Source organism: Drosophila gunungcola, assembly GCF_025200985.1.
Source record: "Drosophila gunungcola strain Sukarami chromosome 2R unlocalized genomic scaffold, Dgunungcola_SK_2 000017F, whole genome shotgun sequence".
NCBI classification, from domain to species: domain Eukaryota; kingdom Metazoa; phylum Arthropoda; class Insecta; order Diptera; family Drosophilidae; genus Drosophila; species Drosophila gunungcola.
Window position 1 is genome coordinate 930,888 of NW_026453173.1, and position 72,089 is coordinate 1,002,976.

Sequence of the window (72,089 nt, forward strand, 5' to 3'; positions counted from 1 at the left end):
CCGTTAGCAATTGACTAGGAAGAGCCGCTAGCCGCGTACACATACACACGCACGCCAACAACGATGCCGCTATTTCGAGTTATCTTTGGTCGTTTTCGTTCTCGATCGCTGCAGGAGTGCAATTTCCGGTCTTTGTTTGTTTGTTCGTTACGTACGGTACGCTTGAGCGTTAACTCCCCTACAGTGCGTGCGTGCAGCATATTATTTAACAATTAAATAATTTAATAAAAATAAAAATTTAACACTTCTTCGATACCAAATAAATAAATACAAATAAACGCAATGGCAACTAAGGATATCAAAGAGCTTAAACACCAACGAGATGTTTGCATGAAAAGTATTAACCGAGCTGATCGCCATTTAAAAGAAGCTAAATTATCTGTAAATCCTGTTGAGCTCGAGTGTCGATTAGAGATTCTAAATACGCACATTGAAACATTCACATACATTCACTTTTGCAAAACCAAATAGAAGTGAAAGATACAAAAGATGTATACCGCGAAGAGTTGGAAGAGAAGGCCGTTATGACAAAGTCATTGCTGATTTCGATTTTAGATAAGTGCAAACAAAATAATATCGAGAAATCTGTTCCGCCAGCAGATCGCCCGCCTCAATGCCGCCTACCGAGCGTTGCTCTCCCATCTTTTAGCGGAAAACACTCCGAATTTAAAAATTTTATAAGCCTTTTCGAAACTTTCGTTGACGAAGACGACACTTTACACGATATTGAAAAATTCAATCATTTAATTTCGTGTTTAGCTGGAGACCTTTAGGAACAGTTCAGGCCTTTTAAGTCACTGCGGTAAATTATCCCAAAGCCCTTGCTAGCCTAAAGCGGGTGTACGATAATGATTGTCTTATTTTTTTTGACAACATATCGACACTTGAGAAACCTCATCGACACGGTCACATCCTTGTATGACTCCTTGCTGCCTATTGGGGATGATAGACGCATTACTAATGCTATTTTAATACATCTGGTAATGAGCAAGGTCGATGCAGGAACTAAAAGAAAATGGGAAGAACAGTTAGATTATACTTTGTTGCCACTTTGGAGCGAATGTAAGGCGGCCCTCAACAGACGATACCATCACATGGTAGCGGAAGAGGCTTCCAAGCCCAAAACTGTTCAGCAGACCCAACCTAACCCTACGAAGAATGGAAATAGGAGTTTTTCGTTTGTCGCTTCCAGGAACGACTCTTTTCAATGCGTGTATGACAACTCAGCTGAACATCAGATAGGAAACTGCGCTTCCTTCGCAGCCCTAACAGTTCAGCAAAGATTCGCTTAAAGAGCACTCTTATGCATTAACTGCTTAAGAAAGGGGCACATGATCAAAAAATGCAAATCGAACAGATGTAGAGTGTGCAATTCCTCACATCACACGTTGCTACACATATATTCCCCAAACACAAATCTCGCGTTGCCACCCCCTTCTCATCGCATGTTTTGCATGCGACAGCATCGGATCGAGTCATTCTTGCAACTGCTGTTGTGAGCGTTCAAACCTAAAGTGGCGAGTTTGTATTAGCTCAAGAGTTGCTCGACTCTGGTGGAGGGTGCCAAAATATTCAGTTGGCACTTCCATTCTTCTTGAAGCCTCAAAAAAAAAATATGCTTATCGGCGCTGATACGTTCTTTGAACCAGATAAAGCAGGGTCCTGAACTCCCCATCTTACAAAAGACAGTTTTCGGCTGGATAGTGTCAGAGAGATGTGCCTCTGAAAATAATGTAAAGGCTGAAAAAATGGTACAACTCAGCTGCCAGGAGGAAGCGTTGGAGTCAATTGACACAACCCTGCAGAAATTTTGGTATGTGGAGGACCTGCACCCAAGGCTAAAATCCATACTCCTGAGCAACAATTCTGTCAACAACACTTTGAGAAAAATACTCAAAGATTGTCGTCCGGCAGATTTTCGGTTCGTTTGCCGTTCAAATCTGACCCAAATACTCTTGGTTCATCATATGAAGTTGCGAAACGTAGATTTTTGTCGCTAGAAAGGAAATTGTCGAAGGACCCTTCGCTAAAGAAGATGTATCTTGAATTCATCGAGAAATAAGTTTCAATGGGCCATATGTCCTCCACCAATGACAAAATTCCGAATACTCCGCACTATTTCATTCCGCACCAATGCGTTCTACGGCCACAAAGTACTTCAACTATGTTGAGAGTAGTTTTCGATGGATCGAGCCGTACTCCCACGCAGGTAGCGTTGAATGACATTTTGATGGTAGGCCCAACTAACCAACAGGAGCTGTACTCGACTCTGCTTCTGTTTAAAATGCATAGGTTTGCACTTGCGGCCGACGTCAAAAAGATGTATCGCCAAGTGATGGTGGACGAAGCTGACCGAAACTTCCAGCTCATAGTAGGGAGACGAGATTCTTCTGAGTCCCTGAAAATCTTTAAGTTAAACACCGTTACATATGGAACTTCGCCAGCACCCTTTTTGGCGATTCGGTGTTTAATGCGACTAGGAGAGATGGCGCAAGCAACTCATCCAAAAGCCGCAAGGTTTATTCAGAATGATTTTTATGTTGACGATTTGTTGACTGGCGCCGGATGCGTTGAGGACCTGCAAAGCCTTAGAGACGAAGTTTCTCAGGTCTTGCAAGAGGCAGGCTTTGAATTGGCAAAGTGGTTTTCAAACTGACCAGAGTTATCCGCATCTGATAGCGCTGTAATGCCACATATGGCAGACTCAGACGTAACTAAGACCTTTGGCGTGGCTTGGATACCGGTTAAAAATTACTTTCAATTTCGGTTGAATGACTCTTTCCTGGATCTTCGCGCGACAAATCGAAATATTTTGTCGGTGACTGCTCGACTTTTCGACCCACTTGGCCTCTTGTGTCCTTTGGTCACAAATGCAAAGAAGTTGTTGCAGGAACTGTGGCTTCGAAAATTAGATTGAGACGAGTCGATGCAGTTGCTTACATCGTAGGAGACGTTTAAAGCGATGCTTCTGCAGCTGCCGAAAATTAAGGTATCGCGATTCGTCAACACAGATCCACAAGTCCCGATTTAAATACATGGTTTCGCTGACGCTTCCAAGCGTGCGTATGGATCGTGCATCTACGTTCGTACTCAAACTGCTGAAAGTTTGAAAGTGTCTTAATTGACCGCCAAATCGAAAGTAGCTCCCCTCAAGACGAAAACTTTGCCACGCCTTGAGCTGTGTGCAGTTTACCTTTTAGCAGATCTGTATAATCGTGTCAGGCCATTGCTAAATTGTCCCATTGAGAATGTATTCCGAGATCACTTTACACTGAATCAAAACCCATCCCTCGTCGTTGTCGGTTTTGGTTTCGAACCGGGTTGCAGAAATTCAGGAGTGGTCGGAGAAAGCAATTTGGAGACACGTTCCCACGAAAGTCAACCCAGCAGACATAGTGTCCCGAGTATGTGACGTGGAGGAGCTTACAACGTCTATTTGGTTCGGTGGGCCTTCGTACTTGCTAGACTCTGAAAATAATTGGCCTGTAAATAAACATTTCGAACTGCCGGCTGATGTAATGTCGATTGAGCTACGCAAATCGGCACTAGCTCTCGTAGTCAACCCAGAGCCTAATTATGTGCTTCCGAAAATAGAGTCGCACCTGAAGCTTTTGAGAGTGTTCGTTTGGGGTTTTTGTTTTATTCAAAGGTGCAGAAAGGTGTCGAAGTCCTTTGAAAAAAGTATAATTGTAGAAGTTATCCAATTTCGGAAAAATAAACCGGTAGCAACGAATATTCAAAAGTTAAACCCCTTTATTAAGAAAAATAAATTAGATTGGTGTTCCTCGACATTGCTACGAGCTGGGGGTCGGTTATTGAATGCTCCTATCCCGAACGAAGCAAAATTCCCGTTGTTGCTGTCTAAAAGCTCACAGTTCGTCAGATCCTATGTGTCATACCTGCACGTTACGAACTGTCACGCTGGCTCCCGAGCTCTCGTAAGTCGTCTGCGCGAGAAAATATGGTTAGTTAATGCTCAAGAAGTCTGCCGACGAACAGTTCGGTCGTGCATGCGCTGCTTTCGCTGCAAGCCGCAACTCTTGTCGCAAATTATGGGGAACTTGCCAGAAGAGCTCTCCGCCCGTTCAATAATTGTGGCGTTGATTTTTGTGGTCCCTTCAGCACAACGTATCGTATCCGTGGTAAGCCACCGTACAAGTCGTACGTGGCCTTGTTCGTCTGTTTTGCGTCCAAAGCGGTCCACTTAGAATTAGTGTCTGACCTAACCACTGATGCGTTCTTGTTGGCATTTCAAAGGTTCGTGATTCCGGAGAAGGTGTGGTGCGACAACGCCACCAACTTCGTAGGCGCAGATCGGCACAAAAGAGATCTCCGAGCCCGTCTGGAGGAGCATGGGGGCGGTATCGAAACACTCGCATCAAAAAAAGGATGCGAGTTTGCGTTCATACCGCCCAGAGGTATCTGCAAAGCACCTGTTCCTTCGGACGGTAGGCCAAGACCTCTTGACTGCGGAGGAGCTCGGAACTCTGCTCACCAGCGTGGAGGCTGTGCTCAACTCCACGCCCCTCGGAGCTCTAAGCAGCGACCCGAACGACGGCGAAGTCCTGACCGGCCCTCTTCTGGCCCCACCACCATCCCGGGCCAGATCAGCCTGACCGGCTTGCGAAGATGGCGAGGTGTCTTGTCTCCCAGGTACAGGTTTTGGCAGCGATGGTCCCGGGAGTACATTTCCAGCCTCCAGCAGCGGTCCAAGTGGCACCAGGGGGAGCCCAACATCGTCGTGAGAGCGCTCGTCGTCGTCGCCGAGGACAACCTGCCTCCCCAGCAGTGGAGGATAGGACGAGTGGTAGCGGTGCGCGCCGGCGCTGATAGCAAGGTTCGCGTGGCGGACGTCAGGACGCAGGAGGTGAATCATAGAGCAGTCCACCGACTGGCCCTGTTGCCCGTTCTGGGCTGAAGGACGTCGCCCCTTCAGAGGGGGCGGTGTTTGCGCACTTGGCGCATGTATTGAAGTCACTAGTTGTAGGGCGAGAGCGGGAGCCAATAAAACTTTCGTCCGTTCGCTCTTCCAAATTAGCCCCGTCTCTCGCCACCCTAGCATAAGTTGGGTTCTAAGAGCAAAAAAATATTGAAATATTAATTTTTAGTGATCAATCGAACGTCATCGTAACCACTCCTTTTCGTCGTCATACTTTCGCAAAAGTTTTTACACAAATAATCGCAAAATAAATCATCTCGAACCCTACTGCAGTCGCAAGTTTCGCGTTCTTAATACAAAATAGTATTAAATTTTCAAGATGAATCAACAATATCTCTTGTGGTCCTTACAAAACATTCGATTTTGGCAATAAAAAAGGAAATCTCTTAATAATTTTTATATTCGTATGCATATCATTTTTTTTTAATCGAAATTTGCCGTTCTCTTTCATTTCTTTGCTTTTTCGTGCCTAGCAATGCACAGTGGGACGGGCTAGCGGAAACAAGCGATTAAAATAATATGTGTTTGCAAATAAAGATTTATGTAAAACTCACCCAAATCCAGCTCCTTCGAAGAAAGCCCTCTCCCGATGTGGCTGCTGTGGTGGAAAGAATTTTAAACGCTTCAGAACTCCCTAATGCACTGGCCCCTTTTTCTCGGGTCTTATCCCACTGTGGCCAGACTTCTATGACAATTGTTTCCTTGCATTATTCTTTATTTTATTTTAAGTGGGCATTATTGAGAGGCCACCACAAATTATATTAAAGATTTTTATGCTAAAATAAACTCAAAAACAAATTGGAAGGCTTTATTATTTTTCTGGCCTTCTTGCAACACCATAACCTCACTTCTTTTGTTGAAACCCTACGATAACCACTTAAACCACTTAAGACTACAACGGATAAAACTTCCGGATCTGCTGCTTTTAAGATTGACTCGACGCGAATTTCCCGACCGGTAGCAAAATCTGGGCCAGTCCTGTCCTTTTCTGCGCGCTTCACATGGACTCGCTGCCCAAACTAAGTTCTCCTATCTCTCTTTTCGCTCTTTCTCCGCGACTGAAATTTATCGGGAGAGCTTAGTACTCTTTTGGCGCTCTTAACCTTCTCTCTTCCTTAGGGTGTTTCATTGTTTTATGGGGAATATTCTCCTGCTTTGCAACTCATGGAATTAAAGGTAGATGTAAACTTAGGAATATTTGCGGTTTGTTAAAGATGCTGAGCGCCTTGTCGCTGGTTTCCTTCTTCTCCGCCTGGTTTAGGGTCATTTGTCTAAATTTAATAGGCCTCTATGGCAGACTCCGGATGCAGCTAGGAGACAACCAGCGTGTTGACAAAAATGGGACTAAGCGCCAAGCCTAAATGCACCAAAAAACACTATTAACCTCTTACTGCCTTGACCAGAACTTCACATTAATGCCCTGCGTAACTCGGCGCTGAGTTTTTCACCAAAATTTCTTTTCTGTTTATTTTTTTTCTCTCTCTCTTTCTTTTGGCAGCCGCAAATTTAAAATTTTTTGTAATAAGTTTCGAATTTCACACTCGCGCTGACTTTTCGATTTCACGCTCTAGGGTTAAAAAAACGAACTAGATCCCTGGACTGCCAAGATGGGGAAGACTGTGGCAATCGCTCTACACCAGGCAGAAACCTTCTCCGCCGCCTAGGGCCTCTTCAGGTCATAGCCGACCAGTGACACTTGCCTCTGTTTCATTTAGCGCCTCGATTCACCAGCAACCTAGACACCATCTTTAGCTATGGCGACTGCTATCCGATACTCCCACCTAGGTCTGCTCGCCCACAGGTGGCGCCAGCCAAGTATTTTGTATGGTAACACATATAGGTGTTACTATTATTTTATTAATGTATGTTTATGTCTTACAATAAGGAGTAACAAAGCGTGCGTGCAGCTTAGCCGTGAGCCGGAAGAAGAGAGCGATAGAGATGTGTTTCTTCGAACACATCGATCAGAGAGATAACAATAAATATCATAGCTAAGTTCTTAGTTTACAGTTTTTCCGCTAGATGGTATTATTACTTGGGCTGCCACAGTACTCCCTCTGCAGTGACGACGTCACGATACGTTGAATTGTACTCGCTTCCTCTGGTAGGTTATTGGCTGTACAGCGATCTCAGGTTGAGTTTTATTCGATCGACGGAGACCGCTACTTCCGTTGACATTTTATATGAAAACTCGGTCATTGTTGCGATAAACGACTTTTAAAGGTCCGAAATAAGGCAGTTCCAATGGTAGTTTGACGGCATCGGTCCGAATAAATACATGAGAGCATTTGTCTATTTCTTTTAGGCGGAACATTTATTGGTTGCTGTGGTGCGCAGAGGGAGTCGGACGAATCTTTCGCATCAGGTCACAAAAATCGCCAATAAAGGTTGCAGGATCGACATTTACATCGAGATCTTTAAAAAATCATTCGGCATGCGTATTGTTGTTCCATAGAGCATCTCCGCAACCGATGATTTAAGGTCCTGTTCTAAACAGGTACGAAGTCCAAGCAGAGCGATGGGAAGCAGTTCCGGCAAGGGTTGTTTGAACGGCACATCATCGCAGCCTTCAATGACCTGTGCCATCTTTCGACCATTCCGTTGGACTGGGGGTGATAAGTCGTGTGGATGTGAGTGCCTTGGTCAGTTGTCATTGTTTTAGGTGTTTCTCAACGAGCAACCCATTGTGACCAAAAAGCTTTAGCCACTATATCAGCCGATATGTTTGTAAGAGGGACAGCCTCCGGCCAGCGAGTAAATATGTCTGTCGGTAAGGCAGTACCAAAGGTTTGATGGATTGGCATGATGACGATGTCCAGATAAACATGGTTTAATCTGTCGCTGGGAACTGTGATCTTTCCTGGAGTCAGATGATTATGCCTGCTTATATTGGCACGTTGGCAAGAAAGACAAGTTCTGAACCACTCAATGACGTTTTTTTCTTTCATTTGTTGCAGTGTGGATCTGCCGCTTGGATGTGAGAGGCTATGAATGAAAGATAATATTTTATTGCGAAGAGCAGTGGGTACATAAGGACGAACATAATATGTTGTTCTGTCTCAGTAAAGTGTCACATTGTCATAGTAGCGTAGTTCCTTGCAGTAAGCTCGGGGGCTCAGTATCGGCTGCCTGTGCTTCCTCAATTTGCTTTAGGCTGACAGAGACTAGCATGGTAATAGCACATAGCTAAGTTCTTAGTTTACAGCTTTTCCGCTAGATGGTATTTTAACTTGGGCCGCCACGATTGTATCTCCGGCCTCAAGCGTTATAACTATGATGATTTCCACCTCAATTATTGGATCGTTTGTATGACAGCCATATGATATTTTTCCGATTTAAATAAAATGAATTGCGTAAATCTGATCTATTTATCCATTACTATATCCAAAAGCATTTAGAAAAAAAATTGAAAATTAGAGAAGTCAATTTTATTTTTTTCAATTATTTTTTCAATATTCAGATTATTCCCATACGAGCTATACAAAATAGTCCTCATATTTTAATCAAATTTAAACTGTAATTATGAAACATAAACCATTACTATATATCAAAAAACTAAAAAAAAAAAAAAAAAAAAAAAAAATCAGCAGTCAACGAATGACGAATGGAAACATCTTAAAGTGTATTTAGTTAGTTGAATCCTTATTCATTTTTCGGCACAACATTTGATATCAGATATTTTATATGTTGAAGGTGCGATTGTCAAGACATTTTTACCTCGTTAGGGAGTGCTTTGTTTGATATCAGGATTTTTTTTTTTAAGCATAGTCAAAGTACCAAAATATTGTGACCATGGTTTAAAAAAAAAAACTTTTAACTATATTTCAGTAATAATTTTGTTTTAACAAACTACGTTTGGCAAGACTTTAAAGCTTAACAAACAAGGAAGGAAGCAAACTTCAACAAGTCTATGTTTATATACCCATATTTAAATTTTTAAACAACATTATTTTTTTTTACAAAGGTATCAAGGTCTGATTTTTATAAAATTAGAACCATAGTTCTGAAATAATACACCATTACTTCGTATCGAAGTAAATTCAAATCAATTGAAAAACAGCCAATTATAATTTTTCATAAAGGAATTTCGATGGGAGCTGTATGATATAGTCGTCCGGTCCAACTTGTTTCAACATCTACTAACAATTTTAAAACTGATGGGCTAGTTTGCGTAGAAACGAGTGGACAAACAATCGGACTTGACTAGCTCGACTCTTCTTATGAAGCCGTTACGGTCGGGAAATTGGCACACTTTTTTTCAAAGTACCTGCACTCATAGAAAAAATCAAGAACGAACGATGTCAAAAGTAGGGTAAATTCGAATTTTTTTGATTCAAGAACGAAAGACTATATTCAAGTACGAATTATTCAATCCCGAAGTTCTACATTTAAGAACGAACGTCATCAGTCCAAGTACTCAAAAGTGCTTGAAGAAAGTGCGAAAGATATTGGTTTGAGTACGAAAAATTCTTTATTCAAGTATTAAAGTGTCTTCAAATTGTGCAATTGAACAAATTAAGTATAAAAAACGTTCGTTTAAGCACGAACAGTTCTTAATTTAAGTACGAATAGTTTTAATTTAAGTCAGAAAAATTCGTAGTTAAAGAGTGAATTCTCTTATTTTCAAGAACGAATTATTTTTCATGTAAGAAACAAATATTCTTATTTGGAGAGTAAACCATTCTTCTTTTAAGAACCAAACCCTCTTTAATTAAGAATGAATATTTTTAATTTTAGAGCAAATAATGTTTTATTCAAGAAATCAATATTTATTTGAAGTATAAACAATTCTTTTCTTAAGTACAAAACGTTTTTAACTTAAGAATATAATTTCATAATGAATGGTATTTCAGTATTATATCTGATTCACTTCTTAATATTTAAAAGTACAACTTTTGTATTGTATATTTTGACATACATAAGAACAATTTGTCTTAAGAAGCTTATACATATTTAATACAAACAAGAGTTTTATCATTATTTACATGATATAAATGCAAAGGAGCAGTGTCGAATTCACTTAACTTTCTAATACAATATTCTATAGCAGAGCCAATTACGTATGCGCGAAAATGTATATCAAAGTTTGTAATTTGAATTTGTTGGCATATAACGTAAGCTTCGTTGTTGTAGACAGTAAAGAAATTAATTTTAAATAACTCAAAGTCACTTAATATTACACCTAAGTAGTAATTGATTTTGTACCGAGTTCCTTTAAAAATTAAGATATCATACAAATGGATTTTGTTGCAGTTCGAAAACTTTTCCTTTAACAAATTATTAAATTATTGTTGATGGCTTCCTCAACTATTGCGTTGATCAGCCAGATTCTATCCACCTCAACAAGATTCCCTTTATTAATTAACGTTTTACCATGCTCCTTCGCCTCTATAATCGAACGAATGCTCTGCAACAAAAATAAATTGTTCATTTTATATATACAAAATTAAAAAAAAAAATTATAATTTATAAAAAATAATTACCTTGTGGAGCACAAAATTGGTCTCGTTTTCGTTTTGGCGTGCGCTGACCTTGGTAATTTTCTAAATAAAATATTGTGTTAAAAACTACTCTAAAAAATGTCTATTATTAAACTTACATTTTTTTCTCTCCAAATTGTAAGCTCCCGATTGAACAGCATACGCAGTCCCAATTGGGGAACTGCTTTCTTTAGCTCCTCCTCTGTCACACTTTCTAATAGTGACAAAGTCACTCCAGCTTCTGTATACAATTAATATAAAAACAATTAATGTGATTATTCTAAGAAGCAAATACCAATACACGAACTAAAAAAAACAGCAAAAGTATGCATGTACATGTGTGCACGCGAATTTACAGTTCTTTTTGACTCCTTCTTTTTTTACTAAGAAAAACAAAGCAACTGTACCGCACTGAGTTCCGAAAAAGAGAAATAGAAAACAAATAGGAACGGTAAAGCGCTCGTTCACATATATACAAATTAATCTTTTAGTATCGCAACGGTGTGCTGTCGTCGTCAATAGATGCTCCTTCAGGTGGTCCCTCGCAGTTGCAGATGATCCACGTAGTACAATTAATATAGATGGCTTTCCAACGGTGAATTGCCGTCGGCAATAGAAGTTCCCTTAGGTGGTCCCTCGCAGTTGCAGATGATCCACGGAGGGCGGGGAGTAAGACTTGCCGCTATCTTTGTAGGCCGGCTGGCCGAATAATCCTCAGGATGAGTTACGATGATTATGGAGGAAGGGTGACTGCCCTTCTTTAACTGCTGGCCTAGAGACTCAGACAGTTTTCAAATGATAAAGATTTAACGACGGTTGTCGGAGTTATATTGTATGAGCAGCAGCTCTTTATTTGCATGAAGTCAAATCTAAACTAAAACTTAAAGCTACACAAAAGAGATTCATAGCGGCCACTCCAATGGGCAGTGCTTGCCGGCTATGCACGAGCTTCCGGCCAGACGCTGTGTCAGCAATTTGGCCGGAGCGAGCCTTCGGACGATCGGTCATTGCCGTCGCCCGGCTTACTTAGTTAACTACTCCCCCCTCAGAATTAAGGCCGCCCTCGGCCGACCCTATTTTGGCGATCACCTCCTTTAGTTGGGCCGTGGATCTCCTGGCCTGGGTGACTCGCTGATAAGTGAGGCCGATGCAGATCAACGCGCAGCAGATCGCTCCCACGATCAGCAATATCTGGTGTGAACGATAGCCGTTGATATCTTCCCCGAACTTCTTAATGTGTTCCAGGTTACGCTCACTCAAGCGGTGAAGGTACGGAAGGCTAAGTGTGTTGTGCTCCAGGGTGATGTTCAGGATAGGCGAGCTAGCCACTCCTGGTACCCTTTTCTGGGCTACGTCATGATTGACATATCGGGTTTCGTTAACCGTGGCGCTTTCAGTGAAAGTGATGAGGTGTGTGCCTCGTATATGGACGTAAGTGCCATTGTCCACCCTTACGCGAGCCGGACGATCGTTCACAATTAGGATGCCTTCATCTACGTAGGTGACGGGATGTAAATCACTGTGTTGGATGCCGCAATGTGCTGTGCCTCCAGCGTGGAGCTCCTGGGCGCATGACCTTCTTAGCGCCAGTTGGCAAAATGTGGCTCCCGGTGTTATGGAGCAATTTTTTACCGTGAGGATTTCTCCATTACAATCCGCTATTACCTTGTCCTCCAGCCTGAGCATTGTGTCGTGATGTGACACGGGGAAAACGGTGATTTTAATACATTCTAATTTAATTTTAGGAAACTTAATTATAAAATGCAAAATGTTAGTGGATTGCAAAATTTTTACGGACGCAACGGACAAAACATCTTTGATGGCAGTCCCGGTGGGCTCTTCCATCCATACACTTTCCAGGTCTGCATGATCTAATATGCTAGGGCTAACTATGCTAACTTTTGCAAGAGCTATTGCAAGTATGAGGTTCTGCAACTCCATTGTGATCATTCTATTTCGAGTTAATAACATCTCAAAAAGATGTCCCGTGTCGACTTGGGACTCTTTAGCTGACCTCAAGAGTTGATTGACAATGGCGGAAATTTTATTGATTTGTTCCTGTACTTTGTTATTGATACTAATTTGCCTATTGTTTGCATTATTTAATTGAAATTCGTTGAATTTAATTTTTTCGAAGTCCTCCGCGTCTGGCGTTCCCGCCACTACTTTTAACGCCGCTCCCAAGAAGTCTAAACTCCTGGCTACTCTGTGGTGGATGCTCAGTGACTCGAGCAGGTCACGCAGGTGAGCGACATCTACGCTCAAAAGCTTCTGCATGTGCGACTGGGGAAACATGTTAATCATGCCGCCAGTTTCCTCCACCACGCGCCTATACTCCGAGAGATTCGCTGAGTGCCTCAAGGATGCGAATTCTTCCCATACCAAAATCCGTCCGTCAATGACGGGAATGTATTTGGCTTGCGAGTAGTCCATGACGTGCGCCGATGTCAGGGCAAAAAGGAATAGCAGAGGTATGAGCTTGAACCTGTAATTTTGGATTTGTTGTAGTGTTTTATAAACTAGCGGGGTAGCCCTCCACCAAAGCATGACGAATTTAAGCATAATAAAAAATTATCAAATAAAAACCTATGCCAAGTGGCTAGAGATAAAAAATGTAAAAAAATTGTAAAAATTATTAGGCGAATGACAACGTGCTTGTGTTTCGCCTACTTAAGGTTGTCCTTGTGGACCACCCTCCCCTTAATGAGGACTGTGGTCCCCATGTCCGCTTCCACAGTTTTCTCTTCGCATAACGGTGAAAGCTTGTTGCCTAGTCTCCTGTTGGATTTCACTAGGACTTTGTCGCCGACATTGAACACTCTGTTCTGTCGGGATGCATTTTCCCTGCTTCTCAACTTATCCTGGGCACGCCTAATCCTATCCTGTATATCGCATTGCGGGTCACATTGTGTGACTACCACGTCGGCCGGTCTCTTATCGATAACCGAATGGATAGATTTGTTATACTTAGACGTGGCCAGTAAGATCAACTCTACAGTGTCGCTGATGCCTTTGTCGATTTTGAGGCATCTGGCAAGCTCCACTAGAGTGCTGTGGAATCGCTCCACTTGTCCGTTCGAGACGCTGTGGAGTGGCGGTGCATTTGAGATGCTAACTCCGAAGTGATTCTCTAGCATGGTCCGAATGGTGTGCGAGTTCAATGAGGGTTCATTGTCGCAGTAAATGACTCTGGCTTTAGGAAAAACGTTAAGGAGTTGTAGTAAAGCCGGTTTGAGGTCCTCTATGGTTCTAGAGGGAATTGGTTGGACCATTGCAAATTTGGAAAATTTGTCAATGCATGTGAGGAAGTATTTCTTATCAGTGGAGAAAATGTCTATGTGTAGCATTTCTCCCACATGAGACGGGACTGGCGTTTCGCCGAGTTCGTGTTTTCTAGGATGCCTGTCATATTTTGCTTTAGCGCAGGTTTTGCAGTTAGTGACAATTTCATTCGCTAACTTGGCCATTTTTGGGAAATAGTATTCCGAAAGTACCTGCTTGACATTCTCCTGTGCGGATCTGTGAGCCCTATTATGCTCAGTGGTGAGGACTTCTCGTCTCTCAGCGACTGCGAAAATATCTGTGACACGGTTCTTGCAGTGCCAGAACTTGGTGGCTGGGAATTGCCGGATCAATTCGTCCTGTATCATTGCCAGCGTGTGCAGATCGCAATGAATGGCGTTAACGCCTTTGGGGACTATAATGTCCGCAAGCTCCTCAAGCAGTGATTCCTTGCATGTGAAGTCAATATCATGCCGTCTCTTGTTTCCGAAGAGCACGAAGCTGCGTTTAGACGGAAAGCGAGCTTCTCCCAGAGTTATCTGGTTCTGAAAGCAATTCAAAGGCTTATCCGTGGTTTCGATGGTGTGTGTTAGCGACACTTCGCTGTGGATAGTGGCCGCACACGAGTAAGCTTCCTCCGCCTCCACAACGTTAAGTTGCTGTCTGGAGAGGGCATCCGCGACGAGATTCTCTTTGCCGGGCTTATAAAACATTTTAGCGCCGGACTCGTCGATGCGAGCTTTCCATCGTTTGATTTTCGCATTCGGATTGGACTCCGACACTGCGAATGTCAATGGTTGGTGATCAGTATAGATATTTATATCTTTTACTGCATATAAGTAATGGCGTAATTTGGCTAGCGCCCAAACTATGGCTAACAGCTCACGCTCGTTAGTAGCGTAGTTAACCTCTCGGTCCTTTAGGGTCCTAGATATCATAGTTATGGGTCTTCCCTCCTGGGATAGTACTGCGCCTATGCCAGTTGCCGAGGCATCCGTCGTTAGATCGAATGCCTTCTTGTAATCAGGATATCTGAGGATGACATCCTCCGAAGCCAGAATGTTACGCAATTTTCGGAAAGCAAGTCGTTGCTGCTCGCTAAATTGCACCTGCATATTTCTGGATCTGTGCCTGCTGACACTTCCATTCTCTCCTTTAAGGATATCAGAGACGGGCCTAGCTATTGATGCAAAATCTTTGATGAAGCATCGGTAATAACTGGCCAGGCCAAGGAATGATCTCACCTCGAATACATTTTTGGGTTCGGGGAATTCCTGAATGGCCTTGATTTTTTCTGGGTCAGTTGTGGCACCATTGTTGGTGACGATAAAGCCCAAAAAGCTAACGCTTTTTTTAAAAAAACGCGATTTTTGCGTTGACACCCTCATGTTGGCGTCGTGCAGGCTCTTAAGAACCCAATTTACGTGCCGAATGTGGGCGTTTGCGTCTTCTGAGAAAACGATGACATCATCAACATAGACATAGCAAAATTTGCCAACGTGCTCTCGCAGTATGTCGTCGATGGTTCTTTGGAAGATGCTGGCCGCATTCTTCAAACCGAACGGTAGCCGGCGAAACTCGTATTTTCCTCCGTTAACGGAAAAGGAAGTTTTTTCACGGTCACGCTCTGCCAGATTGATCTGATGGTAGCCCGACTTCAAATCAAGCGTTGTGAAGTATTTGGCTTTGCCTAAATTCCCTAGTATCACAGAGATATTCGGCATGGGATAGCGATCAGGTATTGTCCTCTCGTTTAATTTGCGAAAGTCTAATACGAGCCGCATCTTGCGGTTGCCCGCTTCGTCAGTGCCCTTTTTGTCTACTACCCATATTGGGTTATTGTAGGGGGACTTTGACTTTTGTATTATGCCATTTTTTAGCAACTCTTGGATTTCGCCATTGACGAAATCCGCTGCCCCCATTGGGTATGGGTAAAGTTTGGCATAAATGGGCTCGTCACTAACCGTCCTGATGGTAGCTACCACCGACGTGTTGTAGGGTAGGGCCTCGTTGGGGTTTGCAAAGGCTTTTTTTTGTTCGCCAAGCATTTTGATAAAGGCCTCTCTAGCTAGAGGCGGTGCGTCCGAAAAATCAATGTTGGTAAAATTGACGTCGGGGCACGATTGGAATTCCAATTTTTCTGCTTCGGAGCCCCATTTGAGGTAGCCGGAAGCTAGACACAGCGATGCCCCTGCCTGTTTTAACAGGTCAAGGCCAATTATGGCATCGAAGGAAGACAAATCTGGTAATATGAAGAACGTGGCCTTCAAGTTAAATAGAGAGACAAAGCACTTTTTAGTGATGGTGGTGACGCCATGGATAGAATGTATCGTAAATGGCGATTCTACTGGGCGGACGCCTTTCAACCCTTCGTATGGACGGATGAAATTTTTTGCCGCGCCCGTGTCTACCAAAAGCTTCATATCTATCCCCGCTACTCTTCGTCTGATGACAGGTAGCAGGGACTTTCCCCTAAAAAATTAATGGCGTCCGAATCATATTCATGAATGGCGTCGTCATTGATTTCCTGGGCCGCGCTTGAAGCTGCTGCAGTGTATTGTTCATTAATTTCGCCTGCGCCTTGCGCGATGTGGTTGACCCTCTGCCTCTTATGTGGGCCGGATCGACCGGACTCGGCCGGCTTTCTGTTTTGATAAGCCGGAGCTTGAGATGGCTTGAGCATCCTAGACATTGAAGGGTCAACCTCCATGGGCTCTGGCGTGTTTTCATGACGCCTGTCGTTGTGCGGAGCGGAGTGCACTTGAGCCTTGTGCTGCTTAGTGAAGTGTGGGTTTTTGCCCGCGCTTACTTGAGGGTGCGCTTGATAGGAATTTTGTTGGCGATCTTGCGCCTTTGGAAATTGCTTTCTATCCCTATCTTCTAGGCTCTTTGCAAACGATGTTGCGAAAGTGTATCTTTCGTGGTTTGATTCCACCTCTTGAGCCAATGCCAATGCAGTTGGCATATCTTTCGGCTTTGCCGAGAAAAGGACATCGGAGAGACTGCGCTTGAGGCCCGAAATAAATATACGGAGCGCGTCACCTCGGAATTTTTCGCATAGAATTCTGGCCGCCGATGCTTCGTACGACATGGTGGCTTTATTTGTGAGCAAGGTGAGCTTTTTCTCAACCTCGTCATAGTATTGTAGGAGAGTGAGGCTTCCCTGTCTAAGGGTGCCCATCTCCTGCTCGATGACGTGAATCTGACGTTTGTCACTGTATGTGAAATCGAGGCGGTCTATGATTGCATCGAAATTCAATACAGTGCCAAACGAGGATAGCACTGCATCGGCAGGGCCTCTTATTTTACTCCTAATAATTACAACCGCCTGATAGTGGCGTGAGCTATCTATGTAATTTTTAAATATATAATATGCGGCTACTGCCGCTTGCCGCCAAGAGACATATGTTTCTTGTGCCCCCGTAAATTCGGGAAGGCATTTGACGGCGTCAAGGGGCTCGTTGCATTGCACATTGTTTTTAATGTCAATGGGTTCGTAAATTTTTATTTGGGGGGTTCCGATTTGAGCGGGTGATACCCGCGTCTCTGCCACCTGCTTAGCTAAGTTTTCTATGGTTTTGCGCATTTCATTTTCCCTGCGCTGGTCCTCACCAGCCTTTTCTATGAGGGCATTGGCGATGGCCGCCTGGATGACAGCTTGGAGTTGATCTGCGTTTATGGCCATGTTTGTATTGGGATCGGCACCGGTAGCCGCCTGCCTCGGTGTAGAAGTAATAGGGAGCCTCTCCGAGTCTGACTCTGAGTCGCTATGTTGTCTTGGATCCCTATAACTTAGGAACGACATGGATAGCAATGCTAAATTCCATTACCCAAGAGTTGCATGCCTAAGCAGCTATAAACAAAATTCAAACGGGACCGTGGCGGCTGAGCTGTCGCTATGATAAACAAAGAGGCGAAGCTAACAGAGTCAAAACGCGAATGAGCGGTGTCGGGTTCGCGGACCGGAGCGGGTCGAGGAAGCAGTAAAAAGACCCCAAGATTGTTGCAAAGCTAATACACAGAATTTTTAGGTATAAGCAAAAAAACAATGACACAAAAGGGCTGAATTAAATCCTATAATTTATATGAGACAGTTTCCGTCGCCAAGAAAATTAATTCAATAAATGCACAATTTATTTATTTTCCAGCAGCGCCTTTGCGCCTAAGGTGTATGATGTTTATAATTTTATGTATGGCCGTAATATCGGTAATATTTTGGCCTTGGGATATTTATTTAAAATAATTATGCAAACAATACACAATAATAAACATTTATGATATGCGTGTAATTACACAAATTAAACTGTCAATCAACTAGTTAGTATGCTAATTTATTAAAATGTTAACACGAAACCATTAATGTGGAGCTGCAGAAAGTATTCTGGCAGTGTGTTTGAATGTTTTACAAATGCAGATTGGGAAAATATATGTATGGAGGTGCTCACTTACATGGTTCCCCAATTTTATAACAATGGGTAATTTACGGTGGGCGCCAATTAATCTTTTAGTATCGCAACGGTGTGCTGTCGTCGTCAATAGATGCTCCTTCAGGTGGTCCCTCGCAGTTGCAGATGATCCACGTAGTACAATTAATATAGATGGCTTTCCAACGGTGAATTGCCGTCGGCAATAGAAGTTCCCTTAGGTGGTCCCTCGCAGTTGCAGATGATCCACGGAGGGCGGGGAGTAAGACTTGCCGCTATCTTTGTAGGCCGGCTGGCCGAATAATCCTCAGGATGAGTTACGATGATTATGGAGGAAGGGTGACTGCCCTTCTTTAACTGCTGGCCTAGAGACTCAGACAGTTTTCAAATGATAAAGATTTAACGACGGTTGTCGGAGTTATATTGTATGAGCAGCAGCTCTTTATTTGCATGAAGTCAAATCTAAACTAAAACTTAAAGCTACACAAAAGAGACTCATAGCGGCCACTCCAATGGGCAGTGCTTGCCGGCTATGCACGAGCTTCCGGCCAGACGCTGTGTCAGCAATTTGGCCGGAGCGAGCCTTCGGACGATCGGTCATTGCCGTCGCCCGGCTTACTTAGTTAACTTACATATGTATGTATGTAGGTGCCCTTGTAAAAATTTCCGTCAGCCTTTTTATTTATTTTTTATAAACTCTGATTTAACACCAATTCTAATTTTTACTAGTTTTTATTGGAAAAATACGCGATAACTGGCACAAGAATGTTTTGCATTGTTATGTGTGCGTGCGAACGTTTTACCGTTGCTTTTTTCTTTCTTTCTTTTTATTTTGTCTTTTTCGGAATCAGGAAAGAGGCACATAAACACATGAACGACTACTCCGTTTTATTGTAAATTATAGTATATGTTTGTTTTTACTTTAATTCGTAAGTTAACTTAATTCACGCGAATTTTAATTTTATTGACGACATCGCTTCTCTTTTATGTTACCACATTTGCTAATAGTTTATTGTTTCACAATAATGCAGCACACCCTGCATTCCCATTTCTTCCAATGCGTCCTCCAGCTTTTTGGGCGATTCTCTCTCCATTGTTTTTACGCTGCGACGCGGATCTCTTACTTGCGTTTCACGTTTTTAAAGTAAGGCAGCTTTGCGATCGATTATCCGAAAGAAGATATCGACCGATAATACTGATGTGTATCGATATACACAAATGTGCTCGATTGTACAAAATTATCGTATAATCGTACGACTGCTAGTGAAACAATGCTTAATTTATAGATTTAAATGTTTTTTTTATAATTCTGTTATTATTTATAGACATTATAATCAGAATTAAAGCTATAAAATATATTTTCTCTGTGTATTAAAAAAAAATTTTAAAATATTATTATCAAGTATGAACCGTACTTATTCTGTTTTTAAGAATTATTCGGCCGATTTTCAGGAACGTTCGTGCTAAAATTATTCGTTCTACTTTTTTCTGGGTGGGGTTTCAAATAAGTGAGCTTAAATTAAGATTAGTTATAAATTTAAATTTAAAAAAAAATCATATATTACAATTTTTTAGTGTTTCTTCCTTTAACATGAAACAATTTTTTTATATCATTTTCCTCATTAAATCGGAGGTGGATACTTTTAGGAGAAAATTATTGCCTAAGCAGCTTTAACTTCTATAAACTGAGAAAAGTAGCCGGTTTCGTTGCTTTTGAAAACGTTCATGAAAAATTTGTTAAACACCAAAACTTGAGGAATCTCAAGGGCTTTAAACGTAAAAAGTAAACAAAAATCGACTTAAACAACTTTTAAAAACTTGAAAAAAAAATTAAAAAAATAATTTGAAAATTATATTATTTGGACCACTTATGTTAAGGCTTCGTGATTAGCATTTGAGAATAACGTTTTAATGACATATATCACTTGTCTGTAGCTTTATTAGTATGAAAGTCAAAGTTAGCGATTTCCCGCAAAGCTAGTTTTTCAAAAAGTCATAGAACAAATTATTTATGTCCACCTGCCCAACCAAACAAATTATTCCAGAATTTTAAAACAAATTTTTTTTACAATTTTTTTTAACTGACAATTACAAGGAAAACTTTTGTATTTTTAGATATATCAAAAAAAAGTATTTTTGAAAAACTTTTGAACGGAGCATCAGAATCGAATTTGGTGACATTCGTTGCGTATTTTGAATAAAATAAGGGTAAGGATAATATTTTACCAACCCACCGAACTTTCTCCTGAAACAATTAATTTTCCTAAAGTTTTGGTATGCAATCCTTATTCATTTTGCGATACCTTTTGATTGGTGTAGTTCTCGCTACGATCGGACCATCACAGCAGATCAATAGCAGTTCTACGGCTATATATAGTAGTCTTCTATGTACACGCTCTTGGCGCGCATCGTGACAACATGTACTGTCGTCCATAGTGATATTATTTTTATTTGAACCGGAACAATACCGGTACCCGCGACTTGTTTTGGTTGCGGTACAGTAATCGTCTACCGATAGATATGACCGAAACACACACAGAGTCCAACACCTACGGTCTAACATGAATCAGAGTGACAGTATATACTTTCACGATTTGCAATAAACTTGCGCTGCGAAAATGTCTCATTCACTGCGTTACAAACTTTTATGCATTTTAAAGTTCTAGTCTATTTCATTCGGGAGATACCGTTAAAAAAATATATATAACATCCAGTCTTGGGAAAATTAACAGTTTTTTGGATCTAGGTAAGGTACAAGGTATTTGCGCAAAATAAGTTTTTAGTATGGTAATATTTTCACAATTTTTCAAGTATTAAGGTAAGGCAAAAAAGAACGCAAAAGGAGAAAAATTTTTAATTAAAACGGAAACATCTTTTTGAATCTTGCATAAATAAACACAGTTTCAGTCCCTAAATACCTATAACATAGTAAATTCATAAGGTAAATAAGAATCTTAAACTAGGTAAGGCAAAGGTAGCCTTTTTTCCTAGGTTAATTATAAGGTACCCTAGAATTGTACCTACAACTGTTTAGGTATGCCCCTCACTGGAAACATCCTAATATTATTATATTCTTTCCTTTTTTACAGGTCTGCGGAAAAATCTTGTAAAACCTTTTTAATGGAATTTTTATTTTGTGTAGTTATTTATGCGTAGTTGACTATGCAACAAACTATTTCAAGCTATGTTTTGTTGACCGATGCTTCGGCTCAATTTGTTTTGTCGAATTGCAACATTATATTTGTGGTCTTTGTTTGACTTCAATGGTGCCCCGATTTTTTTTTTTAATTTTTCTATGTCCGTCGGCATTAGTCAAGAGTCCGTAGTTTGTTACACGAGCTTAAGACATGCTCGACCCATAGTACTTTGTTATTTGCTCGCCTTCATGTAGTTTGTTTTTGATTTTGGTTTATTAATTGTTTGAGCTGTTGGCGAATTGGGCGAGGACTTTAAAATATTTGAATTTATATTGAATAAAATCGAAATAAAAAAACATTTTGATGACGTCTACAAAAAACTATCCAGATTTACGGTGCATGTTATTATTTGCATGTCTCTAAAATATTTGCGTCTACTCTCCATATTGTGAGTGAGGGCCTGAGCCCAAATCAAACTCTAAGCCCGAAACCAGACCCTGAAACTACAATTAATTAGTAACAGTTCTCTTTAGAGCCCGCAGTATCACTACCAAAAATGTAAAACCCCTGGAATGCTCAAGCCTAATTAAGTCGCGGCGCCAGACAAACGTAAGGTAAAACGAGAATTTTAAGTCTTCAGAGCCGAGAGCCGAAGTCCGAAGCTTCTGTCGGTTTTTCTGCGACTGCGCGCTTACTCTGGGCAGAGTAGCCAAGATCAAGATCCGCACCAAGCGAAAGTGAGCATGCGGAGAGCACGAGCGTTAACGCCGTCGTCAGCGCCGCGTCAGGCGTTGACTCATCTGCCAGCGCAGGCTGCGCTGCGGCTGCGGCACCCAGTGATTCACTTGTTCGCATCTTCGGTGGCTAAAGCTGAGGCTTCTGATGCAGACGTCGGCTGCGAAGCCACTGCGACGCGTTGCGGGCGACTTTACCGGGCACATATAAAACAAACGATCTTGGCTAAATATTCACAATCATATTCAAGTTGTTCATTCGCGCGTTCGAGTTCAAGTCCGAGAAAATTTGACATATTTTTAGTGTAAGAAACTGCCGCTTAAGATAAATTGATCACCGCGAAATTGGTTACTCGTGGGCCATATCCGGAAAGGGAATAGAACAGTATGACCAGCAGGTGGTCAAGTGAAAATTTAAAGGACATCTGGGATACACCCTTTTGTCTTAGGCTCACAGGCCAACGGCGAGATACAACCGTAAATGCTTCAATACGTACAGGCCAATTGGGCTGTGGGCTGGAAGCTAAAAGTTGTGCAGCCGCAGTCTTTTGCAGCTGAAAATTAAATTAAATTCATTTGCGGTTGATTGATTGATGGATAGTTCCATTGATTCGGTTTCAGTTGTTGCTGCTCCGAGGTTGACGAGTCCCTATCTCTGCCCACCCGTCCGTTAGTCTGTACAGCCATTTCGTGTTCGGCTTTAGTTGCCACTGTGCATTGTGCTTAGATGGTGGAAATTTATTTGTTGCTGATGCGATCTGAACTTTGCGGTTTGTTGTTTGGTACTATGTTTTGTTGAACTGTTGCCAAATGTGCCAAGACAAAACTTTGCAGTTTTAATTTATGTGAAAAGCGCCCACGGAAATGCAGCAGTAACGGCAGCCAACATGCAACTGAGGGGCACCAGAACCACAATTTCCAAATCACCATCATCGAAACAAAATTAACATATATTAATAAGCCAGTTAGGTGGAAGACTTAAATGGAATTAAAACAATTGAGTTTTGACTTACCGCAGTATCTTTTTTTATTGCTATTTGGGTAAACCGAGAAAAGTATGTCAATAAAATGTTTGTTATGACCGCGAGCAAATGTCATGATTCTAGGGTCACGAAATAGAAAGTATAAATTCCAAGAAATTTCTAAATTAAAAAAAAAAAAGAATACTCATTCAAATTAACCGAATAGTCCGAAAATATTTTATGCAAATTTTGCTTGGGTAAAAACCAGCAATTTGATTTGTTTATACACACACACTTAAATTTTGACGTCTAATTTTTTTGTTTTTTGCATAGGATTAGAACGGCTTTTTGACTATTTTTAGCGTTGAGTCATGTCGAACGCATCCCGTATTTTGACTCAATGATCGATTTGTCGATAGAATGAAATGCAAATCTTGCTCTTTGTTGATTTACGGTTCAAAAATCAGTGACTCAATTAGCGTTATAGTCTCGCAAGCGAATTGAGCCTATCCGGAAATGATCTGGGCTGGAGCTGCTAGATTTGTTTATACTGTTTGGTACTGTCATAAACTAACATATTAGTTGTCAATTAGACAACCGCTTGAGGGCAGTTATTTTCCCAAATAGTATCTATGAAAAAATGTTATGCAGCTGCTAAAAACAAATTTTTTCAAATATAGAATGTGGGACGCCAAGGCGGGTTGCCATAGAAGCAACTACTGGCACCAGAGACTAAGACTTGAAAATTTCTCCTCGAAGCTAACGGACTGTCTCACCGTCTTTACATCTCTTGGTGACAGTCTATCTCAGCATATGGACTTGTATGGCACTCGCACGATCCCCTTGTAATCTTATGTCATGAAACAGTGTTCGAATTTAGATGATGACGATATAGCGCCGACTTTGAATCTTATACGGTCATTAGCTTCGAGACATCCGTATTTGTTTAATTATATTTTGTTTTCTGTTTTCTGATTCCCCCAGTTTTTCAGACCTAGATCCAGAGTGTTGGATAGCTATGACTATTGCTCAGTTTTGGAATCAGCTCGCCTTATGTATTACTCTGGCAGTGCTGGCTTTGGCCGACTACCACGAAAACATGTTCCTTAATGGCCAGTACCAAAATGGCATCAAGGAACACCCGGAGACCCACCATTCAGTCAACCCCTCGTCGAACGTCTTTCTCAACCACGCAATCATCAGCAGACAAGCGTCGCCATTTCAAGGACCCACCTATCTGCCGCCCAAGGAGAACCTGAAGTGCGCCGCCGGCCAGCAGTGCGTACGTCAGGGTCAGTGTCTGAACGGAATCTTCTCCCAAAAGTTGCCTAGGATACAAGTAAGTTCCTGACTATTAACAGAGCTCCAAATTTACAATTAAACTCTCAGGCGTCCATTTATTCAGTCGTCTATTGCATAACGGGATATTGATTTGAGGTTTTCCCGGGACAGAAAAAATATAAACGTTTCACAAGCGACCGCTGTCCCCCAATCCGATCCATCCGCTCAGATCCGTTAAAGCCAGATGAAGACCTAAATCAAAAATTAAAAGCTCGTCTGCACCAACAAAGCGCGAAACATTACGGTCGTTGTTGTTGCTCGATTAGCTTGCCTGATCTGCATTTTTTTTATGGCCAAGCGCTTGTTTTTGCTTCTGACGTTGTTGTAAATGTGGTTGGATTGAGTTGATTTGTTTGGCACAGTTAACGTTATTTTCCGGTTTGTCATTACCGGGGTCCGAAATACCAGACCACATACGTGCTGGCCAGACCATAGCTTTGGGGAATTTCGTAATCCTACAAAGTGGAATAAAAAGCGAAGTTCATGTTTAATTGGTCGTGGGCTTTTAAATATATATATATATTCAAATATATATATATACAAATATATATGTATGAAAGTCGCAATAAAAATTAAAAGTCGTTGATGATTTGCATATTTGTTAGTTGAATCTACGCGCCTATATATATAAATTAAATAATCCATACCAGGGCATGCTTCTCCTCAAGTCCTCTACCGGTACACCAGTGCTTACATAGAGAAGTTTTAATTGAGCTGGGAATTTCCCCTTTCATGTTAACTCTAATTATTTAGATCCAGTTAAATACTTTAAAAGCCGCGAACTCAAACTACTAATAGAATAAGTCAGACCATAATAAATGGTCAAACCAACTTGACCAACTTACGCTACAGGAATAAAAACCTCCCTTCGAAATGCCCCCTGTGCAACAAAGACAAAACAGACATAGCCCATAAAATTAGTGTAATGGCTTTTTTTCGGGCGACAACAGCATCAAAAATTATTAAGTTTTTAAAGGCGAATTTGCCTTTGAGTTCTATAGAGCCATATTCTTCTAAAATGGAAAACCCGCTTTTGACTTACAAATGCAACGCGAAAGAAACACAACGGTAAAAGACGAAGTTAACTGTCAGTCGGATGACTTTGCCGAGCGCTCAAAAGGCATTCACCTCAGTAACGTCATTCATCAGGTTTTTCGCGCAGTGTATATGCCATTGACATCAATTTTTCCAATACCTTGATCAGGGCGAAAGCGCTTGCATTTTTCCAAATCTTATTCTTTTATGCATACCTTGAAAAGGGTAAAAGGGCGTACCGATCAGACGTCTATATTCTATAGCTCCCATAGGAATAATAGGGTGAAATCGGTGCAAATTTGATGTTTTCAGCACATTTCGCGCAGAGTATATGCTATTGACCTAAATTTTTCCAAGTCTTATTTATTTACGCAGACCTTGACCAGTGTAAAAGCGCTTGCCGATCGGACCTCTACATCTCATAGCTCCCATAAAAATATTTATTAAACATTTGTTATTCTTCTCGCTACTTTTGCAATTTTAGCAATTTCGGCAAAGTCTGCAAGGATATTACAACTTCGGCTTGCCGAAGTTAGCTTCCTTCCTCGTCATTTTTATATTTTTTATAAAAATAAAATTATTTCTCAATAGATAGTATCAGATTCTAAGCCATTTCTGAAAATATATGTCTAATTTCATTTTTATTAACATGCCTCGTCAGATTTGACGAAACAGTCTTTGCGTTTGCCGTTTATTCTTTGAGTGCGAACATAGCCTAGTGATACATCGTCTCACTATCGCTCAGAATGACCGGGCCGAAGTAATTTTTCTTATATTTCTTGTTTTAAGAAATATTATTTCTCAAAATAGAAAAGAAATAATATTTTTTGGTTTAATAGTAATAATTTTTTGTTAAGAAAGACATATTTTGTTCAAATTAAGGTGACTCGACCTTGACGAAAATTCAATGGCTATTTTTCTGGATTTTAGGGAGACTCACAAATGTTAATGTTATTTGACATTGGCGGCCATTTGCAAAAATTAGTGCATCTTCCAATACGGTGAACCTATTGGACACTTTGAATAAAGCCTTGTTAAAACCGGTCCGTTTCAATTTATGTACTACATGCAATAGTAAGAAGACTTTTTGAAAAGTTTCATTTAGATTAGGCAAGTTTTAGACTTGTTTGCGTAAAAACAGACAAATGGAAGGATCCGACGGACATGGCTGGATAAACTTTCCTGGTAATGCGGATTTAGAATATATATACTATTAAACTTTTGATTGAAAATATTATACCCTCCGCAAGGGTATACAAATTGCTTATAATAAATCAAGACTCAATTATAAATAAATTAGCTAATAAAGAACATAAAAACAAATTTTTTTTAATATATTAAATTTGTTTGTTTAATGAAAGCCCTTACCAATCAAAAGTTATGAAATCAAGAGTTTCCGACCCTATAAATATATATATTCTTTATCAGGATCAATAGCCAATCGTCATGTCCGTCCGTCTGTCCGCTACCGATTTGTGGTTTGAAATTCAGATTCAAGTAGTTCTTACGCAGCGCTTATTTATTTTAAAACAGGGCACGCCCAATATAGCGCCCACAAACAAAGCCAAAAAAGCTGCACAATAAAATCAGCCTTGTTACTTAACAATTCCAAAGCAGCGTGCCGTTCACGAAACTAATTAAATCAAAACAATGTTAATTTTTTTGGTAAAATAAATAATAATCGTCACAAAATTTAATATCATAAATTGTTTGAGTGGAAGGTGCGATTGTCACTACATTCTTATTTTCCTTTTCTACCGTTCCTTTGGTTGATGCCCAAGCCATTTCTTCGTCGCGGCTGCAACTTGCTAAAAATCAAAAGTTAATCTGTGGAGTTTTGTTAATTGTATTTTGGATAGTGATCATATGAACTCCATCGAAACCACTCCCTTTCGTCGTCGCAATTTTCGATACATTTTTTAAGTTATTTTCGCAATTCAATCCGCCGTAGTAGGAGTTAACCAAGTTTGGCGGTTCGTTTATTAATACAAAATAGTAATAAATTTTCATTGTGACCCAGGATTCAAATATATTTATGTATGTCAGAGTTATAATTGTCAGTACATTCAATTTTTAATCGGGTGTATGACAGTGATTGTTTAATTTTTTTTTGTCAACATATCGACACTTTTTAATTTGCAAAAAATTTTTCAGCCTTTAGCTACAGCCTTGAGAACCCTCATCGACACCGTCACAGCCTTGTATGCCTCCTAGCTGTCTATTGGGGATGATAGACAAGCGTCTAATACTATTTTAATACATCTGATAATGAGCAAGTCAACGCAGGAACTAAAAGAAAATGGGAAAATCAGTTAAATTATACTTTGTTGCCACTTTGGAGCGAATGTGAGGCGGCCCTCAACAGAAGATACCAACGTAAAATAAAAATTTTGTAACTTCCGAAAGTTCAAGTCTCTCCCTTTGAGCTATGCGAGCAATTTACACTTTTCTAACTCCAATCATAGGACTACGTGGTCAGAAGATAGTAATCGGCGATAAAGAAAAAAATCTTTAAAAATCGAAATAATAATAATAATAGCTTGGGAAATGGTATAGGCTTTCACGAGCGGGAAATCTGTCGAAATCTTCCGGCTGTGAGAATACCGTGCAAAAACAATAAAACCAAAAAATATAATTAATTATGGGAAAAATTAGCTATGAGATTGAAAGAAACGCTGCCATAACGCATAAGAAATTACAAAATGTAAACAAATTGATGTTGTTTCTGTAGTTTAACAATAATACAATAATCCTAGCAGTTCCGGGACCGTGGAAACGAAAATGTTGAGCTGGTTTAACGATTAAGATTAAAACACGTGCGCCATAGGCAGATTAATTCACGGCAACTTAAAAGGCACTGCAAATAAAGTGTTACGCATGGGCTTCATCAAAACTGTTTCATAAAGCATCCATTTTAGAGATACATAAACCAGAATTGAGTACTTTCCAAAACCGCTGTAGCTTGTCTTCACTGATCCAAACCCGAATGTATTGCTTCGTAAATGTTTCCGTGCTGTTTAATACTCATTAGCATGCTTAGCTCTTGCTAAGGCCAAAGATCTTCATTAGTCAAGGTCAAGCTTAAGAACCATTTCAAAAAAAATTAAATGGGTTTCAGATTTTAGGTTTTCTTGCTTGAGGAGACATAAGAGACATAAATAAGAGGACTTAGACAGTTTAATTTGTAATATTCACAGTCTGATTGATATATGGAGTGCCAGTTTTGGGAACTCTACGGTCTGAACTGGTTATTTAAACTATTCTTTCATAGCATGACGTCGCTTCTCTAGCAGCACTACCCGTTGGCGAACTCTTCGTTCTTGAGCTGCAAACTCGTCAACGCGATTCCGTCTGTAGCCACTGTTACGGCATTTGAACTCTGGCACAGACTGACAAAGTTATTAATTTGCAATTGTTCAGTTGCCTAATGCCAGCTGGCCAACAGACAAAAAATTTAGCAATATTGGCGAAGGTCCGGCAAGATGACAGCGGCAAAGTTCAATGCAAATGCAACAGCTTCAAGCATCTTGTTGCTGGCCAGTGCCACTAGCTTCTGGCTGGCCACCTTTTAGCACATCATTTATACAAGTGGCTAACTGACTTTGCTGACCTTTTGGCCAAGATAACTGCAATCTCAATCATTGGGTAGGCGATGCAACTTTAAGGCTGCTGGATTCGGCTTGGCTTATGTCAAAAACCCCCTAATGTCAACTGATGCACAGGTTATGCAATGATGTTTTCTAGAGCTTAAGTTACAGAATTACTTATTTTGTATACCCTTGTAATTTAACTTAGAAGTTACCAGTGCATTGAAGGAGGCATTTCTTACCTTATAAAGTATATATATTCTGGACCAGCATCACTAGGAAAGTCGATCTTGCCTTGTCCGACGGACCGTTTCTATGCAAAATAGTCTCTCGGTTTAAAGCTATCTGTATGAAACTTTTCAAAAAGTTGTCTTCGTATTGCAGGTAGTATATAAGCAGGAACGAACCCGATCGGACGACTATATCATATAGCTCCCAAAGGAACAATTGAGAAAAAAATAAAATGAAAATATAACTTTGCTGGTTTTTTAAAAGTTTTTAGATATATAGTAATGGTTTATTATTTTAGAACTACGTTTTAAATTGATCAAAATCCTAGTCATGTTGATAAAGAATATATATACTTTATAGGGTCGCAAATGTCTTCTTCAAACATCTGACTAAAATTATAATGCCCTCTGCAATGGTAGACCCAAACTAAACTATTGTTACACGAATTTTAAACTATTGGGTATCAAAAATTTCTCAATAGGAGAACTAATTTAATAAGTTCGAACGTATTAAAATAAAACGTTCGAGGGTGTCAATTTTATACTCACAGCTTTATTATTTATACCGACACTCCTAGTTTACTTTTCAAACTCTTAAGTATAAAATACATACCGTGTAAATGTTATGTAGCATACATATAAAAATACGTATTATAAATTTGATACTATTTTGTATTACAATTATACTTTTTCTCCCAGAGGTTTGTTTCATTTTTCTGTTGTACAGAAATCGCTCCCAGTAAAAATGCACTATAAATGTTTTTAATACATTTTAAAATTGAAAAAAATTAATTAATTTATATTACTAAAAGCCTGGTGCATTTATAGATCTGCGTGCGTAAATAACATTACAGTGATACACATGTTTCTTTATCCACAATATATTTCGCGAGAAAACTCACTAATATATTATTTACTACACAAACTTGGCGTATTGCCTTTTGTTTACTATGTTTTGTTTTTACGAATTTGACTTAAATGCAGTACGCCTGCGCAAACGATATCTAAATAAAGCACGAAACTCGACGAAAAACCTGTACAATTTAGTCACGCATTTTGAATTCGAATTATTCTGGTCTCACAGCAGATTTCGTTTAGATTCTTAACTTCATTGTGTTGGCCTTATAATACTTAGTCTTGAATTAATACTACTGGGCTTACGTTTTATACTATATAGTATAAGTTTATATTGCATTTTTATACCCTTGCAGAGGGTATTATAGGGTAAAAATTATAACTTTGCTGTTTTTTTAATTTTTTTTTTAGTTCTTCGACATATAGTAATGGTTAAATATTTCAGAATTACGGTTTAATTTTCATCGAAATCGGACGACTATATCATATAGCTCCCATAGAAAAAATAAAAACATATAAATTTTTTTTTTTTAATGTAACTTTTCTATTTAGTAATTTTTTTTTAAATTCTTTTTGATTTGTTAATAATTTTACAGTTCAGAATTACGCTTTTAATTTTATTGAAATCGGAAAACGATTTCATATAGCTGCCACAGGAACTATCGAATAATTGAGCGGCAAATCATCATAGCTCTAAGGTTTTTCAACACTTACGCAAGTAAATCATAATTTTAATGTTTTCAAGAACATTTAATTTTTTCAATATTTTTAAACATAGACGCATATAAGTTCAAAATTTAGATGTTATAAAGAATTAAAAATTTTTGCAATGGCAGCAAGGGTGAATAAACTGTGGATTGCCGAAGATTGCTTTCATTCTTGTTAACTTTTTTTTACATTCTCAGAACTGCGACCCGGATACCGACGTCTGCTGCACCTACCAGGTGTCGCTCACAACCACAACAACTCCAGTGCCGTTTGAATCCTGTCCTCGTGATTCGGACTGTGTGGCCCCGGAAAACTGTCGCAACGGTGAAATAAGTGCCATCAACTACGTAAAGAAACAAGGGGTGAGTGCCTTCTTGTGACTTCTAAAAATCAGTTGCCACAAAATAGTTGAGCAAGTCATTGGCATCAATAGTATAAAGGGTTTTCCCATTCAATCGGCTTGTGTAGATTCCGTTGCCAAAGTAGCTTAGCTACGTTAATGTTTTAACAGTGACGAGATAAACAACCCAAATAAAGCGACCACAGCAGATGCAACTGGCTTTACCGGAATCAGACCCGACTGCAACAATCGCAGCACATTTCTCAAGCCCGGCGCACGAGGAGACCAAGAAAAAATCAACACAGCAACCGAAACAACGTCAGCTTATTAGCACACAATTAGATTTAATGTCTGCTCTGATTTTTCACTTGGGAATTTCTGAATCCGAAAACGCCGAATGGTAAAGGTTTCGCTGGACGGTAGTTAGATTTATTTGACTTGGTCGTTGATTTGGTACTTTTTAATACTTTTGCAGAGGGCAATACTGCTATACTATAATTCCGACTATAAAAAGTAAATTTATTTTTGAGCAGCACAACACGGCTAGTTGGACTGGCCTTGTCTGTCTATTTTGCTGTACTAGTACAGCAACTAGTACTTCGGCTCTAAAATAAAACTTTTCCAAAAGTCTTTTCTCTAATTCAGGTATATGAGATGGAATGGCAGAAATCGGGTGAATTAATCTCTCTAAATCGAATTTTTGTTGGAAAATCGACAAATCCTTGTTTTTTTTTAAGAATATATACGTATATACTCAGAGATATAAAAATTATGCTATTAAAAAAAATAAACCTGCACAAGTTTATAAAATTTGGACGACTATTTCTTGAAGCTGCCATAAAAAGCTGTATTCAATAGATATCAGAATATAGGCATAACTTCTTTGTTTTGAAACATATTTGCATTGAGGTATACCAACTTTCGCTTGCCGAAGTTGGCTTATTTTCTTGTTAAAGTGTATATGTTGGTAGCCCTAGCATTGACATTGCCACAAGGCGTAGATTTAATTTTAAACCCTGTGACAGCGGTAACGAACTTGACGCCACCAGGCAGCAATCAAACTGGAATGCAGTTGAACCTCAAGTAATACCTTACACACACAGCCGAGTCGAAAAAGTGTTAAATTACGGCCTACCAGACGAAAAATACAATCAGTGTATATACACAATGGTATATATGTATGCATATGTAGGCAGTGTGTAGATCGGTTCATCAGCTCAGCATCAGCACTGCGTACAAGCCAAGACTCGGAAAGACGGACAGACTTGCGACTAAGAGAGATCTCAGATTTTCACCAGTCCAGCGCAATTGCATAATTTGCCTACATGCAATGGCCGGAAAACCGGGTTGCGTACGGTGCTGCATGCAATGCCTGAAAAAATGAGCGCAGAAAGTGAATTATGCTGCAACGCAACAGCTGCAGGTCAACTTCAGAGAAATCATCGCAGCCATTTTCTGAAATGCCAGGTTGGCTTGTTTGGTACTGCTTGCTACCAGTTCTAACCATTTTTTAAGATCAACTTTAGTATTTAGTAGTTATGTCGAGATAAACTGAACGCAGACACACATAGACTTTAACTTCTCAAGGCGTTAATAAGAGTCGAGGACCTACGACCATCAAAACATTCCTCGTGGCCCCTCATTTCGGTGTATGACTTCCCCGATGTCAGCAACCACTACATACCATAATGGCACTGCTCGTTAAGTAATGCAGGCATTGACGTCAATTGCGTGGCGTGCCACAAGGCACTGCAGAGTACGAAAGCGACAGCCAAAGCAACAGCTATATTATCAATAATATGACTATAGTGAGGCAAGAGAAGATAAAAGGGTAAATGACTTGTGTAGTTTCGAAGTGAAAAATGCAATGAATGCCGGCAAGGTCGCTAGATCTTGGGAGTGAGTGCGACATAATAAACACAGGGCGAACCAAGTATGAAAAAATTAATCTTCATTCTGGCATGAGACTGAGAGAAATGTTTCTTCTCATTGGACACAAGTACTCTTCCGATCAATTAATGATACTTTGTTCCCCTTTTCGAATATACAGCTTTTGGAACCCGGATTTTGTTTGGAGCACCGATGACTGAGAGTGAACTTTTTTTGAAACGCTAAAAATTTCTTAAACTTAAAAGAATATATAATGAGGATATTTTTAATCATAACTTGAAAAACTTGCACGATCATTTGAATTGGGCCTACAGACTTCTGTGTTGTTATAATTAAGATAACCAACGCTAAATATGACCTCGAGTTTGAACTCCAATTAAATGTGTACATGTAAAGGGTCGCAAAAAACAGCCATTGTGACGGACAAAGTTAAAAATCAACTGAATTTTAATAATTACACCCTTCTAATTTCGTCCGGCAGTCTCTTAGTTTTAAGGATGTATGCAAGAAACTTTCAGAAAAGTTGTGTTTCCTTGCAGGAAATTTTTTTTTTGTTTTATTAAGCTTATTACTTTTATTGTATTTTTAAACCCTTGCAGAGGGTATTATAATTTCAGTCAGAACGCAGTATATATATATATATATATATATATATATATTCCTGATCAGCATCACAAGGAGATCTAGACATGTCCGTCTGTCCGTCCGTCTCTTTCTACGCAAACTAGTCCCTAAGTTTTAAAGCTGTCTACATGAAACTTTCCCAAAAGATGCCTTTCTATTGCAGGTGGTATATAAGTCGGAACGAGCCGGATCGGATAACTATAGCATATAGCTCCCATAGAAAAAATCGGGGGAAAAAATTATAAGTTTGCTGTTTTTAAATTTTTTCTTAGTTCTTCGACATATTTCAGAATTACGGTTTAAATTTCATCTAAATCGGACGACTATATCATATAGCTCCCATGGAAACAATAAAAATATTTTGTAATTTTTAATTTTTTGTAATTTTAAGAAAATTTTTTTTTTTATTTATGAAAAAATTGGACAGTTTAGAATTACGCTTTTAATTTTATGGAAATCGGAAAACGATTTCATATAGCTGCCATAGGAACAATCGAATAATTAAGCTGCAAATCATCATAGCTTCAATGTTTTTAAAAATATTTAATTTTTGCAATAGCTGCAAGGGTATATAAACTTCGGCTTGCCGATGTTTGCTTCCTTTCTTGTTTTTGGATATAGTAATGGTTTAATAACACAGAATCACGCTTTTAATTTTACTCAAATCGGAAAACGATATTATATAGCTCCCATAGTATCGATCGATTAATTTAGCTACAATTTATCATAGCTTCAATGTTTTTATACATATACAGAATATATACGTATATCGAAATTGAAAAGTTTTAAAAAATAATTTATTTTTGCTATAAGGGTGCATACTATGCTTACTTTCTTTTTTTTTTTTAAATAAAGTATTGTGCTTGAATTTTGGTCAAATGTTGTTAGTGCAATGACCATTTTTATACCTGGCATTTTTATATATGGCAGCAGACGGGAGAGAAAAATGGAGAACGACAGAACTGTTAGCGGGGGGTGGGGATGCTGCACGCTCTTAGCTTTTAGTGTTGACTACAGATGGCGCCACCTAGACACCGATTGTTTTGTGGGGATATATTTAATTTGAAATTTGTTAGCTCAGTATAGGGTACCTAATAGTCGGGGAACTCGACTATAGCGTTCTTTCTTTTTTGTTTGTATTTTTGAAGGACATTACGGATTTCTTAAATTTTAAAAATATTTCGATTTTTGCTGTGAAGAAAAATATAAAAAAGCATAACATCTTTTTGGATATAAAAAGAAAAAGTTTAAAATTTGTTGTGAAAATGTCTTCAAATTATTCTTTGTCATTATATTTACTCCATCTTAATAAAGTTATTTTCAGATTTTTAATTTGTTGTCCAAATCCAAAAAATAGTCACATTTCTTTAGCGGATTCATCGCTTTTGACTTCGTGACGTTTTGACAAAGCTGTAACAGGGCAATGCCGTAAAAAACGTATGCCAACAAAGCATACGGAGAAAACAGAGTAGATCGAGCGCCTTTTGCATGCAGCAGATGGTTAAACTCAAGCTCTGAACTCAAGGTCTAGGTCGAGCTCGGGGTCTGGGTCTGAGCAAGCTTAGTCTCGCTGACTGAAAGTCGTTGACAGCGCTTAACATTTTTTCGCTCGTGGCCAACTTTGCAGACACGCTTTGTAGTGGAGTTTTAGCTTCCTTTGGTTTAATGCGTATTTTATGATCATCATTATTGTTATGATTTTAATAGCTTCCACTGCCGTCAGCGATCGTTACATGTCGTCTTTGTCCGACTTTGTTATAATTAACATAAATGCGTGTTGTGCTGTTTACAATGACACTTTGACAACTAACTTCACTTATAATTAATTGGTTTTTGTGTAAGGCTACGTCCATATTCGTTGAGTTATTTGGCATCTAGTTTGCTCATAAAAAATAGGTTTTACACCCAGACCTCTGCATCTAAGGCCTATGCATAAACTTCATGTTATGTACCATAAACAAAAGACTTAAGCGCCGAACTTGTGTCACAACTGGCTGACGACCTGCTTGCACTTGCACTTCACGGCCAACTCTGTTTTTTAGAATCTTTTTCTCGGTTCAACTTGGCTCGGACTTAAGATAACCACTTATAAAACGGCCAAATCAGAATCTGCCCACTTAATAGACATATAACTTTTGTGAAGAAAAAGACGAAGAGAAGCAATGGAGTATTTAGTGCTGTGCTAGTGGCGCATTAGTGTAGTCATAAAAATAGTTTAATGTTTGCAGTGAAGCAATAGTGTCGTAAATTTCGCCGCTGCTCGTCACGGCTTGACCTTTTCCTAAGCTATAAAAGCGACCCAGGCAGCTCGAGCCCATGGATTTAAGGTACGTATCAAAACTGTACGGCACCTTAAAATAATTAGTGTTCAACGATAGTCAAATTTCTTGGTGATAGAGACAGCAAAATTTAACTACAGACAGAAAAAAAGTTACCTTGAAACTTCTGACTTAATATAACCCGTTATTTTAGGCAAATATATTTTAAATTCCGCTTAGTTGCGATAGCAACAAATAATATAATGTCGTGTCAGAATATAACATAATTTCCAATAACTTTTAAAGAAATGGTTTGATGTTTGGGTTTTTTTTTTGGGTTGTAGACCCAAAAAAAATATATTTCCAAAAAGGAGGTATCTAAATTACGGGCATAAGATTGGGCGTGGCAAAGTACTAGAGCCTTACTACTATCTGTAATAATGTTTCGTTTTATCTATAAACGATAGGGATATGACGAAGGTTAAACAACAATTTTTTAAAGTCCGTGCTCTTTTTATACGAACCTTACATGCTGCCCAAGTGGATTCTATGGCCTATCACCGAAATTTTGCTTTTCCAGTTTTTTCCACTAAACTTGGTAATTTCCCAAAATATACAAAATTTAATTATATATGTTTATAGTAAACTCAACATTATTAACAAATTGCGCCAGACACTCTATGGGACATTAACAACAACAAAAATGGACAACTTGTCTTGTATGGTCAACAACAACATTTATTAAAAGCATTTTGGATTCTCCCCGCTCGCTTGCTGGTGGTGATTACATATTTTAGCTGTCGCTGGTACACCAAGAAGCTTAAGGTTTTTTATGGAAGTTGTTATCTTGGCTAAAGATGATTGATCATAAGCTATGCAATGGCCAGCAGTCTCAGGTAATCGGAGCTGAGAGGCGAGGATTGATGGTGTACATGGATTTTGCCGTTTCGGAGACGCTTGTTGTCATTGATCAAACTTATGTGCCGTTTTCTGTCCTGCTTTCTCGTGGGGCCAAGTTTAATAATAGCGTGTATTACATAAAACTAAATGCGTGCTCTGGCTTGAGCTGTTCCCCAAAGCGCCTCCGTGATTGATGTCTACATTAAAATTAAATTTGGATTACGCTTAATTCATGAAAATTGCCAGTTGTGCCTAATGATAATGTTAAAAATTAAATGGGGCTGTCGCTGCTCGATCAGAAGGACAAGCTTTAATGACCTAAAGTAAGGCCAAGCTGATACTACGACTTGTCAAACGGAAGCGCTTTTGTTTTATTTAATTATATTGATTTACCATGTCGACTCATACTCGGAGATAAAAGACATGGTATTAGTAACTTCTGCCCACGGATTTGTTTTGATTAATTTTAAACAAATGAGCACATTATTATTCGGGGCAGCTCTTATTTAATGTTAAAATACCAAATGAGCGAATAGTAGGCTGAGACAGAATCAAATCTCTACTGACCTAAGGCTCAACTCCGTGTGAAAAGTTGGCCGGAAAGGGTACGCGGCGCAGAACAAAGCACACAACAGCCAAGTCAGTGGGATTTTCAAATCTTTTCTTAGCTGGGCGCAGATCAAATAATTATACGAATAATTGAGTAATTTGCTGTAAGCTGTTCAAAAAAGGGCTGTGTGCTCATCTTGTGTTTAAAATATCCATTAAATAGTAATCCCAGGAATAGTTGCCACTTATCTAATTAGCCATGTATAATTATATTCGGTAGGACCGTCATATTTTTGGTCTTCCGTTGGTTTACAAAATTTAAATCGTCAAAATTCCAGTACAGTTGGATTCCCTGACACTCAAAATATTTTTTTATTGCACAGTTTTTTTTTAAAGTGTAAATAACGTTTTTTACTTGTTTTCATGCCTGTTTTATTTCTTATCTCCACTTTTGCTTATAGATCCGATGGGTTTTCGATAGCTTATTTTACTACAAATATAACCTTCTTCAATAGGATAGGTTTCCTCATAAAGTAACCTATCCTATTCCTAGTACTCGACAAAGTTTTAAAACCAGTTAAAGCTTAAATCTTTACACCATAAAGTATTTCCTAACAAAAACAAAGCAAAATTTCGCCAGCCGAAGTTTGTATACCCTTGAAGCTGTTGCAAAAATTAAATGTTCTTTAAAACATTTGAATTTTGATTTATATGCGTTAATGCTTAACAACGTTGAAGTCTTGATGATTTTTAACCCAATTATTCGATGGCAGCTGAATGATATCGTTTTCCGAATTGGAATATAAAGAAGTTAAAAATGGAGAAATTTAAATTTTGTATTTAATAGTTTTTATACCCTTGCAGAGGGTATTATAATTTCATTCAGAAGTTTGCAACGCAGTGAAGGAGACATTTCCGACCCTATAAAATATATATATATATATGTTCTTGATCAGCATCACTTTAGAGTCGCTCTAGCCATGTCCGTTTTCCCGTACGTCTGCCCGTCCGTTTCTACGCAAACTGGTCTCTCAGTCTTAAAGCTATTGTAAAGTTGTCTAAACTTGTGCACTTATCGTGTGGGCAGCACGGACGCTGCTATTGCTTACACCCGTCCATTGCAGACACTTTCAATGAACAATAGACTTGGTCGAAGAACTTGACAAAGCCACATATGCAATTGTTTCTAAGTCTAGCCTTGTGTATGAGTCTGTACATACGTTGTGAGTTCACAAAGTCCGCCCACGAAGTGTTGTATTGCACCATGAAACTGCTAAATTTCTCGGTTACCATTAACCCCAAGCGGAAAAACCATTGACAACCAGCATTAGGCGTGTTAATGACCAGATAGCACATTGCCAGTCGAGTGGCCCCGTCCCATGCAGCACATGGCTGCGCATCTGGCCAGGCACATAATTGCACACTCCTACAATTTGTTATATTAAACATAAAAAATCGCCTTTGATTTTAGAAAATCGCCTTTCATTTTAGAAAATTCGCCTTTGATTTTAGAAAATCGCCTTTGATTTTAGAAAATCGCCTTTGATTTTAGAAAATCGCCTTTGGTTTGGATTCAAGGGTGATTTTCCTATATTACAGAAATTCTTAAACAATTTTCTGTATTTTTGAAAATTTGAGTTCATTGAAAATTTTTTAAACCCTTGTGCTTAGTGAGGAGGAGTCGTGGTACCTATTTTTATATCTGTTATCGGAACTATAGTATATGTGTCGCCCCAACCACCATCTTAAAAGTTTCTGTAACTAGAATGAAAGAAAAGGAAATACGGTAAACTATATTGTTATAAAAAGGAAGCAAAAAAACAAACTTTTTCGGGGTTCGAACCGGGGACCCATTAGATTCGTAGAAGCATTAGACGGTTGCGCCACGCTGGCATCACATTCAAAGGGACTAGTAGTCAATAGAATTGCTTTTGTTAACTATTCTTAGTCAGCTTAGTTACAAATTACAATAAAAACAGAACGTTATCAAAATGAAAACAAAAACATAAACAAAAACAATCGGGGATTTGAACCCGGGACCAAAATAGCTACGCATTGTTTAATGTTCAGAGGCATTTGCCACCTAGATTTAACATTTTAGAAAATTCTTTAGAAAATTTTCTATTCTTTGGAAAATTAAATTTCTATATATGAAAAAATGTATCTAAACTTAAGGGTACTTTGTTTTTAATTTTAAGAAAGGCTAGAGTATTTTTTTTCTGAAAGCTAGAAAATTTTACATGTAAATTCCAGAAAATCGGAGAGCGGCAGTTAGGAAAAAAAAACACCTTATAATTGAGACAAAAATATCTAAGAAAAATGTTTTAAAATTTATAAATGATTTTCCATATTTTAAACATTTTGTCTTACATGTAGAAAAAAGAAAATTTTTTCTATATTTCAGAAAAAAAAATTTTTGAATGCAGTCGTTTGCCGCTATATTGTGTTGGGTTGACACCCATAAAAAAAATATATGGGCTTTTTCACTAACCCTTACTCGCTATTCTGTACAGTCCAATCGTTGCTCTTCGCCCGATGTCTGCTGCCGCATGCCCTCGACTACGCTAACCGAAGACGGGTATATCTTTAATCTGCCGGACAAGACCTTTGTGCTGCCAACGAACCCTACAGTACCGGCCATACGCACTACCCAGCCAGCGTACAACCCGCAGCCCACGACGGTGGTGTTAGCTCCCCGACCCACTAACGAGTATCTACCGCCCCCAACCACTCGGCGTCCCAGCTATGAGCCCGTCCCGACGACCAGACGGCCGGTTTACCAGCCGCCTGCAACTGCCACCCAGTTGCCCCGCAGCTCGCCGACCAAATCAACCCAATCCAAGCCACGTCCCCAGCCGACGCGCCGACCCGGCAACGAGTACCTCCCGCCTGTGTCAGCCAACGAGATTCCACGCTTCGAACCTGACCGCGTGCCGCAATCCTCGAACGAGAAGCCGATCTACCGCGGGGAGGACCAGCTGTCGCCCCAAATTTTCCCCATGGTCCAGTCAGCGAGTACGCCAAAACACTTCGCCAAGTGCGCCTCAGCTCTCGTGTGCTCCTCCGAGAGCTTCTGCAATGCCATCGGAGTGCTAACCGACACCCCCGTTGAGCTGAGCCCCATGGAGGCGGCATTTCGAGTGCCTCTCACTGACTGCCTGCAGGCGGAAAATGGCACTCCCGGCAAGTGCTGCCGTGACCCAAACTATGTGGACCCCTGGCCGGTCAACTTGGCCGGAGTTTGCGCAACAAGGAACAAACGGTAAATAGGCGTATTTTATCCGTACACATACAAGTACCGAACAGTTGCCTTATTTCAGAACGAAGCCCACAGGAATCAAGGATCTGGACGCCAACTTTGCCGAGATCCCCTGGCAGGCTATGATCCTGCGCGAATCGAGCAAGACGCTTTTATGCGGCGGGGCCATTATCGGAGACGAGTTCGTGCTAACCTCCGCCAAATGCGTAAACGGGTAAGTCGACACTTTATCTTGGCTCCTTCCCAAGGCAAAATAACTGAAACTCCCTTAGTCTTCCCGTGAGCGACATACGGATTAAAGCAGGCGAGTGGGAGCTGGGCAGCACAAACGAGCCCCTGCCTTTTCAGCTGACTGGCGCCAAGTCCATCGACGTCCATCCCGCATTCGATTCCTCGACCAATGCCCACGACCTTGCCATAATTCGGCTTGAGAGGCGCTTGGAGTTCGCTACCCACATCCAACCCATTTGCATCAGTGATGAGGACCCAAAGGCGACCGAGCAGTGCATCACTACCGGCTGGGGAAAGCAGGCCTTATCAAGTAAGTGCTTTGGAATATACGAGTATAAAGCAAAACAAGAAAAAAGTCAAATTCGGCAAGCCAAAGTTTATATAATCTAACATCAAGTGCAAAAATTAAATATTACCATCTCAAAATATAAAAAAAACAAGAAAGGAAGCAAACTTCGGCAAGCCGAAGTTCATATACCCTGTTAGCTTTTGGAAATTTAAATATTCTTGAAAACATTAAAATAACGATTTACTTGCGAATATGTTTAAAAACATTAAAGCTATGATGATTTCCAGCTCAATTATTTAATAGTTCCTATGGCAGCTATATGATATCGTTTTCCGATTTGAATAACATTAAAAGCGTAATTCTGAGCTATTAAATCATTAATGAGTAAAAAAAGAATTAAAAAAAAATTACAAAATAGACAAGTTATATTGAAAAAAAAAATTCATATTTTTGTTGTTCCCATGGGAGCTTTATGGTATAGTCGTCCGATTTAGATGAAATTTAAACCGCAATTTAAAAATATTTAACAATTACTACTGTCGAAGAACTAAAAATTTAAAAACATCAAACTTATAACGTTATATTATTTATTTTTCCGATTGTTCCTATGGGAGCTATATGCTATACTCGTCCGATCCGGACGACTACCTGCAGTAGAAAGACAACTTTTGGGAAAGTTTCATGCAGATAGCTTTAAAACTGAGAGACTAGTTTGCGTAGAAACGGACGGATAGACGGAAAGAGGGACAGACGGACATGGCTAGATCGACTCTTTTAATGATGCTGATCAAGAATATATATACGTTATAGGTTCGGAAATGTCTCCTTCACTGCGTTGAAATCTTTTGACTGAAATTATAATACCCGCTGCAAGTCGAGTTCCCCGACTTTTAGATAACCGTTACTCAGCTAACAAAATTCAAACAGAAACAATCGAGGTTTGGGTGGTGCCTTTGCCATTCGCTAACACATCTTTCGTTCTGTCTCTCTACATCAGCGATCACGGGCAGAGCGGCGGTAGAGGACATAGAAACTTCTAAAATCATAGCCTAGATTTTGAAAATTGTGTCTACCGATAGATATGACCAAAACACACAATAGCTAGGGGTAACATGTCTCAGAACTGCGCAAGAACTACATATTAGAATTACTTCTACATACGGACAGACAGACAGACGGATATGGCTAGATCAACAAGGCTATTGATCCTGATCAAGAATATATACTTTACTGAGGAAAACTAAACTGGTATAGTTATAATTTTGTTTACACTTATTTTTGTAATTATACCCATGAAGAGGGTTATAATTTCATTCAGAAGTTTGTATCGCAGTGAAGGAGATATTTTCGACCCTATAAAGTATATCTTTTCAGCATTGTGTAGCATGCAATTTTGATAGTATACAAGGAGCTGATGGTGATCTTTACTCTAAGGCTCAACTTTATACACATTATAGAATAGTATTAATATCGCGTGCTGTTATAAGGAAAAGTAAAAATGAAAGGTAAAAGAACAGCCAAATTATGGGCATAGGAAGCTAAGAAAATAAGATAGGGCATGACATGACATACCACTGTTGTGGTATTCAGTGCCCTTAACCCCACCCTACCATGATCACCTTTCGCATAGTCTACGGAATTTTATCCTTTTATTTCATCGGCTCTATTATGTTCGGCAGGGCTTCCATAATTTTACGCTCTAGATAGATTTCATATTCATATATTTATTTATACGACTCAAGTCTTATTCTTTACAAAAATGCTCTAAAAATAATTTTTACTTCTTTTATTTAATTAAACTCTGTTTACTAGATTCAAGATTTTAATAAAAGGCACGGGCACAGCAAGAACAATTACACTGCTGTATGATGAGAAGTAGTGAAATATAATAATAATGTGCAAAATGTAGAAATATTTTATAAGAGATAAGGCTATAAATAGGATTTATACTCAGCAGCATCCAAGGTATCGATATTGACAATAATTTTGTTATTTATTTTTTTTTTAGATTCTTACTAAAATAACTAGCAAAACAATAAGCAAATTCGTTACTAGGCAGATTGATGCTTTTATATATATTTTTTTCCTGTTTTCTGCCGACCAGGTCTGCGATGTATGGATGTCATCATTATTTATATTGTTAATAATAGACATACGCCTTTTAACACGATCAAAAATCAAACCAAATCTAGAGATTCGATGCCCTTTTTTTTATCAAAAATTAATGCAAAGTTTTCTTTCGCTCGCAGCCTGAGTCGAGTTAGGGTTTTACTTTTACAATTAATACTTTTTTATTAATATCGGATGCAAAATCGAGAGCAAAACAAAGGAAGAATGGTGTTTAATTGTAGTTTGTTTAACTGGAGACTTACAACTTACGATTTTGCTGGTACATCGACGAAAGATCTTGCGACAGGTGCATCTGAATCAAGTTTTAGGAATTGGGTTTCGTTTTATATGTTATTTTGCCTTCACATTTATTCCTCGTTGCTCAACCACTTCGATTTAAGTTTTTTTGTACCCTTCTTTTTCAGAAATATTTATGGTTTATAGTTACTTTATCTTTTCACTGACTTAACTTTTTGATTTTGCACATTTCACACTTGCTGGCAAACATTTGATTTTTCTTTACCGCGTTGCCGATATTCACATAAGATATTAACATCCAAAGAAATACAGCCCTAACTAATGAGTCAATTGCTGCTTCCGATAATATGCCTATTTACCCTTTTCACATTTGGAGCGCTAGTGTTTTCGTGCTCCTTCTAAGACGGGTAAAGAAAACTATTTATGGGCGTAACACCAAGCTCAGCTGGGTCACACACACTTTTGCCCACTGGGCTGGACTTCTGCGCTGCTTCTGCACTGGCATTTGCGTTGGCTTGCAAACCGCGTGATATTGGCTTTGACGCGCAGCTACTTTTTGGAGTGATCGCAATGCTGAACGTTTTAAATGCGGCAAGCAATATCTTGTTGTGCTCCTCGTAGAGATGTAAATATATGGCCTGTAGGTCTCTTGCGAGTGCTGCGTAATGTCAACTACAAATTGTCCGGTTGGGTCTGGATAGGTCTTAAATTTGGTCGATTGAATTCAGCTAACCATTTTTAGTTGAAGGCAATCAATATTTTAAAATCCTTTCTTGGTTCCAATCTAGTATGGAAGACAAAAATAAGATTTGGATGTGTCTACATCGATTAAAATTGTATAACCCTTCTCGGATCTGGCACAAAAATTTAACGAGCTTTTTCTGCATATACTCTTTTCCAATATACAGCCTTAAAAATTCGTATATTTGCTAAGCAGACGGCTACGATGAACAAGGTTAAATACATCTGTACATCTGGGTATAGCTAGCCTAGATCCGAAGCTTAAATCACGTTTTCCTGACTTTGTATACAACACTACTGCTATATACAAAATCCAAAAACTTTATGTAATATATCTTAGTATATACTCTATAACGATCGGGTTTAGATTTTATTAATATAAACATAAGCTGTTCGCCACAAGCAAAAGTTGACTTCCTATTGCAGTATATAAAGAATCGGATCGGACACCAATAGCATATAGCTCCCATAGGAACAAAAAAAGAAAAAATATATTTAAATTTGCTGTTTTTTTTAGCGTCCATAATTAAGGCGTCCATAGAGCAAACTTAAAGTAAATACTAATATAGCTGATGCCAAATAGATAAAAACGGGGAAAAATTAATTTTCTCACGGTTCGATTCGAACTTATAATTTGGCTCGCGGCGAATTTCTGCAGGTAAACTGCTCGTCATCATTATTAAGGGGCATTATTTCTCTCGAGGCGAGAAATTGATTGTTTATTTAGAAAATTTATTTCAAAAGTTTTCCTGCATAGATTTTAATACTTTTGCTTAATATTTAAATATACATGTTTTGAATTGTACATTTTGGTTTGAAACTTGAAAAAAAAATGTTCTTTAACCTTGGAATGTGGTTTTCATAACTCATGTAAAAACTGCAGTGGTCCCGCTTAAGTGACGTTTTGCAGAGCGTTGTTTCGTTCTTACGTTGACTATGTTTTCCCGATGCAGGTTTTTTATACCTTTGCAGAGGATATTATAATTACAATCAGAAGTGTGCAACGCAGGGAAGGAGACATTTCCGACCGTAAAAAGTATATAAGTTCTTGATCAGCATCGATAGAAGAGTCGATCCAAACATGTCCGACTGTCCGTCCGTTTCTACGCAAACTGGTCCCTCCGTTTTAAAGCTATCTGCATAAAAATTTCCCAAAAGTTGTCTGTCTATTGCAGGTAGTACAAAAGTCGGAACGAGACGGATCGGACGAGGCATATAGCTTCCATAAGTACTATCGGAAAAATTAAATATAAAAAAATTATAACTTTGTAGTTTTTTAATTTTTTTTTTTAAATTCTTCGATGGTTAGTAACAGTTAAATATTTTAGAACTACGGGTAAATTTCACCAAAATCGGAGGACTTCCATAAAAATAATAAAAAAATTTAAAAACAATTAATTTTTTAAAAACTCTTTTTGACTTATTAATAATTTGACAGTTCAGAAATCGGAAAACGATATAGTATAGCTGTCACAGGAACTATCAAATAATTGAGGTGCAATCATCATAACTTCAATGCTTTTAAACATATACGCAAAAAATCATAATTTTTATGTTTTCAAGAAAATGTAATTTTTGAAATGGTTTAAGGGTATATAAACTTCAACTTGCCTTTTCTTTATTGTTTTTATACCCCTGCAGAGGGTATTATAATTTCAGTCAGAAGTTTGCAACGCAGTGAAGGAGACATCTCCGACCCTATAAAGTATATATATTCTTGATCAGCAGCACTAGGAGAGTCGATCTAGCCATGTCCGTATGTCCGTCCGTCTGTCCGTCTGTCCGTCCGTTTCTACGCAAACTAGTCTCTCAGTTTTAAAGCTATCTGCATGAAACTTTCTCAAAAGTTGTCTTTTTATTGCAGGTAGTATATAAGTCGGATCGAGCCGGATCGGACGACTATAGCATATAGCTCTCATAGGAACAATCGGAAAAATAAATAAAAAAAAATTTTAACTTTGGGATTTTTTAATTTTTTTTTAGTTCTTCGAGATTTAGTAATGGTTAAATATTTTAGAATTACGGTTTAAATTTCATCTAAATCGGACGACTATAGCTTATAGCTCCCATAGGAACAGTCATAAAAATAAATAAAAAAAAATTATAACTTTGGTTGTTTTTAATTTTTTTTTAGTGCTTCGAGATATAGTATTGGTTAAATATTTCAGAATTACGGTTTAAATTTCATTAAAATCGGACGACTATAGCATTTAGCTCCCATAGGAAAAATCGTATAGCTGTCATAGGAACTATCAAATAATTAAGCTCAAAATCATCATAGCTTCAATGTTTTTAAACATACAAGCAAGTAAATCATAATTTTAACGTTTTCAATAGTATAGTAGTTTTTGAAATAGCTGCAAGGGTATATAAACTTCGGCACGCCGAAGTTTGCTTCCTTTCTTGTTTTTTTTGCGTTTAGCAAAATTTAGGCGCTATAAAAACAAAACAAAAAAAATATCGCAAATCGTATTCGGCCAAACATAGCGGTATGTTGTGTGAACCATTGAAAAAAAAATGATGAAAATCGGCCTAGTTCTTCTATAAGAAGTCTTACTCGGCAGTTAAAAAACACTATTTTTTGGGAAAACGCTTTTAAAGGTAAATTACGGTGCATAACTTGATTGAAATATTTACCTTACAGTTGGCAGGAACATGGGAAAAAATATTATTTCAACAAAATCCTTTTTGCAGAGACATATATAGATGAAAATAATGAATAAACAAATAAATCGGTTTTTTGAAACTGCGAGAGTAAAAGACTCGATATTTTTTCATACATATTTTAAAAGCTTCGACATTTTTCAAAAATATGGTCCTAAAAGGATTTTTTAAAATTTTAATTATTTTCGGAGACTCAGCCAATTTTGTGACGTGGTTTCCAAGCGATTTGCCATTGTGTCTTAAACTTCAAACGCGTTTCTCTTGAAACTACTCATGTTCTACCGAACCAATTCCCCTGAAATTTGGTATATATCTTGTTTATAAAACTGTCTCTCTCTACCACGGACTTTAAAAAATTTGTATTATAAGTATTTTTAAAATATTCGAAATGGTCGAACAAATTGGGTAAAAAAAATTTGCGTCTTCAACTTCAGTTTTTCGTTTCTACATTGCGGTCCAAGCATCAATAATTTCATTGATTTTTTTTTTTTTTTTTGAATTGCTGAGTCAATTTAAAATTTGTCCTTTCTTTTCCTCGGCTCTCACTAACTTCATTACTTGTGTTCGTGATCTTTTTTGATGTGGTGGTAAATGCACTGCCAAAAGGCAGTTTTGTGCACCCCTGCTCTATATATTTCTTACTTTTTGGCTAGGACTAAAGAAAGAAGTGTGCATACAAATATGTATAAGTGTTGGCGCATAAGAAGTTTAGCGAAGTGCTGTACAATTTTATGTTTCCATTATCGGGAGCCGCTATAATCGTTTTTCTTCCTCGTTCTAACCGACCCAGATCTAACTATACCTTTCTTTCCGTCCGACAGTTCATGAAGAGGGCGCTATAATGCACGTGACGGAAACTTCGACGTTGGACCGGAGCGATTGCGGTTCTGACGCCAGTAGTGTGTGCAGCGCCACCAAGTTCGACGCCTGCCAGTTCGATGTGGGCAGCGCCCTTGTCTGCGGCACCGGCTCCAACGTCCGCCTCAAGGGAATCTTCGTCGGCGAGAACTCCTGCGGAGTCGGGCAGGCTGTCCGCTTTGCCAAACCGGACATAAAGTGGATAAACACGGCGTTTGCCGACAGAAACAAGCCTCTCTTACTAAAACGGTTTTAAACTGGACTCTGGCTCGGATTAGGACCAGAAAGGGAAAAGATACGAACGACAAAGGATCGGCACTCGAGCTTGCGTAACTAAGCTGAACTACTACAAAAATTTACCCAATCACCATAAGCAGCCTAAGTATATACGCCGCAGACCCAGTTTTCACCCTTTACGTTCTGTCGAATTACATAGATCGAATTCAGATATAAAATGTTGCCGTTAACATGTATTGCGATATGTAAAATACTTATTTTAAGCTATCTATTCAACAAATAATTTTGGAGATATCAACTTACCGCAGTTCAATCACAGTTGTATTGAGATTATATAAATATTTCATTACGAAGAGTAAGTCTAAGGATGTGCACTTTCTAGCGTAGGCACTATAGCCCACCTGTCAACCGCACAACCACATTTATGCTGCAACATCATATATAAACTGTTATTTAAAGTCTTTCCTATATCGTTCACTGAATATGTTAATATGCCTAAAAGTTGTATAAAGTGTCTACGTGTCCAAGTTTAGTTAATAATTTAATTACTAAATAAAGAAAAACGATTAAGATAAAATGTTTTATATAACACCTTCAGAGGATGATAAGGATATTACCAAAAAATAGTGGGAAACCTACCTGTTACATCCATTTCGAAAAATCCAAAAAACATTTTACCTTATGAGAAACCTAGCAGAGTTGTGTAATTAAGTGATTGCATTACATTAAAAGCAAAAAGGAAGCAAACCTTGGACAGACGAAGTTCATATACACTTGCAGCAATAGCAAAAAATTAAATTTTCTTGAAAACATTTAATTTTGATTTATTACTGTTTATACTACCTGCAACAAAAAACAACTTTTGGAACAGTTTCATGCGGAAAGCTTAAAAACTGAGAGACTGGTTTGCATAGACACGGACGGACAGACAGACATGACTAGCTCGAATCTCCTAGCGATACTGATCAAGAACATATATACTTTATATGGTCGTAGATGTCTCTTTCATTGCGTTGCAAACGTCGGACTGAAATAATAGTACCACCTGCAAGGGTATAAAAAGATCGTCAACAAAGTACATCAGGGTAAGAAGTACTCGAGCAACAACAACATCAGCAAAAACCAACGACGTCATCGGCTTCAAACTATCTTCGAAGATGTCAGCGAAAGCAGCAGCTAAGTTAAATTTGAAATTAAAATTTATAAGTTAAGAAAAATTAATATGATTAACAAAGAGCCGAGTGCATAAGCTATCATTTGGCATTAGTAATAATCGAATTAGTCAATCATGACAGATAAAGTTTTACGCAAGGCCGTTCTTGAAGTAGTCAGCAAATTAGATAGAGCAATCGAGCAGTTTGATAGATATTTGAAAGAGACTTGTGAAGATATAAATGAGGGTAAGATTACTACGTTTGAAACTATGATTGAAAAATAACATTTTTTTGGGAGAAAGTAGTTGCGTTTAAACAAGTCGACCATAAGAGTTTTACATTTCGGCAGTGCACTATGGTCCAAAAGTCAATATTTGTGGCATAATTGATTTTTTTTTTGTTGAAAAATTTAATTCCATTTTTTTTCATTTCTTAAAAGTAGTTAATAGCAGATAGTATAAAAAATTTTGTAATACCCTTGATTGAAGTTTGAAAAGAGAACAAAACCAAAAAAGGAACCGTTAAAGGTTTTGTGATAAAAATGTTAGGAGAAAGCTGACTAACTGAAGACCAAATAGTGGAAATATAAAAAAAAACCAACTATGCAGCCTTATGTGGTGAACCGAAATTAGTTTAGGATGACTATTTCTGAAAATTGATGAGATTTTCTAGAGAATATTTTTAAATTGTCAGGATTTCGACGAAAATTGACAAACTTATAGATATTGGAAAAAAATGTTCGAGAAAATCTCGTTTAACGCTATAAAAGAATATTTCTATCTGACTAGTTATCACGAGAAATAGTACGAGAATGGAATCGTAGGAGAAATATGTATCGTATCGACAAATCCTTTTATACACACTTTGTACGCATACGTAACTTAAATTTTGTGTAAATAAAAGGAAGTAACAACTAAAAGAAGGTGGCACCGAGTTGCTAGGTAGATTTATTTTAAATAATTATAATAACATTCTAATTGAGAATTTTTTTTTTTTGCTATGTGGTTTGTATGGGGGCGGTGGGAAGACGTGGTCCAACTGGCACGAACGAAATTCTACTTAAGTCTCCCAAACATTTGTTGCAAACTTCAGAGTTTTAGGTTTATTTTTTTAGATTTTATGCCAAAAATTGTGATTTTTGGACCATAGCTTTAATTTTTTTTTTTTTACAAATTGATCTAATTTATTTTAAAATATTTTTCTATATGCTTTCTTCTTAATGAACCAATATAGTCTGAACTAATGTTAAGCATAATTATTTAAAAGTACGCACAGAAAACAAAATTGCCTAAAAAGTTCAAAAACTTAATGAAGTTTGAGGTTTATTTATTTATAAAACTAAAAATTCTTTTTTTTGTGTGTTGGGTGGTGATCCCTTTTTTTTTTCCTTTTTCGAAAATTTGTAAATATAAGGTCAAGTAAGGTCAAAGTAATCCATTTTTTGTACATGAAATTCAAAGCTTTTTTAATGGTTAGAATTAACCGATTTATTTAGATAAGCACCATTTTTTTCTAGAATCTATTGTCATTTTGATGGTAATTTCATTATACCCCTCTTATAAAATCCTTCGTCCTTATTTGCAAAAAACTGAGCCAGTCGGTTTTCACAATCCTTTCATGTAGCTAATTTTACACTATCTAAATCGTTCGACATTGATAGGAAAAGGTGGTAGTAACTTGGTGCGATGTCCGGGCTATAAGGTGGAGGCAAAAGAACCTCCCATCCATGCTCTCGGAGCTGCTGGCGACGTGTGTGGTCTTGCGTTGTCCTGATGGAAAACAATTCCTTTCCTTTTGGCCAAAGCGTTGCGCTTCTGGGCAATTGTTGACAGTACAAAACCAAATAGTGTTTGGCCATAAGGGGGCAGCTCACACAGCACTTTCAAAACACACTGCAAAACCTTTCAGGCCGTAAGACTTTGTTAAATGGTTCCAAACTAGTTTTTTGAGCACTGGCCATTGATTTAATGCTTGATTGACGGTCAGACTCAACGATTTCCATTATTTTGTCGGCATTTTTGACGATTGGCCTGACTCATCCTTAACATCAAAATTCCTAGAACGAAATCGATTGACAGTTACAGTATTAGGGCCATATATTCCATTTACATTTTCAGTTGCCTGGCTTGCGTTTTCGCCTTTGTCAAAGCAAAATTGTAAAATATAGCGGATTTTTTCTCTATATTTATCGAGCTCTCAAAGCATTTGTCTTATCGATCAAAAACTTCTATGAAGCTTTTGTTGTACGAAATCTTAACTTTTAAGCGCCTATAATTGAATCAGACTTATACAATGCGAGATAGAGCTCACTAAAGTCATATATTTTTCAAATAATGGAATATTTTTTACTTGACCTTATATATTAATATTTCCCCCTCAGAAATACATACATTTTTTTTACCTCCGCTAAGATTCGTACCTGGAAAGAAGGTTTTCCTAAAATTTTACGAATTACAATTATATTGCCTGAAATTACCATTTTGGGTTACAGTAAAAACACCTAAAACAAGAAAGGAAGCAAGCTTCGGCAAGACGAAGTTCGTATACCCTTGCAGCTGTTGCAAATACTAAATATTCTTGAAAACATTAAAATTATGATTTACTTGAAGTTGTGATGATTTGCAGCTACATGACATCGTTTTCCGATTTTAATAAAATTAAAAGCGTAATTCTAAACTGCCAAATTATTAATTAATCAAAAAAAAATTCTAAAAAAAATACAAAATAAAAAAGTTACATTTTCAAAAAAAATTTTAATATTTTTAGAGTTCCTATGGGAGATATATGATATAGTCGTCCGATTTTGATGAAATTTAAACCATAATTCTGAAATATTTAACCATTACTAAAGGTCGAAGATCTAAACAAAAAATTAAAAAAACAGCAAAGTTATAATTTTTTTATTTTTTTCCGATTGCAATAGAAATACAACTTTTGGGAAAGTTTCATGCATATAGCTTTAAAACTGAGAGACTAGTTTGCGTAGAAACGGACGGACAGACGGACATGGTTAGATCCTAGTGACGCTGATCAAGAATATATATACTTTATAGGGTCGGAGATGTCTCCTACACTCAGTGTTGAGACAGGTACCATTTTTTTTACCTAGGTAAGGTATAAGGTAGTTGCAAATATTTGTACCTAGGTAAGATAAAAGGTATGCAATTTTTTCTGTACCTAGGTAAAGGTAAAAGGTAAAAAATACAACTTAAAAATTTTTTAAATTTGAAATTTATATTATCAGTTTCTTTTTCTGAGATACAAAGATATAAACATAAGTCACATTGGTTTCTTTTTTTGAGATCGTTAGATCTATAAACATATATATCATTGGTTTCTTTTTCTGAGATACAAAGATTTATAAACATAAGTCACATTGGTTTCTTTTTTTGAGATCGTCACATTGGTTTCTTTTTTTGAGATCGTCACATTGGTTTCTTTTTCTGAGATACTGAGATTTATAAACATAAGTAACATTGGTTTCCTTTTCTTAAATACTGAGATTTATAAACATAAGTAACATTGGTTTCCTTTTCTTAGACACATTGGTTTCTTTTCTTGGATTTATTAATACTCGTGTTTTTTTAACATAACAAGCGTTTCAAATATTTCGTCCCCCAGCCGGTTTCTTTTCGGGGTAAGAATTTGACCACCACAGCTAAATAAGCGTTCAACCGGAGCTGAGCTCGGGAGAACAGAATTAAACTTTAAAAAAACATGTAGGACTCTTTTGTAGTTTTGTAATGATGTCAAGTTTTTATCTGTGTCATTGAAATATGCTAAAACATCGAGTTCAAATTTACAATTTTCAAAATCTTTTTCCTTGACTTTAGAGCTGAAGTTGAAGTGTAAAACTCTTCTGAATCGTTGGTCAAAACACTATCATTTACAAATTGTTCTTCGCCTTCTTTTGTTTCTTCAACTAGCCACTCCTTAAATGTTTTCAAATTTCTTTTCTCCAAAATTGAAATCCATTTTAATTTAAATTTTGGAATTGTAATGGTTGACAAAACAAAAGGTTTGGCCTCATCGGAAGTCAAGTTAATAATGAAAGGAAACCGCTTGTAAACGCCAGATTTAAGCGCATCTGATAGAGGGTCGCAAAATTCTAAGTTAGTTAACTGTTCCAATTTGTGTGTAATTCCAAGTAACGTAGGTAATAAATATCCCAGGTAGCAACGATTTTCACCCTGCAAAAGATCAATTGCTTTTGCAAAAATATCGGTAACAGAATTCATTTCCTGCAAAAATTCTATTTCTGTGGCTGTAAAACAAGGCTTCTTTAAAGTAATACATATAGTTTTTAAATGATGCTTTACTCCTAAAATACGGCTAATGCTGTCATGAAAAGAGTTCCACCTGGTCGCACAAGGGGCTATCAGTTTAAGGTGGCAAATGCTTTCAACTTCGTCTGCTGCAACTGTTGATCGGCTCACAATATTCCAAAGTGACGTCGCTTTTGCAAGAGACGAGTGATACAAACGTTTGAATGAGATGGACTCTAATGCCTTTTCTGCATCTTTTGTGACAATTAAGTTAAGCGTGTGAGAGGCGCATCTAAGTGCTTTGGCAGAATAATTTCATCATCTTTACAAATGTCAATCTCTACAGCATCGATTTCAGACTCCTCTAAAAATTCGGGTTTTATAGCATTTAGCAAATTTATCGAAGCTGTAGACTTTAAATGCTTTACAAAAGTTTGATGCATTGTCGGTAACAGTGCCGGATATTTGAGAATCTTTTTAGCCGTATTGAGAGTGAACATCTGCCAAAGTTTTTCCAATTAGTTCATGGGTATGAGAAAAACGAACTCGTTTACATGCAAGCACAAGTGAACGTCTAGCTAATGTAGAATCAATATAATGTCCGGTGACACCAAAATAGCTTTTGTTGTTGGATGTCAGCTGTCGTACAAATAAAAGCCACTTCTTTAAAAATATTCGTCAAATTTTGCTCATACTCGGCTCTGCGCTTCTCTAAAATTGGCTTGATTGTTTTCCGGCACGGTATATTAATAGATCGCCCTGATATTGTTGACAGAAGGGATCTGAAGCTTGCTTTTTCGACGTGGCATAGTGGTAACATTTCCGTTACAATATAGTCACAAATTTCATTATTTACCTGCAATAGTTAAAATATATTAAATTAAATTAAGTTATATTTAAATCTTTTTATGTTTACCTGGACTGAGTTAAGAGTACTGAAGCAGGATTTTCGATCTTTTGCCCCACCGGAAATGTTCACTTCTATTTTTGAATTTTTCGCTTTCAAAGCTTCATACGAAGAATAACTGTTCGGGTGAACCCTCTGAAAAAAAAGTTTCATAATGTTTTAATGTCTTCATTATACTTGTTTAATTTAAACATTATTATGTGCTTAGTCATACATATATTTATAAAAATGTGGTTTAATAAAAAAAATAGTTTTACATTTTTTGGTGGAAAATAAAACCGCTTAAAAATATTGGTAATTGTTAAAGAATGACCACCCCATCAATGTCCATAAAATTATGACCATATGTAAATATTTTTGCATTCTTACCATAAAGACCTCTGTGAGTAAATGGTGGAACTATCATATTTCTAAGTTTTCGATTGCATTGCTGTGAAGCAGGGCTATTTCTAATATGCACAATATTTACATACACGTATGGAAGTACCTAAATACCTTACATAGCTAAAACTTAAGGTAAACGAAAATTCGTACCTAGGTAAGGTAAAAGGTAGCCAAATATTTTTTTACCTAGGTAAGGTAAAAGATACCGAAAAAAATTACCTAGCTACATATCTAGGTACAAGTACCTAGATACCCCAACACTGCCTACACTGCGTTGCAAACTTCTGACTGAAATTATAATACCCTCTGCAAGGGTAAAAAAAAAACAAATTATTTTTTGTAGGAACGCCACGCTTTGCATATTTTTAGCAAACATTTTTTTCAGAAAGTTTACTTTTGAATACAAAAGTTGTTGAATTGTTCACCTATATTTTTTGGGTGCCGGTGTTTATTTTGAGTGCTAGAGTTCAAAACAGCAGCTGTGATCAAAGAGGCGATTTCGTCAATTGGAATACGAGTTCTATTCTGGGAAAGGCTGTTCTCTTGGAGGAAAACGCACAAGTATATTTAAATTATATTTAGCGACACAATTTTTAGTTATTTATCGAATTAAAATGTATAAAAAATACAAGGAAGATTCTGGGGTATGGCATTTTTACTGAGAAAAAACCGTTCTCAACAGTCTCGATTTCAGTATTTCCGTGCTCAATTAACAAAATCAAGAAGTTTTTTTTTGATTGAAAATGTTTTTTTTGAGACTGAGTATTCTCAATTTAAAAATATTCCAAATTTGTAAAAAAATCTTTTTTTTTATTTTGTTTTTGACAAAAATCATTCAAATCGGCAAACGATATCATATAGCTGCCATTAAAACGATCGAATAATTTAGCTGAAAATCATCATAGTTTCAATATTAATCGAAATTTAGATGTTTTAAAGAATAATTCGACTGGCCAAAGTTTGCTTCGCTTCTTGTTGAGTATGTTTTGAACAGAGATTTCGGATTAAGATGATGTTAATAACGACACTCTAGCTAATGTCCTCAGAAGCCCTCCCTTTTCTCTGCCTGAAGGCCCCTATCATCCAACCCTGTTGTTGAATGTTGAGATCGTTGCAGAAATTCAGACTAAGGCGGCCTTACGCGTAAAATGTTTCCGCAATGCCAATTTTGTTGGTTTACACCGGCATCTGAGTGCTATCGATTGGTCCTTCTTAAAATCATGTAATGACATAGAAACTGCAGTGTCATCCTTTAATTTGACATTGCAGTCCTCATTAAATCTTTTCGTTCCCGAGGTATCGGTAAGTGACTCTTCTTACCTCAAAAATAAAAAATCGAGGCTGTATAAAAAATACTTAAAATCCAATTCTGCAGTGGATTTTTCCAATTATGTCACGAGCCGCGTCCTGTTCTTTAATGCCTCTAAACTTTGTTATGAATGCTACATCGCTCAATGTAGAGATAACATTCGTAATGATCCGAAAAGTTTTTACTCCTTTGTAAACTCCAAAAGAAAATCAAATGCGTATCCTTCAACTATGTATTTACACAACCGAACTGAATCATCATCTTTAGACATTTCTAATCTTTTTGCAAACTGTTTTCAGTCAACCTACTCTCTTCAATCCTATGACTTTTCCACTCCCTACCCATATGATCTGCCCTGCATCAATAATATTTTTGTTCCTCGATTTGAAGTTAGCGATGTTCTTAAAGCACTTCTGTCGCTGGAAACGTCCTATTCCGCGGGTCCTGATAACATCCCTAGCTGTGTTCTAAGAAACTGTGCCGAAGCTCTGTCTTGGCCAATCACGTTTCTATTTAACTTATCTTTATTATCTTCAGAGTTCCCGAGAATTTGGAATGAATCTTTTATTATTCCTATTCATAAAAAAGGCTCAAGGTCCGATGTCGAAAACTATCGTGGTATAGCCAAACTTTCTGCCATACCTAAGCTTTTTGAACAGCTGGTCACTTGTCAACTTCAACATATGTGTGCCTCCATCATCTCTCCCGCACAGCATGGCTTTGTAAAACAACAGTCGACCACTACTAATCTTCTCGAATTTTCTACTCTCATCCACCGTAGTTTCCTAAATAAATGCCAAACTGACGTTATTTTTACTGACTTCAGCAAGGCATTTGATTCAGTAAGCCATAGCCTTCTCCTTCATAAACTATCTCTTCTTGGTTTTCCACCTAATTTACTTAACTGGATTTCTGCCTATCTTTCAAACAGAACTCAACGCGTTCTCTTCAATAATCAACTTTTCTCCGTCGTAAATGCTTTTTCTGGTGTCCCCCAAGGAAGTCATCTGGGGCCACTAATTTTCGTTCTTTTTATTAATGATCTTCCAAAAGTAGTGTAATTTGCCTCTACTCTAATGTATGCGGACGATGTAAAAATTTGCCTATCATTCTCTGACCAAATGTCATACCTTCGCCTACAGTCGGACATTGATCAATTACAATTATGGTGTTCCAACAATTTGTTGCTTCTTAATCACACTAAATGAAAATGTATGTTCTTTTACCGGACTGCAGCCTCTTACCATCTTGGAAACTCTACTTTAGAACGTATTGCAAGTTATGTTTCAAAAACCATATTTCTGTCATCATTTGTAAAGCTAAAGGTTTTTTAGCCTTCATAAAACGTTGGGCCAAGGAGTTTGACGACCCGTATACAACAAAGACTCTTTACATTTCCATGGTTCGCCCCATTTTGGAATACTGCTCATGTGTTTGGAGCCCTCAATACATTGATCAACAAAAATTAATCGAGTCAGTCCAAAAGCAATTTTTATTATTTGCTCTCCGACAGCTGAATTGGGACCCGGTAAGGCGTTTGCCACCTTACTCTTCAAGGTTAATGTTAATTGATCTAAAGTCCTTAAAACATCGTAGAATGTGCAGCGGAGTAATTTTTTTGCATAAGCTTCTCATAGGTGAGGTGAATTCTGGCCTCCTCCTAAGCTATATTAACATCGCTGTTCCCTCAAGATTTACTCGTACTTTTCGACCTATTTACTTGCCAATTTGTAGATTCAACTTTGCCCTTCATGAGCCCTTTCGGGTGCTTTGTTCCAATTATAATGCAGTATACCCTGCAATATCTTTCGAAAATTCTATTGATCGGATATCATCTAACATTTATGCTTTTCTTGAATCATATAATATTTAGTTAGTTTTAAGTTATATATATTTTTAGCATATATGTGTAAGTTAGCAGTTCATTGTTAACTGTAAATCAATAAATAAAAATTGAAGTGTCGTTGAACGCGTAAATTTAAAGAGGTTATCAGGCCTGTTCAGTTTCCCTTTAACATAATCAAAGTTCCCTTGCTTGCTAGCAAATTTCCTAGGGAAATTACTATTTGGTGGGAAATAAATTAGCTGATTACCGCTACTGCCCTTAACGAAAGCTAATGATTTGCCGCTGCTGTTCCTTATCTTTGTGGATTATTGGTGCTTACATTTAATGTCTAAAATCAGTCAAAAATCATTGGTAGCTAAAAATAACAAATTCTACTTATTTTAAAGGCAGTGATGGAAACTGACCAACAAAAGTGTTGAACAACTTCAAAGATTTTTGGTTTGATTTTAACAATGTTTTTTGGCAACTTTTGGCAGATAACCAGTTGAGAAGACAATAACTGTTGGACAATTAACGCAATAACCGAAATTTAAGATGCAATGCTATATTTTTCATTTTCCAGATCTGTCACCTTTCACAAACCCCCGGGCAAAGTTCTCCTCCATAAACTTCATATATATGACGTCTTGTTTGTTGTTCTTATTAGTTTTAAATAAAGAAAATTTTCGCTTGCCAAAAATAAGTCCCAAGAAAATGATTATTTTTTTTGTACCATGACAACCATTGCTTTGTTTCTATCAAATTCGTTCAGAAATTAAAACAGAAGCGGCGGATTTGCAAAACTCCAGTAGGTTAGAACCGAAGTGATTCTGAGGTGCCATCACAAAATCATTTTTAACAAAAAAAGGAATCAAACTTCGGCAAGGCGAAAACTAAATATTCTTGAATACAATAAAATTATGATTTACTTGCGTATATTTTTATAAACATTGATGCTATGATGATTTGCAGCTTAATTATTCGATAGTTCCAATGGCAGCTATATGATATCGTTTTCCGATTTTAATAAAATTTAAGCGTAATTCTAAACTGTCAAATTATTAATAAGTCTAAAAGAATTAAAAAAAAAAATTACAACATAGAAAAGTAACATTTAAAAATAAAAACAATTTTTTATATATTTTTCCTGATCTATGGGAGCTTTATGATACAGTCATCCGATTTTGATGAAATTTAAACCGTAATTTTGAAATATTTAACCATTACCATATGTCGAAGACAATTTTTTATACACTTGCAGAGGGTATTATAATTTCAGTCAGAAGTTTGCAACGCAGTGAAGGAGACATTTCCGACCCTGTAAAGTATATATATGTGGGATTTTAGTTTTATTATTGCTTATTGCTCATCCTCGTCGTTCGTCTTTAATCTTCATTTGTAGTCTTCTCGTCTTTCGTCTTTACTTTTAGATCTCTCTCTTCATAGTTCTCGTTCAGCTAAATGGTTGTTGTCTAGGGTAAACGTGTGGCATGCTTGCTCTTTAAAGCAGACCAACGCTTCAAATATTCAGCACAAGTCGAAGAATTAATTGGACTATCAAAATTGCCGATCTTCTGTACATCGTAAGAGTTATTACCTTTGGATTTGACAACTTTATACGGGCCCAACAGTTTTGGTTTCAGCTTTAGGCCGCTGCCAAATTGAGTTCTTTTAATAGCGACAATGTCACCAACATCGTACTTATTAGCTTGCTTGTGACGCAAGTTATAGAAATTTCTGTTTTCATCTTGTACCTTCGAGATTTGAGTTTTAGCTTTAACTCTCAAATCACTTCGCTCGTCGTTAAACGCTGAAATCGTCTCCTTGTTTATCAAGTCTTGGAGCTTAATGTTCCTTGTATGACTTTTGGAACCTACTAGAAGCTAGAACGGCGTTGTGGCGATGAATCTAGAAAACGTAGAGTTTATCGCCTACTGTACTTTGTTGACGTGCCTTTGTTGGGTCGTCGATGCTTAATTTCGAGAGGACTAAAATTATAGTGGCGTTCAATCTTTCGGCTTGCCCGTTCACGCGTGGAAGTCCTGTGGTCGACGTGATGGGTTTAATGTTTTCCTCGTCGCAATATTTTAAAAAGTCCTACAAAGTAAATGCGGGTCCTCTATCCGAGATGATGATTGCAGGCTTTTCAAATACTGCACTCTGGTTACGCAGTTTTTGGATTACTTCGTTCGACGAAGTCGACTTAGTCGGGTACAACCAGCAGAACTTGGTAAAGGAATCAATTACTGCTAGGATATGCTTGTAATCCTTGTTGGTTGAGTCTAAAGGACCTAAAAAGTCGATATGAAAGGTGTGTAGAGGAACGTCTCCTTTGTCCAGAGGGTGCAGTAGGGTCGAAAATGTCTCCTTCACTGCGTTACAAATCTTTTATGCAACAATGTTCTTAAAACATCAAAGAATAAGGTACAATAAGGTAATTTCATTTGAACTTTAAGTTATTTTAAAAGAATAAATATATGTTCTTGCGGATCTGAATCCGTCAGCCAAATGCTTGGCGAAAAGTTTCTGTGAGTTTTTTGCGGAAGTTAACAGAGAATTAACAGAGGAAACTTAGATTCTGTGCAAATCTTTCGGAAATGAAAATTGGAACAGGTCTGGGAAATTCGAATCCGTGTGAATCTTTTGGAAGTGAAAATTGGAACAGGGTTGTATATAAATTTAAAAACAAAACGAATTAATTTTTGTTGTATTTTCTTGATGTACATATATTTAGAAACACACACAGAAAATTGCATACCGTTCCGGTGAATATTTCCGAAGTTACGTGGAAGTACAAGTATACCAAAAAATGTGAGAACAAAAAAATTAAGAGCAAATCTGCTCTATTTCAGAAACGTTCTTGAAATCGAGAAGAAATTGTTCTTTTTGTTCTCGATTTCGCTAATCGAGAAAAAATATCTTGAACTCGAGAATAAAAAAATTAAAATTAGTCTAAAACCTAAAAAATTGAAAGAGATAAAAATTGGGAGAGTAGTTGTCTCTGAAATTGTTCGGAAAGTTACCGAGGTATACTTCGGGCCTCGTCGTTTTAGCGAAGATAACCGGTTGTTCGACCTATTGGTCGAATTTAAGTTGTTTGAAGCCCAGCGATAATTGCACAGTAAGTAAATGATATTTTATTAAATAAAAATTAAAAATATACCTATTATTATTTACATACGTGTACTTTATATAATAATTTTCATTTAATTTAAGCAAGTGTGATTGTATTAATTTATTTGTGAACAAAAAAAACGTGTTTCGAATGTTTAACTTTTATTCACCAATAACTTTCGACATTATTAACCAAAAACTGAAAAGACACTGACAAAAGTAAACATACGTTTCGTTAGACAGCTATTTCTGGTATTCCTTTTAGCTTATAACTAGCGGTAAAGTACCGTTCTTTTTTTAATTATGCTTTACGCGGTATTTGGCTTTGCTTTATTTGTATTTTATTAGTTGGAACACGCTACAATTACGAAAATGTCTCCTCGAAAAGAAAATACTGTGGCTGTGCCGAAATTGGCGATAAAACACAGAAATGAAATAAAAAAATCATTTGGCGAAATTGCTAAATTGTTAGGTTTAAGCAAAGCAGCGGTGGCTTTCCCGAAGGGACATCACTTTCATCCGCAGTGAAGTTGGCCAAAACCCTAAGGTACATGCTACTAATTTGGTCCAGGAACTAGCTGACAGATCCAAAATTAATGTGCACCCACCCACAATAACAAGGGCTCTAAACAATGAAGGATTCCGCAGCAGGACTCCTCGCAAGAAACCTTTCATAAGTGAGGAAAATCGTTTCTTTCGTTTGGAGTTCGCAAAAAAGCATTTAAACAAGAATTATGAGTTCTGAAAAAAACGGTTTTGTTTACTGATGAGTCCAAATACAACATCTTTGGATATTACGGCAGAGCCAAGGTTTGGAGGAAACCCAAAACGGCAATGGATCCCAAGCACCTCATTACAACAGTAAAGCATGGCGGTGGGAATGTCATGGTTTGGGGAGCAGTTGCAGCTTCGGGAGTAGGAAACTTGGTCTTCATTGAGGGTAACATGGATCCTTTTCAATATAAGACCATATTGGAAAACAATTTGAAGTCATCGGTGGACAAACTATGCCTTGGCCCAAGGTGGATCTTCCAACAGGTCAATGATCCTAAGCATACAGCGAAGATAGTGAAGGACTGTCTGTTGTATTATGCCCCCGGCAATAATATTCACCACCGCTATGTCCGCACTTGAATATAATAGAACACCTTTGGGAAATTTTGGAATGAAAGAGTCGAAAACTTCAAGAGGAGTTGCAAAAAATAACAGGAGATGGAAAATTTAGCTTTTTCAATGCTCAGGCGCTTGTATGCAGTAATAGATGCAGGTGGTGGCCCAACTAAATATTAACTTTAATATAAATATCAATATTACTTCATAGAAGCGATTAGTAACAGATCGTATGTTCACTTTTGTCAGTGCCCTTTTTTCAGTTTTTGATTAATAACTTCGAAAGTTATTATTACATAAAGACGATATTTTAGTTTTTGTCTTACAATACAATTTATAACATGACTGCATGATTAATTTTACTGGAAACTCTACAGAGCTGACTAAACTCCAATAATAGGGGTCGTATGTAGACTTCAGTCCGCCACTGTATGTGTTTTCTTTGATTCTTATTCTTTTTCGACTTGTAAATGTTCGCACAACATCACAGTCGCAAACAAAGTTAGAATCATAAGAAACACAAAAAAAACACTCACATACATACATCCATACTCACATAGCGTCACTTGCGGTAAATTAATATTTCCAACTCGTGTTAAATCTCTTATTTGTTATATAGTATATTAAAATATATATTTTTTTGAAGCACTGTTTAATCATTTTTATTTAGGGGCCGGTCTTAATTTCGAGTGCCTTGAATTCATTACAGCAGAGGAGATAAAAGAGACGATTCCCCTCCCCATCATATGTATGTTTTAATTATTGATAAGGCAATTATAGGATGAAAACATATGTGGCTATATAATTTCAAATGTGAAATGTATGAAAAAAATAAATAAAAGAAAAATAAATACAAAAATACAAAATTCGAACAGTATTTGGAATCTGGCAGTAGAAATGAAACAAAAACCGTTCTCAACAGTCTCAATTTCAGTATTTCCGTGCTCAATAGTGCGCCAAGAACGGCTTAACCGAAATCAAGAAGACATTTTCTTAGATCAACCAGTGTTTTTTAAGACTGATTATTCTAGCTTTGAGAAAACGTCTTCTATGTTCTGGGAATGAATAGGTTCTTGAGTCCAAACATGAGCGCTTTCGTTTTCAAGAGTAAATCATTTTTGAATTTGAGAATGATTTACTCTCGAAGCCGAGAAGACTTATTCTAAAATCGAGTATGTTCAGTCTTAAAAAAGCAGTCTTTATCTAAGAAAATGTCTTCTTGATTTCGATAAATCCGTTCTTGGCGCACTATTGAGCACGCAAATACTGAAATCGACACTGTTGAGAACGTTTTTTTTTTCTCGGTGTACAAACTTTAAACGCGATTTTCTCAAAAATGTGTTTTCTAAGTCGGTACCCACAGTTACCCGAAAACAATTAGTCTCGCATTTAAACACGAGCTTCTAAAATATATATTTTAAGTAGTTAATTGAAAGGTTTTTTTTTAAATGATAAATATTTTTTGTACCCTTGCAGAGGGTATTATAATTTCAGTCAGAAGTTTGCAACGCAGTGAAGGAGACATCTCCGAACCTATAAAGTATATATATTCTTGATCAGCATCAATAGGAGAGTCGATCTAGCCATGTCCGTCTGTCCGTCCGTTTCTACGCAAACTAGTCTCTCAGTTTTAAAGCTATCTGCATGAAAATTTCCCAAAAGTTGTCTTTCTATTGCAGGTGGTATATAAGTCGGAACGAGCCGGATCGGACGACGATATATATATATAGGAACAATCGGAAAAATAAATAAATAAAAATTATAACTTTGCTGTTTAGTTCTTCTACATATAGTACTGGTTAAATATTTCAGAATTACGGTTTAAATTTCATCAAAATCGGACGACTATAACATAAAGCTCCCATGAGAACAATACAAATATAAAGAAAAAAAATTTTTAAAAATTTAACTTTTTTATTTTGCATTTTTTTTACAAATTCTTTTTGATTATTTAATTCTTTGACAGTTCAGAATTACGCTTTTAATTTTATTAAAATCGGAAACGATATCATATAGCTGCCATAGGAAGTATGAAATATTTGAGCTGCAAATCATAATAGCTTTTAGACAAGTAAATCATAATTTTAATGTCTTCCTTTTTTTCCGGTTTTTTTTTATTTTGGGATGTTCCAGTACAGAGATATGGTGATCACCGCAAGCGTATTTTTTAAGAGGAGCTCCCGGAGATCAGCTGTAGCTCCTTTCCAAAAAATACTTTTTTTCCAATACTTAGTCTCTAAATACAGTTTAAATATAACATAATATGTGTACAAAATAACAGATAAACGCTGACTTTGAAATAGTATTTAATAATTGCCTTTAATTAACATTCGATGGGTTTTGCTTAACTGCTCTCTACGAGATTCTGACGACGAGTGTCTATTGTCAGCTCGCTTCCACTCTTTTCTTAAATTATCTTCTTAATACTATCGAGACAGAAAGAAATAAATAATGAATCAGATTGTGGGACCACTTCTGGTTGTCCTTGCTACTCCTCTACCGCACTCCACATAAATTTAATAGTTTTCCCCGAAAAAAAAATCAAAAATTAAAGTTTTCCGGCTTTTTAACTGTATATAACCCCTCAAGATCTTACATAAGGGGCTATATACAGTTACGAGGACGAAAAAGGGGAAGTTTTGATCATTTGTTTTGAGAAAACTGTTATTTATCTGTTTAAAGTTTGTACTTCTGCTGGCAAAGCGTGTAGCAACGCCAATATTTTTTTAATTTTGCTTTCTAAAACGTGCTTTAGTAAAACGAAAAATTTAACAGGATTTGTCAAATCGCAAAGTTTTACTCACGACCTGCAAATGCTTGCAGCTTGCGGTAAATTGCTATTTCCCAACACGTGTTAAATCTTGTATTTTACTTAAGGGGCCTTACCAGTGAAAGCACCGACAAATTTGCAATCTCTATAATATTTTGTTGAATAAAGTACTAGATAGAATGTTATTTTAAGATTTTGTTATACCCTTGCAAATGGTATTATAATTTCAGTCAAAAGTTTGCAACGCAGTGAAGGAGACATTTCCGAACCTATAAAGAATATATATTTTTGATCAGCATCACTAGGAGAGTCGATCTAGCCATGTCCGTCTGTCCCTCCGTTTCTACCCAAACTAGTCTCTCAGTTTTAAAGCTATCTGCATGAAACTTAACAAAAGTTGTCTTTCTATTGCAGGTAGTAAGACGGAAAGAGCCGGATCGGACGACTATAGCATATAGCTCCCATAGAAACAATCGGAAAAAGAAATGAAAAAAACATTATAACTTTGATGTTTTTTAAGTTTTTTTTTAATTCTTCGACATAAAGTAATGGTTTAATATTTCAGAATTACGGTTTAAACTAAAAAAAAAAATTTATTTTCTTTTTTATAATTTTTAAAAAATTATTTTTGGTTTATTAATAATTTGTCAGTTTCAGAATTACGCTTTTAATTCTATTAAAATCGGAGAACGATATCGCATAGCTGTCAGAGTTCCTAACTATCGAATAATTGAGCTGCAAATCATCATGGCTTCAATGCTTTAATACGCAAGTAAATCATAATTTTTAATGTTTTTAAGAATATTTAATTTTTGAAAAAGCTGCAAGGGTATATGGACTTCGAAGTTTGCTTCCCTTCTTGATTTACTATAAAATAAAAATTTAAAAATATTAATTATCAACAAAATGGAATAGGTTTAAAAAAAAAATTTGTTACGGGAGCGGGCTAAGGCGGGGTAAGGAATAAAAACAAAAAATAACAAATAAAATAACCAGATACTGTAACGGGTAGTTACGCTACAAATCATTCCAGACGAGATGTTGAAAGTGAGACACAAGCGCACGCGGAATAGTTGTGCGGCTGGCGGCTCGTCGGCTATGGCTGTGGTGGTCTTGTGTCCACGTTTGTCTTTCAATATTGATACTCTAATAATCGCGTTCAACGACCATGAACCGGAAAAGATAGAGACACACATGCTGCTGATGTACCCCTTTTTGCCCCTTAGCTGTTATGGAGGTCCAGTCGAGCCCACCCTTCCTTTGGTCGCTCCATCCACCTGCTCATTAGCCTGAGCGAACCCTTCTCTTAAGCGCTACCCTACATCTGCATATTGCTAGCTGCGGCCAATCTCATATTTTCTTAAAACATTATAATGGTTTATTAACAGCCAAAATCCTTCTTAACACTAGACATAACAAAAGATTTACTTATAGACATGAGTAAATACGACATATAACTAAGTAATATATATATCAGAGTTTATAAATATTAAATGTGGAAAATGCGTAAATAACAACTCGTAGTCTTTCTTTCTTTTTCTTAATAAAATCAAAGTTTAGGCCAATGGGGAGGGGAATTTAATCCGCATAACAGGAATTAATTTAAAAACGAATAAAAAGTACGACTGCAGAAAAATTATCCCGTGCGATTGAGTCGGAACCAAAATTTAGTTTTTTCTTTCTACATTTGCTTTGGATTTCACTCATTTTTTTTTTGCTCAATCTCTATCGACGTTTGTGGTTAAAATATTATAATTTTTATTTTTATTTTTTTTTTGAACCCTATTACATTTACTTTTTCTTTGTATGAAATAGAAATTAAATTAGAATTTCTCACTCACCGATAATTAATGCAATCCATCGACGAAAGCGCTTTCTTCGGGATGCGACGAGCTTGAGGGGTTAAGAATTTAAGTACAAAATAAGAGAACAAAAAAATCAATTTTGCTGCCACACCTCATCACAGCACACTGCACTTTTTCTTCACAATTTGGGGTCTTTCTAGACCGATTTTCGCCCGCCACTGCCATATTAAACAATTAACAAAAGAAACTTAATCAACTAATAAATTAACCTAAAAAAAATCATCACTTATTTTCTCGAATCCACTTCTCCTGGTCAGGTCATCACTTTGCCCTCTTGGGACGTTTCGCGGCCAATCTTTCCGGGTATCATTACAGCTTTATTTGTCCCAAATTTGATTCCAATTCCGGGTTTAACTGCCTCTGTTTAGAGCAGCTCGCGCGCCGCCGTCATACGCGAATTAGAGGGGAAACGAAACTAAAGCTGAGCTCGATCGAACATCTCCCCTTAGTATCGAACTTAATTCATTGGTAGTTTTTACTTAATTTGCTTTGTGCCTTTCGGAGTGGGTGTGCGATCGGGTTTACATACGAGCGGCGCTCAGCTCGGCCGCAAGAGATAAGGTTAGGGCCGTATGCCCGCTAAACACAATCTTTACACAACAAAGCGCTCCTAATTGCCAATTTTAAAATTGGTTGCGCTGGCTCGACGGTTGCGCTGGGTTCGACGGTTGCGCTTCGGTTTGATGTGAGCTGTCGGTTTTCTTAGCCTTGCCTCCGCTTCTTGGGCCTTAGGATTCTCGCCCATTCGCTCGCCTAATTTAATAAAAAAACCACTGAGGAACTGCTTGGATTTTCCCCTTTTTTTTTTCTTTAAAAACTCACCCCAGACCACTGCACAAACGTCCGGGAATCCAAAGTTTTCCCTTGGCGTTGGAATTTTTACACTCGCGATTACTTTTCTTCAAACGAGTTGCACCTTTTAATATTTTACTGCCAGAACCTTCTAAGGCCGAGCTCCAGATGGCGCTAATAGTTCCTAAAATTCCATTCCTAGATGGAGCCATAAACGTATATTTATGGTAACACGGATTGGTGTTACTATTTTTTTATTGATGTATGTTTGGGTTTACAAATAGGAGTTACAATGCGTGCGTGCAGCTTAGCCGAGAGCCGGAAGAAGAGATCAAAAAGATAACAATAAATATCGTAGCTAAGTTCTTAGTTAACAGCTTTTCCGCTAGATGGTATTTTAACTTGGGCCGCCACAGTACTCCCTCTCCAGTGACGACGTCAAATTGCACTCGCTTGTTCTGGTAGGTTCGTGGCTGTACATCGATCTCAGGTTGAGCATCCTGCTGTGTGTCGGTCTTAGCTAGAAAGGCCGGTTTTATTCGATCCACGGAGACAGCTACTTCCTTGCCGTTGACATTTAATGTGAAAACTCGGTCGCTGTTGCGATAAACGACTACAAAAGGTCCTGAATAAGGCGGTTCCAATGGTAGTTTGACGGCATCGGTCCGAATAAATACATGAGAGCATTTGTCTATTTCTTTTAGGCAGAACATTTTTTGCTTGCTGTGGTGCGCAGAAGGAGTCGGACGAATCTTTCGCATCAGGTCACGAAAATCGCCAATGAAGGTTGCAGGATCCACGTTTACATCGAGATCTTCAAAAAATTTATTCGGCATGCGGATTGTTGTTCCATATAACATCTCCGCAGCCGATGATTTAAGGTCCTCTTTTAAACAGGTACGAAGTCCAAGCAGAACGATGGGTAGCAGTTCCGGCCAAGGGGTGCTTGAATGGCACATTGTTTTAGGTGTTCCAAAACGAGCAACCCATTGTGACTAAAAAGCTTTAGCCACCGTATCAGCCGATATGTTTGTAAGAGGAACAGCCTCCGGCCAGCGAGTAAATCTGTCTATCATGGTAAGGCAGTACCGAAAGTTTTGATGGAACGGCATGATGACGATGTCTAGATGAACATGGTTGAATCTGTCGCTGGGAACTGTGATCTTTTCTGGAGTCAGATGATTATGCCTGCTTATCTTGGCACGTTGACAAGAAAGACAAGTCCTGCACCACTCAATGACGTTTTTCCTCATTTCCGGCCATACAAATTTTTTGCTTAATTTGTTGCAGAGTGGATCTGCCGCTCGGATGTGAGAGGCTGTGAAAGAAAGAGAATATTTTATTGCAAAGAGCAGTGGGTACATAAGGACGAACGTAATTTGTTGATATGTCGCAGTAAAGTGCGACATTGTCATCGTAGCGAATTTTTTGCAGCTGAAGCGAAGTAGTTCCTTGCAGTAAGTTTGGGAGCTCAGTATAGGTTGCCTGCGCTTCCTCGATTTGCTTTAGGCTGACAGAGACTGGCATGGTAATAGCACATAGTCTGGAAAATGCATCCGCGACTACGTTTCAGATCCCTTGACATGTATAATCTCGGTCGTGAATTGCGAAATGTAGCCAAGATGACGAAGTTGCCTCGGTGACGCTTTTTCAGGTCGTTGCCTAAATGCATACACGAGAGGCTTGTGGTCTGTTTTAATGCAAAATATTCGACCTTCAAGGCAGTGCTTGAAATACTTGATGGCTTCGTAAATGGAGAGCAACTCTCTATCGTGTGTGCTGTAATTTTTCTCAGTGTCGGTTAATTTTTTTGAGAAAAAATCAAGAGGCTGCCAATGACCATTGACCAGCTGTTCTAGTGCAGCTCCGATTGCGACATCAGAAGCATCACATACGAGAGCCAGTTGTGCTTTTGGAAAGGGATGAGCCAGTAGTACCGCATCCATGACGCTTTGTTAACAAGAATCGTAAGCGGCAACTCGTTCTGGTGTGCATTCGATCGGGCGTTGGTCGTTTTTCTTGACGTTCCGAAGAAGTTCTGAAAGAGGAGCCTGGATGTGTGATGAACGAGGCAGGCATCTCCGATAATAATTTATTATGCCGAGGAATCTTCCTAGTTCGTTGATTGTAGACGGCCTCGTATAGTTTTTTATTGCCTCTACCCGATTACTAGGAGGTTTGATTCCGTGCTCGTTAATGGTATAGCTTAAAAAATTCACCTCTATCTGGGCCAATTGACACTTGCTTAGGTTTATGCGAAGTCCATGGTTACGAAGGATCTCCATAACGGTACGCAGATGTTTTTCGTGTTCCTCAAAGGAACTGGACACTATCAGAATATCGTCAATGTAACAATAAACGAAATCGATGCCACGGAAAATGTTATCTATAAACCTTTGGAAAGTCTGTGTAGCGTTTTTAAGGCCGAACGGCATATAGAGGAATTCAATAAGGCCAAACGGTGTACAAACAGCGGTTTTAGGGATGTCACACTCAGCCATTGGTATCTGATAATACGCTTTTACAAGGTCGAGAGTAGAAAAGATCTTTTTCCCGTGTAGTTGCTCCGAGAAATCGTGAATATGAGCAATTGGATAACGGTCAGGTACCGTTATCGCGTTGAGTTTGCGATAGTCCCCACAAGATCGCCAACTTCCATCTTTTTTGCTCACCATATGTAGCGGGCTTGACCACTGGCTTTTAGAAGGACGACAAATACCCTCTTCAAGCAAGAAGTTGATTTCTGACTTTGTGGTTAAAAGTTTCTCACCAGATAGACGGCGCGGGCGATGTAGTGTTGTATATCCTGATGGTTGCTTCCCTTCGGTGCTGGAACAGTAACGTCCACAAATTCCTGTAACAGAGTTTGGAAACTGTGTGCACCTTGAATGGTAGACACAGAGTGATGTACAGCGTTGGAAAGACAAGCTGGTGTCAATAGATTGGTGTTCGCATCGATGAGTTTTTGGCCCTTTACGTCGACGAGGAGATGAAAGTGGGACAGAAAGTCTGCATCAATTATGGCTACTTCGGTGTCAGCAACGATAAAAGGCCAGATAAGGTTACGCCGTAGCCCAATGTTCAGGTCAACTGGCATGCTTCCATAGGTGTGGATGACTGTTCCGTTTGCTGCATATAAAACAAGGTCGGTTTGTTTTGTGTGATGCCTTGCCCGAGGGCGGGGAACAACAGAAACCACGGAGCCCGAGTCGATAAGGAATCTGTGGTGGGAGTTGCGATCGGTAATGTAATGGCGGACTTCAGATAAGATTGCTGACTGGACGAGCTTTTCGCTGGCGTTGGTTGTACTGCCACCCTCCAGCGCCGAAGGTGACAGCGGCATTAGTTTAAAAGGTGTGCAAGAGAGCAAGGAGATTTGCACTTGCGAGCATCATTCCAAAACGACGATGATAATAGCAAAGTTCAGCTTGTGGATCGCCAGGTTGTTGTAATGGACCATCAGAAACTGTTGCCGATTGAGAGCGTTGTTGTGAAGCGGATCGGTGAAATGACCCACGAGTTTGACTGGCGGAACGATTACTCGATTGAATTCGTTTAAGGTCAGCTTGCATCGTATCAACCTTTTTTGTCAGCGCACGCAGAGAGTCTGCGATGTCCTAAATAGATTCCGGACGAGCAACTGCATTCACCGAAGCGGTTCCGGCTACGTCATCTGCAGAGATGGCGAACGTGTTGGAAGATCCGATGGTTTCAAGCATTTTGTCTGCGACTTTGGCCAGTTTCTCAAGGTCGGTCTCTTCCCAGACGGTTAGAATCGGACGAATATTCTGAGGCATTTCAGAAAGAAACAATGTACGGATTATTGGTTCGCTGCTGGATTCCGGTGCCAGCCGACGCATGTGAGCTAGAATTTGGGAGGGCTTCAGGCCAGAAGTTCCTCCACCCCACAGTAAACGCCGTAGTTTTGATTCTGCTGCAAATTTGTCGAGCAAGCGAGCTTTCAGCGTGTCAAACTTGTTTGCGACTGGAGGATGCGTGACTAAATCCTCAACGGCTAAAACGACCTCCGGCTCCAAGTTAACGGTGATGTGATCAAATTTGTCGTCGTCATTGTTAACGCCGTGCAAACGAAATGAACGTTCCACCTGGGCGAACCATAGTTGAGGATTGCTGCTTGTAAACTTTGGCAAGTGGACTGTTGCCCGTGCCATTGGTCCAGTGTTCGCCGCTTGTCCTGCAGTAGAATTCATTTGTAAAGCCTCCACCTAAGCTTGGAGCTCTCGAATCCTGGTTTGCAGTTGTTGTTGCTCGTCGGGCATGTTCTCGTCGCTCTCGAAGATAAGCTTTCTGGGTACTAAGGATCGCAAGTTATATCGAGGTTCGCCGGGCATAAACTTTCGTTGTGTTGGTAGCGTCACTTTTTGTGACTATATGTATGTGTCTCCGTTGCAAAATGTTTGCATGTGTAAGTGCATAAAACTCAGTGTGGGCAAATTTTTAATTTTGCGTCAGTTTGGCTCAATTAAAAAGATTTTTGCCATATACTTAGCTGAAATCTACTATCGGGGTCACCACTATCGTAACACGGATTGGTGTTACTATTATTTTATTGATGTATGTTTGGGTTTACAAATAGGAGTTACAAAGCGTGCGTGCAGCTTAGCCGAGAGCCGGAAGAAGAGAGAGATAGAGATGTGTTTCTTAGAACATAT

The 72,089-nt window shown here is 38.2% G+C and overlaps 2 protein-coding genes across 4 annotated transcripts; one reads left to right on the forward strand and one right to left on the reverse strand.

The window, feature by feature from the left end:
* Nucleotides 1-9,685: 9,685 nt before the first annotated feature.
* On the reverse strand, nucleotides 9,686-19,294 carry LOC128256380 (uncharacterized). Of its 3 annotated transcripts, none has more exons than XR_008267767.1 (4): nucleotides 19,047-19,294; nucleotides 10,539-10,660; nucleotides 10,423-10,482; nucleotides 9,686-10,346 (listed from the first exon to the last, which is right to left on the reverse strand). XR_008267767.1 is itself a non-coding variant. In XM_052986694.1 (4 exons), the coding sequence occupies exons 1-4, from the start codon at nucleotides 19,217-19,219 to the stop codon at nucleotides 10,209-10,211; spliced, it is 378 nt and encodes a 125-aa protein (XP_052842654.1). In that variant the 5' UTR covers nucleotides 19,220-19,294; the 3' UTR covers nucleotides 9,686-10,208. The 3 variants fall into 3 exon arrangements, 1 of the variants encoding a protein (XP_052842654.1); XR_008267766.1 differs by having other exon boundaries at nucleotides 19,119-19,290; XM_052986694.1 differs by having other exon boundaries at nucleotides 19,162-19,294.
* Nucleotides 19,295-22,142: 2,848 nt separating this feature from the next.
* On the forward strand, nucleotides 22,143-48,498 carry LOC128256370 (inactive serine protease scarface). The gene is made up of 7 exons (XM_052986678.1): nucleotides 22,143-22,301; nucleotides 23,943-24,297; nucleotides 30,912-31,076; nucleotides 39,789-40,537; nucleotides 40,596-40,748; nucleotides 40,807-41,075; nucleotides 47,648-48,498. Exons 2-7 carry the CDS (start codon nucleotides 23,977-23,979, stop codon nucleotides 47,938-47,940), a joined length of 1,950 nt encoding a protein of 649 aa, XP_052842638.1. The 5' UTR covers nucleotides 22,143-22,301; nucleotides 23,943-23,976; the 3' UTR covers nucleotides 47,941-48,498.
* Nucleotides 48,499-72,089: the final 23,591 nt, after the last annotated feature.

Bases quoted from the DNA above. Each gene is read 5' to 3' on its own strand.
- LOC128256380 (XM_052986694.1), bottom strand. From the start codon at position 19,219: ATGGAGAGAGAATCGCCCAAAAAGCTGGAGGACGCATTGGAAGAAATG. The intron at 10,483-10,538 runs GTAAGTTTAATA...TATTTTATTTAG, and splicing joins CAATTTGGAGAGAAAAAAAT to AAAATTACCAAGGTCAGCGC. The intron at 10,347-10,422 runs GTAATTATTTTT...TTTTTGTTGCAG, and splicing joins CCAATTTTGTGCTCCACAAG to AGCATTCGTTCGATTATAGA.
- LOC128256370 (XM_052986678.1), top strand. From the start codon at position 23,977: ATGACTATTGCTCAGTTTTGGAATCAGCTCGCCTTATGTATTACTCTG. The intron at 24,298-30,911 runs GTAAGTTCCTGA...TTACATTCTCAG, and splicing joins AAAAGTTGCCTAGGATACAA to AACTGCGACCCGGATACCGA. The intron at 40,749-40,806 runs GTAAGTCGACAC...AAACTCCCTTAG, and splicing joins TCCGCCAAATGCGTAAACGG to TCTTCCCGTGAGCGACATAC.